This window comes from Gallinula chloropus (assembly GCF_964237585.1).
Source record: "Gallinula chloropus genome assembly, chromosome: 10".
NCBI classification, from domain to species: Eukaryota; Metazoa; Chordata; class Aves; order Gruiformes; family Rallidae; genus Gallinula; species Gallinula chloropus.
In genome coordinates, this window is record NC_140095.1 from 3915671 (window position 1) to 3986089 (window position 70419).

At 43.1% G+C, this 70419-nt stretch overlaps 4 protein-coding genes across 4 annotated transcripts; 3 read left to right on the forward strand and 1 right to left on the reverse strand.

The window, feature by feature from the left end:
- The first annotated feature begins 7229 nt into the window (after positions 1-7229).
- On the forward strand, positions 7230-13078 carry CCNG1 (cyclin G1). The gene is made up of 7 exons (XM_084268612.1): positions 7230-7427; positions 8148-8411; positions 9370-9623; positions 10215-10293; positions 10383-10481; positions 10718-10912; positions 11549-13078. Exons 2-6 carry the CDS (start codon positions 8148-8150, stop codon positions 10907-10909), a joined length of 888 nt encoding a protein of 295 aa, XP_084124738.1. The 5' UTR covers positions 7230-7427; the 3' UTR covers positions 10910-10912; positions 11549-13078.
- Positions 13079-13944: 866 nt separating this feature from the next.
- NUDCD2 (NudC domain containing 2) lies at positions 13945-18261 on the reverse strand (the record flags this gene model as incomplete). Its single annotated transcript, XM_084268558.1, has 4 exons — positions 13945-15789; positions 16280-16431; positions 17304-17352; positions 18073-18261. The coding sequence occupies 4 exons, from the start codon at positions 18259-18261 to the stop codon at positions 15706-15708; spliced, it is 474 nt and encodes a 157-aa protein (XP_084124684.1). The 3' UTR covers positions 13945-15705.
- HMMR (hyaluronan mediated motility receptor) lies at positions 18260-36089 on the forward strand (the record flags this gene model as incomplete). Its single annotated transcript, XM_084268703.1, has 20 exons — positions 18260-18326; positions 18410-19180; positions 19562-19639; positions 20245-20318; positions 21101-21181; positions 21901-22089; positions 22400-22486; positions 23008-23108; positions 24271-24345; positions 25295-25473; positions 26213-26361; positions 26673-26887; positions 27448-27564; positions 28260-28418; positions 29928-30080; positions 30188-30287; positions 30508-30684; positions 31198-31360; positions 35029-35135; positions 35856-36089. 20 exons carry the CDS (start codon positions 18260-18262, stop codon positions 36087-36089), a joined length of 3276 nt encoding a protein of 1091 aa, XP_084124829.1.
- Positions 36090-36766: 677 nt separating this feature from the next.
- Positions 36767-48459, forward strand: MAT2B (methionine adenosyltransferase 2 non-catalytic beta subunit). The gene is made up of 7 exons (XM_084268799.1): positions 36767-36881; positions 42477-42671; positions 43568-43682; positions 43932-44084; positions 46022-46215; positions 46545-46658; positions 47624-48459. Exons 1-7 carry the CDS (start codon positions 36819-36821, stop codon positions 47792-47794), a joined length of 1005 nt encoding a protein of 334 aa, XP_084124925.1. The 5' UTR covers positions 36767-36818; the 3' UTR covers positions 47795-48459.
- The last annotated feature ends 21960 nt before the right edge of the window (positions 48460-70419 follow it).

The following is a 70419-nucleotide window of genomic DNA, read 5'->3' on the forward strand; positions in this document are numbered from 1 at the left end:
TCAAAAGCTTCTGAATTCAATTGTTTTACTTCCTATTATTTTTCACAGCATTCTTTAAATTTCCTATTTCACCAAAACAACCACCTACCTATTCCCATGTTGTCAAGATGCAGGTAACAGCATTCACAAACTGTGGCCCAGGGTATCGTGGAACAATCTACTCACTCTCAGTTAAGTAGTAAAGAGCAACTGTACAGTGCCCACACAACCACTGCAAATATTTCATCTGCAAGCAGAGAAAAGTAAAAATGAAACATGGCTTTGTACCATCTTATGATGGAAGTGTTTTTAAAAGATCTCTCTGAAGCAAACTAACACTGTCCCCCAGACTGCTTCTTATGGGGTGATTAAAAAAAAAAAAAAAAACACACACACTCCTTTTGCAGGTTTACCAGTAACCAGAAGTCTTTAGTCTCAGCTTTCCCTGTCTATTTAGGAAATTACTCTCTGCTCTGAATCCAGCTGATGTTACTCCTCCTAGAAAAGGAGTCCTGAATCTTATCAAATCAAGAGGAAATACGTAGCTGAAACTTAAAGGTAGAGAAGACAATACAGGACTGCTGCTATGTCCTTAGTTGTTGACTGTTTTAACAGAGGGCTGGGGGAAAGGGGTAGGAAACAGCAAAGAATTTTCCCATACTACTTTCAACTTGTATACCTTTTGGAGTAAGGGGAGATTTGTTTTACAAGCACTGCCTTGCAAACAACTCATATCACAACAACATAAGCAAGCATACAAATCAAACACACTAGTAAAAAAGGTTATGGTCTGCTATTATGTCTATCCAAACCAGGGTTGTGTGTTATCACTGCAGTCAAGGTGGAGGAACCTGCAATAGCCCACTTAGCTCAGCAGTTTCAGAAAAGTATGCAGTGGTAAGTTTCTTATTTTGAAAAAGTAAGTGTGTTATTACCTGTTAAATTTCATTTAAGCAAATAAGGGGAGAACTACAGAACAGGCATTTGACTAATATAATCGTAAGAACAGAGTTATTTACAATTTATAGATCCATTCCAGCTTTGGTATTTACAGGAAGCTCTACAATCTCCATATTCAGTCAAAGTGTTTTTCTCCCCATTTATTAACAGCAAGGAAGTACAGAGCACATTTGCTTTCCATTGCATTCTTCAGCTTTCGAACAAAGAATAACTGTAAAGGCCAAACAGACAAAGTCACAAGAAGCTTTTGAAATAATGTCATCAAAGTTTCAGTCAAATCACTCAATGTATTGTCAGGACTGATGGTCCCTCTGATCTTCATGATCTTTCTTCTCCAATGAAGTTGACACATCCAAATCCTTCACATTAAGGATAGTGGGAGTTAGATGCATGAACATGTATGAGAACTTAGATTTCTGAGAGCTTAAGCGAGGCCTTTGAAATTAGAAACCCACAGGTCTGTGCTTGTGCTGGACTTAATATTATCAACAGACTTTCCCTAAAGCAGGTCCAAACGGCTTAGAGACTTGTCTCCTGTCAGGCTGTATGCACAAGCACTTGTACTCAAATCGATCCAGCAGATCTTTACTCTCGGTTCCGATGCATTTGATGTAATGAGCTTCAGTAAATACACAGCAGCAAAGAAAATCTCTTGCAGGGCTTCATATTTGCTTCTGAAGCTTCAGCACTTGCCTTTTCTTTCCCTTCCTCTCTCATGTGCACCTCTTCACAGTTACCTTAATGAACTCACTCAAGACAAATATTGCAGTAAGAAGTGCAACATAACTACTGACAACTGTAATAACCTGATTCTCCTTCTTTGTGTTTATCTGAATTGTATATAAAACAAAGGTGAATTCAATGTCAAGAGACAGGAAAGAAAATTTGGCTCTCACAGTTAATATTTTGTTTACTGAAATCCCAGAAAAAAAAAAATCTTTCAAGCAACTTGATCTGCATTCTGATGCAGCAGTCAGAAGATATCATACAGCGCAGTGAGGAAAGCCAGCATTAACTCCAGTAGTTGTCTTGAAAAGGTAGTGCCATTAGATACACAGGTCTCTTTCCACAGGGGGACTAAATACCATATCCCACTCTCAAGGACTCAGATTGCATACACACATTTCTCAAATTAAGACAACCATGTTGCAGTGCTTCCTGACATTGTTCAGGCACGTCAATATATGTTTGTAACCCATCACAAAATAATTGTGTTTCTGCTACAGCAGACATTCTTCTAGTTGGTAACTGGTTTACAGTCTCCTAAGAGCTGAACTACAGGATCTGTCCTGTGGTTCGTAACCATACGCTCTTCATTTTGTCTGGAACAGGTCACAGAAAAAGCAGCACTACACAATTCTTATAGAAGCAGTAGAGGGAATTGCGAATGTTACTTAATACAAATGGAGTAAAATGATAATGAGAAAACTATGTGCTGAAGAGTACCAAGACTTTCCCAAGCAAGCCTGCTTTAGATTAAAGCTCTTAGGTTTCTAATGATACTATTTACAGCAAGACACATGTATGACTGCTCCTTTTAATACAAGGCATTTCTAGTCAAAACAGAAAGGACACAGGATTTTCTATAGAATCAGACAAAAGTTTTGAGAACCAATCTGGTGACAGCCACAGGCTGTGCTCACAGCCACATAGTAACCAGACAAATAAGAGGTGACAATGCAAGTCCAAAGTCAATCAGGGAAGTTCATTCAGCAAGTTTGGACAAACAGGGAAGAGGGCTGACCATAGTCCTTCCTAGACTGTGGTTCTAAGCTTGAGTGAGGCTGGAGTCCCAGGTGAGCCTAGTCCAGGTAAGTAAAACCTACTGGTGCTGTCTGATTCTGGCAGTAGGGATTAAACAGACATTTGCAGACTTGCAAGAGACATACAGACATCAATTGAAGAGAAAAGAGGTGAAAATGTCCCTCCTGCTTCTACTGCAGGATTGTCACCCGTTTCTGCAGCAGCATCAGCACCATCACACTCCTTCGCTTCGCACAGTCACACACACTGCTACCAATGTGTCTTCAGCCACTAGATCAATTCAAAAAAGAGAACTAGATGTTCTTGCCTCAGGAGTGACAGCCACCCAAGTAGTAGAACAGATACCCAGAAAATAGGATGTAACACCTTTGGCTATCCAGTCTCAACCATCTCTCTCAAATCTGCCAGAGCTGCCAGGGAACAGCTGCAATATTTCAGAAGTTCCTGTTGCCCCCACCATTCGTTGCCACCCGCTCAAAGACTCTTCTGCCCACATGGAGCAGACTGCGGAGCAGATGGAGTATGTGCACTCGCTTCAGCCACTTCAGCACAAAGTCTGGCACCTTCGAGCAAGCCACAGATGCTGCCCAAGTGGCTAACTGCAGCCTCAACTCTGCACTAGGGATGCCTGCAACATACATCAATGAGGGTGTTTTGGAGTTCCAGTCACTAAGTGTGTAAGTCCTAGGGAAGTTTTTAAATCACAGCCTGTACCTTACGTTTACACGCATTGGTTTTCCTTACTGGCACTTCAGTCCAGAACCTTTCCTGCAAGAACACAAACTAGGCCAGTGGCTTTGGCTGCTGTCAGCGGCTTTCAATAAGCTCCATGGCCTTTTGCTATTTAGACTTCCAGTCTATTTTTAACAGCAATTTAAGAAATAAAAGCTATTTAAAACAAGCAGCATAAAAAGAAGTATCATTTGCTTCACATGATTATTATGTGCATAGTAATGACAGGAAGACTACCACAAATGTTTTCCAACTCTTAAAAAAAGAGAATGCTTCCTTTGCAATATATAATTTTGCATTTTAATTTAGATAACTGAGATTATTTACTGGCAACAGAAATATGCATATTCATGAGATGCGATTTACTATAATCTTTATTTCTGATGTTCTGCATCTGTGAATACTTTAAGCCCTTGAGTTTGTATTCATAGGCAATTACACAGGAATCTCACAGAGTAGCAACAGACTGATTTGTAGTTAAGAGTTTGTAGCACAGAAAGCCAATTCATTCTCTCAGAAGGGCTGTGGCATGAGATTTGGGACTGACACTTCCACACTGATTTTTGAACAAATAACAACTTCTTGTCTAATAAACATAGTAAACGGGTCTTTTATACTGAGAGTCAAACCAGTTATTTTTACAGGTCTTCATTGTACCAACAGTTAGCAAAGGTGTGGGGAACAACGTTAGACAGCAAGTGGAAATGTAACAGTTACACTCCATGCAAGTCAATGGTGCTTTAGAGGGGATAGACATACATACTCTTTGGTCACTATTTTACTTGCACACTCCGGGGTTCCCTCAAGTTCCCTCCCAGACTTCCTCTGAACTTCCTCGAAATCTGAGCCTCTTACAACATAAAGCATTTGTCTTCAAAAATCTCTACATCTCTAACACACTTCTTCCTTGTCTTGCCTCAGAATTCATTACAGCCCTCTGAAGTACAAAGATTCTTCTAATAAAATTGACTTTGATTAGTTTCCAAAGTCAGGTCACAGGGAAAACAATAAACCCCACAGTAAATCAACAAGAAATACACTGGAATAAAGTACAACGAAACACAGCTTTGGATGCATATATTGAGTAAATAAGATAACATCATTCACACATGAAAGTCTCTCCACTTTACACTCACACTCCTTCAAATCAAGGAACACAGCTGCAGAGGCCTCCTAGCAAAGCTGCTCCCTTATTTTCCTCCCCTTGTATGACAGTCAACCAAAGAATAACTAGTTATGGCAGCTATTAATGCAGAAGAGGTCAGGATGTGCAAACTGCACCTAATATCAAGTTTTGATCAACTTCTTTAGAGAAAAAGAGACTAACTTGCTTTGGTAATCTTGACAAACACACACATAATGCTCTTGCCAGTATTTAGTCCCTGTTTCTAAAGAGTAAAAATGCACACAGATGATGAAACAAATAATCAGTCTTTATTTTCCACACAGTCTGCTTTAAGGTGAAAGCCATTCCACAGCATTACTCCACTACATAGAAAGATAATAAAACCAACTGCAGTTTCTCACAGCTATAACGCAAAGACTGAAACTCAAAGAAAATCCATTACAGTCTTCATTTCAGGTAGATGGTACTAGAATTTATGGACACCAGGTCATAGATTGTTGCTAACAAAAGCAACTTCTTCTGAACAATAGCAGTATTGTCTGTCACTTCTGTCAGCTAAACCATTTCATGTGATTAGTTACATGCCGCTCCCCCCCCTTTTTGGTCTCACAAATATCATGCTAATTTTCCCACAAAGGGCTTCAAACTCATCTTGTCCTCTTGCTCCTGGCAGATTTGACAAGCTCTAATTTTATGACTGCTAGAAAGAAAACACTGTGCTATAGGGGAGGGTGAAATACTGTCTGGAACAAGTGTTGGCTGCTTGCAATTTGCCAGCGCTTAAAGTGCAATTCATTCTCCCTCCGTTTTTAGGACAGACTTCAAGCATTTTAGAAGTGATGTTCACAGCCAACACAAAACTGATACATTCATAAGAAGAAAAATGCTGTCTCAGAAAACATAGGATGGCTTGACTTTGTGTTCAGTTGTAGACTATGAGTAGAGCTAACAAGAATTGATGCCAGGAATGTTGCGTAAAGGCTGAGCAATTAATTCAACTTTCCTTTCAGGAAGAGCAACAGACAACCTGATAAACTTAATTTTTTAAAAAAAAAGCATTCTTCTCAGGACAGTTATAGGCTGTACTGAAATCCTGGACTTCATGAGAAAATTTCCCAAAACCATGAAGCCCACCTGGATTTGAGATTCAGAGAGCTTCCTTCCATCTGCAAGTACATGTATATTCAGCATCTATTATTTTACAATAAAAATAGTTTAGGGGTGTACATCACCTCATTTATTTGTCACATATCAATATATATTTTCCTTGAGGAGCCAGGAGAACAAATACAACTAAAATCCCTGTGCTACAAAAAAGTGTCAGTTCACTCCTTAATAGTAATTACCCCCCAAAAAAGCCAAACCAGCTTCCAAGCTTTAGATGGAAGTACCAATAACACCCCAAAAGTTCTAGGAAAGCAAGTACTTAAGCACCTTTAACCCAATTGAAAGATGTAGCATACATTACATGTCTGCATATCACCTCCTTCAGCCACCTCGCAGACTTTATAAAAAGGTAATATTCACTTTCAACACAATAGGCAACAGAAGTTTTATTAAATAAGTCAAAAACCCTGGGGCCTGGAACACACCCTGAGTAGAAGCTCTCTATAGTATGCAACTCCTTTTACTTGTCTAGAGTCAGTTCATGAGTGGAGTATTTCCTGCTCCTGGAAGAATCTAACACTCTGTTTTAAGTGTTTCTCAACACCATCATAACTTTCACAGGCCTTGTAACATAACTACTTACCTGGAACAGAGAAAGGTTTGTACACCACTGACACTACGTCTACAACAACCTACCATGTACTTTCCCCACCACCAAGTTCACCCAGACGTAATCTTGAGCAACCCTGTCAGTTCTCTGCACAGAAAAAACACTTCTTGTTCCCCTCACCCCAACCCAACCGCCAGCAGCAGTGAGGCGGACAGGCAGCGTGTTTGTAGATGGCACCTGAATCCCACACCAAGCTTGACAGCCCAGGCTGCTTCAATCAAGAGACTGGTTACGCCCCACTGTTTGTTCTGACCTTCCACAAACACATAAAAATGCTTCAGAGGAACTAGAAAGCACTAAGAATAAAAACAAACCAACTTAGTAAGTCATACCTAAAGCATTTCAGCCTTGGAGGACCCAGGAGCAGTCACACAGGGCCCTCACACCCGCCCTCAGCCCACCACAGCTCTGTTTCACCTCCCCTAAGCTGAACACTCAGCACAGAACCACAAAAACCATTTAAAGAAGCATTTAAAGACTTCAGCAAGGAGCCGTAAACAGCATTTATCGAAAGGCTACGGTGCCCGGCCAGCAGGCTCTCAGCTTTCCGAGGGGCAGCCGCCTGAGGCGGGGGCGGCGGGGCCGGGCCTCGCCGCGGCCGGTGCCACAGGGAAAGGCGCTGCGGCCCTCGCGCTCAGCGAGGGCGGGAAGCCCGCGAGGACGCGCTGCCTCGTGCGCTGCAGCCGGCCGGGGAACGAGCAGCGCCCAGCGCCGGCACCACCCAGCGGCGCGGGGACGCGGCGAGGGGCTCCGCACAGAAGCGCCACAAGAGGCCGCCCGCGCGCAAGCGCTGCCTGTCAACCGACACCGGCCCCCGCCAGCCACGCCCCGGCGTTAGCCGGCCCAGAAGTCTATCAGCGCCACGGCCACGCCCCGTGCTGGGCGGAGCGAGCCCGGGAGAGGTGCGGGGCGCGACGGGCGGCTGCGTGTGAAGGGTCGGTCGTATGGCGTCCTCTGGGTGCTCGCGGGTGCCTGTGGAGCCGGGTGGTGTGTGAGAGGGGTCCCGCGGCGCTGCTGTAGTTGTCGTTGCGGGTCGCGCCGGCTCGAGGTTCTCCTCGCGAGAGAAGGGAGTGGGGCAACGGGGACAAGGTAAGGCTGCGGGGCCGGGCCCTACCGGCGGGAACTGGGGCTCCTCCGCGCCCTGCCTGGGCTGTCGGCGGGGCGGACGTAGCCCCTTTGTCCCGCCGACGGAGCTGGCAGGCCGCTTGTCTGCCGACGGAGCCCCGGAGGCAGCGAAGGGCAGGCCCGGGCATGTCCCGGGGAGGCGGCGCCTGCGCCGTGCACAACCCCGCCGTGCCCCGCTGCTGTAGCTGGGCCTGGGGGAGCGGGAGGGCGGCAGGGCCCTGCCCGGGGCGGGGGGGGAAAGCTCCCTGCGGGGCCCGGGGGTGCAGCTGCGTGCGCCCGTGCGTGGGGTTCCCTGGGGTCCGGCAGTGAGGCCCCGTGGCCTGGCGCTGGTGCAGCAGCCTCGTCATCGGGCGCCTGAGGTGGGCGGGTGATGACGGCTGTCGCTACGGTGGGTCGAAGGCTGGCTGTACCCCTCGAGTGTCCCGGCCGGCCTGGCCAGGCCTGGCTCGCCCGGTGCGGGGGAAGAGGCGCCGCGGGCCGGGCGCGGGGGCCGCCGGTACGTGCCCGAGCCGGCGCCTGGCTCGGCGCGCTCCGCACGGGTCGGTACCTGCAGAAGGACCGGGCGAGCAGCGGGCGGGACAAATGCCTGCAGGGAAAAGCGAGTCTCTAGCCTGGCTGCAGAGACGGTGTAAGTTTTTCTGCCTTTCAGGCGTTTGATACGCTTACGTTTGTTTGTCCGTACAGATGATTGAAACGCTTGTAACTACTGAAGCTCAGGAATTGCTGTATCAGCTCACAGCCCTGTTAGAACAGGAGTTGAGATGCCAGCCAAAGGCCTCTGGCCTGAGACTGATCGAATCTGCTCATGACAACGGCCTCCGAATGACCGCACGGCTGCGAGACTTCGAAGTGAAAGATCTCCTCAGCTTGACTCAGTTCTTCGGTTTCCACACAGAGACGTTTTCCTTAGCTGTGAATTTGTTAGATAGATTCTTGGCAAAAATGAAGGTAAGTTTGTTTTAAAGCACAGTTATTAGCTTCTGCTCACTGCAGCCTTGTTCCCTTCGTTACAACGTGTTTGGTTCAGATTCTGATTGTGTAGGAGCTAAAAAGTGGCTTTCCCTGTTCAGATTTTAGTGTTGCTAAGAAGGCTGTTTCCTCTGGAGAAAAGAAAGAAGAGGGCATCAGTTTAAACTTGAGGATACCCATAGATTTGGAAATGCAGTCTATATTAATGATTTAGACCAAGATAGATTGGCTTGCCTGTTGAATGTATACAAGGGCATCTTAAACTGTTTATTATAGTGCTGTTTAAACCCACCTGTAAGCCTTGTGTATATCACGAGGCTCAGTGCTGTTCAGCACTCCAATCTGATAAAGCATTTAGTTAGCACTTCATTCTACCATGTGTATGTGTCATGCTGACCTGTGTGGTTGTTAATCTAACAAAACAGAAATACCACTATACTACTTGGTCAAGAACAAAAGTTTGTTTTCCTTGTGTGTTAAAACAAAACTTGAGGAAGACAGATGGAGTGGAGAGGAAAATAATGGTTTGAAAGACCTGTGAATCTAAATAAGCAGTAAAAATGGTGACTGTAATGCCTATGGAATAAAATAAGTCTGTTTGTGTATATATGTGTGTATAAGCCAATATGGACAATATTTTCAAGTCCGAAAAGCTTCTGATTAGACTATTATAGAACCTCAATCAAAATACACTTTTCAGCAATTTTGCTTTTTAGATGAACAAGACAGAACTTGGGCTGTGTAAGGGTGTCACAATTTAGTTAAAATAAGAATGTAAGTACATGAAAGATTGATTTCTCTTCAAGAAACAGAATGCCCTCCTCACCCCTCATAATTTTGTCCTAAAATACACCAGAGCATACATTGTACTTAGATGCTGAAACGGCTGATGAAAGGTCTTCCTCTTTGAAAGTAACAACAATTTATCTTTCTTTAGGTACAGCCTAAACACTTGGGCTGTGTTGGACTCAGTTGCTTCTACTTGGCTGTGAAGGCATCAGAGGAAGAGAGAAACGTTCCCTTAGCCACTGATTTAATTCGAATCAGCCAGTATAGGTTCACTGTTTCTGATATGATGCGAATGGAGAAAATCGTATTGGAGAAGCTCTCTTGGAAAGTCAAAGCTACAACAGCCTTCCAATTTCTGCAACTATATTATTCACTCATTCATGAGAATTTAAGCTCAGAAAGGTAAGATGTCTTAATAATTAATTTGCCATGAGTGCATGTGATTAGGAAGCCTATGTAGAGAAGTAAGCAGGGAAATTACTACAGTTAATTTGCCTTTCTATACTTAACCAACAAATTTTCCCCCTTACTGGTAAACATCCTAAGAGTGACTATCTGTGTATTAATATTATTTTATTTGAAATGTTGTTTGCATAAAATCATCTAAAGAGTATTGTGCTCTGAACCAAAACCCAAACTTGCTCAATAATGGTAGAATAATATATCTCTGCTTATGCCACATGAAATACTGCCTCATTGCAAAGATTTCAAAATCTAGCTTAGAAAGAGATTCCTCTTGATAGTGAACTTAGGCTTACCAACAGGGAACTTGTATTTCATAAAGCAACTCTCTCTAATGTAACACAAGACTTATTTTTGGCATTAGGATTGCTAAAACCGGACACCTGTTTGAGTGTAACCCTAGAACTTCTGGGACAAGTGAGGCCTTTGTTTAGATAACAGATGTTCTTGCTGCTTCTCTGAGTTCCCAGGGCAGTGCTGCCTTGATTGAGTTAGCATTCTTCTATGTTGCTTCATCTGTTTTTATTATAGGAGAAAACACCTTAATTTTGAGAGACTTGAGACCCAGCTTAAGGCATGTCACGGCAGACTCATGTTTTCTAAAGCAAAGGTAAATGTCTTGAAATCTAAAAGACAATGAGACTATCAAAACTTCAGTGCTTAAGCAGTGCTTAAAAAGGGTTTTTTTTTTGTCTCCAGCCTTCTGTCTTGGCACTCTCCATTATGGCACTAGAAATAGAAGAACAAAAACTACTGGAATTGACAGAGGCATTGGAATTTCTGCAATTGCATTCCAAGGTATGTATAGACAAAGTTTAAGGGGAGGCAGGAAGAAAAATGCATGCAAGGGCTTACACAGTGGGGAAGGGAGGAGTCCATTGGCATACTGGTTTCTTTTGTGGTTTTGTTGTGGGTTTTTTTCCCATTTGGCTTTGGATCTTTAACTTTCTATCTCATGTGAAGAAGCTGAAAGTATATATATGAAATAAAGATTTAATGAGTTATTAACTTAGATATTCTTTTTTGTTATTTAGATAAACAACAGAGATTTGACCTTTTGGAAGGAACTGGTGTTAAAGTGCCTTACAGAGTACTCCTCAAGTAAATGTTCCAAACCAAATGTCCAGAAATTAAAATGGATTGTGTCTGGACGTACAGCACGACAGCTTAAACACAGCTACTACAGAATAACTCACCTTCCTACAATTCCAGAGACCAGCTCTTAATAGGTAACTCTTTGTAGTATCAACTTTTGATAATGTAGAAGCAGTTAGCTGTTAACTACCTCAAAGTTTTTTATTCCATACAGGTAACCTCTTGAAGCATGTAACGTAAAGGTAGTAGGCCTGTCAGAGAGACTAGTCTATACTTGGGTTCTTGCTTGAGCCAGTGCAGTATCTAAAGGAGTGGCAACCTAATATATGCACACTGGATAAAGAACTGATCCTCTGGTGTGCTGTGGGAGCAGAAATGTGTTCTACAGACCAAACTAAAATGTGGAGTAAAACTGGTAAAAAGGCACAGGAAAAAATTTGGCCTGCTCCTATCCCAGAAAGAAGAAAGTTGCCTCTGAGTTTGTTGTAATCATGCACTTCGAACACTCAACCTGTTTAAAATTGTCTTCCTTTTTTTTTTGGTATAACTGACCATTTAGTAAAGTCTAAAATTTGTAATTCAGTTACTCATATTACTGTTTTTTTACTCCGTAGAAATTGTGAACTACTTCCTTATGTAGAATTGAATTTCAAAGGCTAAATGTTTTCTGTAACAGCTGTCTTGCAGTTGTCTGCTATATTGCAGTCTGGTGCTTTGTTTGGCTCTTGTGGAAAGCCCTTCAGCTGACTGCTATCTCTGTTTTTTTACAGGAGTACAGTAAAATGAGCAGAAAACCATTCTTTGACCATGTCAACAGACACAAGTATTTGAGAAACAGAAGTCTCAAACATGATCTTAAAAATAAAGAATTCAACTCATGGAAAGAATATGTAACACTCCAGACTAAAGATCCTTTCAGCAAATGTTCTTCTCAGACAATTACAACTATTCAGTGTCAGTTTTCAGTCTTATTTATTAGACTGTTAACTGTTCACTGAAATACAACACCCATACAAGGAATTTTCACACCTTACAGTTTCTAGGGCAGGTTCTGTAGTCTAGCCTTGGTTTACTATAACAGCAGGTGCTGAATTACATATTTAATTTTAAAAATCCAGTTCACTTTCCAAAGACACTAGAAAAACATGGTGTGCAGTAGCACAGTGCTGCAGTGTCTCAGTCAAACTAAAGACTAATCCTGCTCCATGTTGATGACAATAGCAAATGCCTGTCAGACCACCTGACATGGTGTTTGGTCTGTGTCACGTGTCTGAGTGTTCCTGCTGGGCACCAGCCTGCTGCCACAGACACGATGAAAACTAGGCTGTGTGATACCCACTCAACACAGCAAGCAGCTCTTAGACTGGGAGAAAACAAACCTTATTTCATTGCCTTTGAAAGGTAGTTACTAACACGGCATCAGTGACTTCAGTGTTTTGCAAGAGGTATAGAGTTTACTGAGACTGTGATTATTTCATAGAGTGTAAAAAGTTCACGACAGCTAATGAAGGCTGAAGGAAAGTACTGGGTCAGTTGCCCCAGATTTATCATTAGTTTTCCAAAGTTTGACTGTACAGAAGGTAAAAGTTGATGCTGAACAGGTCCATTTCTACAGGTACAGTAGGAGCAGGGCTAGTGTCCCATATTGGCTTGTAGGCAGGAGCAGTCACTAGATGGCTTGAACTGATCTCTTTAATGGTAAACTTCATAAAATACAACAGATGAGCATGTGAGGTGTATCATGCATCTAGTGCTAACACTGAAGTGAATAAAAACAGTGTGTTATTACTTGTTAGATGAAAAAAGGCAGTGAGGGAACCTTGCTAACAACCTCTTCTGCATTGCTGTGGAGCACAGCTGTTATCAATAGGCTGTTAACTAATTGCCATGTGAACTGACTTACTGGGGAAAGAGATCTGGATGTTCTGAACAGAGTGTGGGCTTAGATATTAATGAACCATTCCTTCCCCATTATAGTAATAGCTTAGGGAGAAACGTTTGCATATATCAAACTGGTTAAACTTCTCACAGAAGACTTCATACCAAAGCTCCATACTGGACAAATCAAGGCTTCCTGTGAACTCCAGGGAGATACTGCACCAGTAAGATGCAGTTGGGTTTTCCATCTGCTAGTGCTATCTGCATTATGCTGGCCTCTGAAAAGCATACACGTGACTGGATGAAAGGTGTGGTGAGCCTGTTTGGAAAGATGAGAGATGGAGAAGAGGCAATGTGCAATTCTGATAGTAATGTCATGTCTCAAGATATGTACCTTTCAATTAAACATTGAAATGCACTTAACTGAAAAGTAACTTTCTTATTTGTTACAAAACATCTTCATAGAAAGTACATCAAGTGACTTATGGTTGAATAGGACATGGAAAACTTCAAGGCAGGAGGCAACAGATTATGGAGGGTTTTTTCCAAAAAAATTAGGATGTAAAATCAGGAAAGGCTAGAGGACCAACAGGAAAAACCGGAGGTGCTTGATAAAAATCATCCTTTTTTTCTTTTTTTGGTCCATTATTCCTCTAACTCCTTTGAGCTGTGAGAAGGTCAAGCTTGAAGAGACTAACTTAAATAGCTTCAACTGTTAAAGTTGACTTCACCCCTCTCCTGTTACTTAATAGTATGTATCACCTGTTTCTGTGTGTTGCAATACATACAAGGATAATGCTTGCTTAAGAGAATCTGGCATTCAAGATTTTTCATCTCAAGAGTTGAGTTTTTGCACTGAGCTGAGCACCCCAGGTTGACTAGGGATAAGTTTAGCTATACATTTCTATGCCTAACTGACTGGTGGCATCTGTGATCCTTCTGATGGAGAGCAATGCTGTGACACTACTGAGCTCATCTTGAACCAGATGCACAACAAACGTCCAGTACTGTCCTCCACTCATTTGCATAGCAGAGCAGCACCCTGAATAAATATACAGGATTATTGCCTATCAAGGGGGTTGCTCTGCATACTACATGTCATAGCCAAATTCATGTATCTGTCACATACCTGTTAATATTTGTCTAAGCCAGGTATAAGGGATAGAACCCCTGTGAGACTGTTGCAAGAGTGAACACAAACCACTATTTGTTAAAGCACAGACTGAGATCTGAATAGATATTAATTAAGGAAAGTCATAACATCAATCTCTTTATTTATATTCTTCCAAAATTTGAGGTCTGTAGCTTACAGCACAAGTAGCTAACCTCTTCAAATTTAGAGCCTTTGATGCCTGGACCCATATTTCACAGCTGGCCTCGTGCTCAGCATCAGCCTTTGACTCAACTGCAGGATGACTCTCACACTACTTCGTAACACAGGAAATATGGGAACAAAGTTTAACTGTGAAAGTGCATATAGTGAATGTAAGTTCATGCACTGAATTCTCACATGCCATTCTCAACTGCTACCAGCAAGACTTAAAAAAAATCCTGTAAAAAACAATTGTTGTTAACAAAAAAGTACTATTTAATTGGATAGTACTTAAGCATTTTGATACAAAGTTAACTATTTGCTGTCTTCCCTCCATCGTTAGTTATTTTTGCAGAAGTCTCACTAATTTCTTAACTGTACAATCTGCCTTCTACACTAGGATCACAGTAAGGACACAAAACTTCATAGCCACAAATCAGTGTTTGGTACCATGCTCCTTTCCAGGATAAGGCAAGTTCTCTAAAACCTAAGCACAGTGCATGGACTAAACATTTTGTCAAGATGACACTTGACTACTTGAGGAGTATGAATGTTTGCTTGCTTGTACAAGAAAACATTAGCTGTATTCAGAGTGAAAGTACTCTTACTCAACTATTGCTTTATTTTTGCCATGAACAAGTTTGCTATGCCAGCTGAAGTCATGTAACTTTAGAAATGAGGCTCAGCAGTATGATGGACAGCTGCTGGAAATCCATCTCCCATGAGACTTCTGCTTAAGACTGTAGTACAGGCAGTAGTTTCAGAGTTCCAGAATACAATAGGATTTGGCAATCGTGCTTTCTCCTTCTGTTAGTCTGTCTGACACAGCATTGATCCTGTCTAATGCCGTGGGTGGAGTGATTCTCAGCTGCATCCTTAACAATGAGCAGAAAATTCCTGATAAGTGACTGCCACATGCAAAACATATATTAAAATCTGGCTGTTCAATTTATCTATAGAAATCTAGTTTCTTAGATACACTATCAACAACTTGTGCTATACGTTGGTAAGGAATAGATGCAAGATCCATTTCCTAGTTAGGACTTACCATTCTTTCAAGTCATTATATTCTCTTACTTTCAACATCTTAAATCTTGCTATGGAAAAGCTTCATTACATTAAAAGATACTTATATCCAGACTTTCCCCTGATCTTTCAAATTTTTAGTATTGCTTACCTGGTGGCAAGTAATAATCCTTAGTGCCATATCTGACAGCAGTGTGTTGCAAAGCCTTACTTGAGGCAAGGTAAGAGTAGTTAATTTAAATCACTTAGAATGACATTTCTGAGTTCTCAGAGGGGTGCTACTGAGGGAAAGTGTAACTGCAGCCATCCTAGTACCCATCCTGTTGCAAGTTAAGAGAAAATACTTAATATCTTCCTTATAACATCTATTCAACAACAGTGAATAATCTTGCATAAAGACAAGTGGTGTATTTACAACTAATTAGTTTACTATGGTGTTTCTACAAAAAAACAAAACACCACCAAACCCAATGTTCTGCTTAAAGGCTATAGTTATTGGTGTACAACTTGATAGTTTGTTCCTCAGTACTGAAACTTATTAATCATCTGGTAGCACTTTGTCTTCATTCTACTGGAAAGAGTGATCTTTCTCTTCACTGAGGTAATTACTTGACAACAATCCTTTGAAGAAATCACTGAAGTCTTCAGCAGTTATATGATTCCAGTCCCAAAGTGTAATGCATAATTCGTCTTAGCACAGGTAAAACCAGTTTACTTTTCGAGACTGGAGAAGTCTGGTCCTCCTTTGCTGTAATTTCCAGAAATTTCTGCCCCACTGAAGTCAAATCCAGGGTTCTGATGCAGATAAAAATTTAATAGATTATTCCTAATAAAAATGTTTTTAAAGTTCCCCAAACAATCAACAATAGAACAACAACAAAGAGCCCAGAACCCTTTCTGTTAATATTCTGCAACTGTAACAAGGACACATATAACAATCAACTTGTCATCCACTTCTCATGGCATTGAAATTCTTGGAAAAAGACATCAACAAGTAAACCGAGAATCGTCTTACTTAGACAATTAATGCCTTACTTAAGTGAAAAGTTCTATTACACAACAAACCCTAAAGCAACAAAACCCCTCCCAAAAAGCATGTTAATTTTGGCAAAACCTTCAGACAGACCACAGACAGAATAATCTCTGGAAAGCACGTTCCATATACTGAACTACAGCATATGTTTCCAGGGCACTGGCCAGCAGAACAGTTGTGCTTAGCTGTCATGGCCATAACCCCTGCATGCCAACATAAAATACCCAGAGTAATTGCAGCCCCATAACTTGCCTCTCTCTGGAATCGCTCCAGCGTAAGTTTCCTTTGCATCTGGTCCTGTACCCAAGGATCTGCAGCATACTCATTTTCTAACAGAGATGTCCAGCAGTTTCCAGCATCTCGATTTGTCTTCATTAGAACAATTCGTATTAGCTTCCTGTCTTCTGTTGAATGAACACATGACACAACCCTTCAACTCAGGCCTGCGTGCTAGTCCGTCTTGTTTTGGTGTATTCCCCAGTAACAAGCACGGGATGTTTTTGTGAAGTAATTTGAATTCTTAGTGCCAGTGACAACTGGAATATTGATAAATCAAACATTAAGAAGGAACAGAAAGACTAAAGCAAAGACAGCCTATACAGATGGCATGCCTGTTGGAATAACATTTCAATTAATACAGCACTTTAAAGTGCATTTTAAAGATTGCTCACATACTGGAAAATAGTGGGCCTCACCTCACAATGTTTAAGTTACTAAATTATTAATAATTACAATCAATATTGAACAGAACACAAAATCCATCATAGTAAAACACTGATTGAGAAGTACAGCCCACATAGGTGGCTGCCAAAAATAAAAATAGTGTGAACACGTTAAAGTATTTATGATGTAATTATCAGAGAAGGTTTTTTGCTCATTATATGTAAGTACCTTACTAAGATTTTTAGATTGCTTTTTGATTCTCCTGAACTGTTGCTTTGCCAGCCATCACAAAAATGAAATGCATTTAACATCACCTATCCCAGAGATACAATGCATAAGGAGAAAAAACCAAAAGCAAACAAGGAAAGTAACAACTAGGAAAGATGCAGAACACAAAACTGTACTATAATTGTCTAGCTTTAATGAGGGTTTGCAGAACCCTCCCTATAATCTTTAAGGCTTTTGTACCACATCTGCAGTTTTGTACTTTGTCTGGCAATAACGATTGTCCTGTTCACAAAGCTGCAGTGAGGGAGGAAAGCAATCTTTCCTGTTAAAAAAAAGGGGGGCAAACTCTTGCCCTGATAACATCACTTTGGATGCAGGTTATTACCTAAGGTCCACGTTCCTTCATCAGTTACTGTCGAGTCAAAGAGTTTACCCTGCAAAAGACACAAACGTTATTACAGAACAGGACCCGGTTCATGCTGAGCTGTGCAGCTTTACTCCCAGCCTACCTTCCCACTTCCTAGCGAAAACAAAAGGGGCGATCCGGCCCTGTGAGTACGGATTTCCACCCGGACAACAAAAGAACTACTTCGCGTCACACGACGTTTTGCTTATTGTACTGTAGCGTTTAACAGGGTGAAGATACCTGCGGCTGTTGCGGGATCCCAACTCGTATAAGAGGCTGGCTTGCCTCAGAGCGCGATGCCAGCCTTGCCACGGGCACCGCGCGGCTGGGGCGCGATGTGTGTGCGCTACGGGGGACGGGCTGTGCGCAGCCAGCGCGGCAGCGGACAGCTCCGGGCCTGCTCTGCGCGGCGCTCGGCAGCGAGAGAAGCTGCGCGCTCCGACACCGGCCCAGTCCCGACGAGAGAAGAACGCCCGTCCGGCTGACCTCGCTGGCGTTACTGTCCCCGGCAGCTCACGCAAGGCCGTGCGGCTGGACAAGCTGCTGGCAATTAGAGGCACCCCGGGTGTACCAGCCCCCAAAGCAGCACGCAGCAAGCCCTCTCACGCAGCGCGGAGACACCGCAACCCCCCGGGACACACCAGGGGTCGCTCCGAGACCCTTCGCGTCACTCCCAGCCTCCCACCGCGGCACCTCCCGGCTTCCCCGCCGGGCGCAGGCCGCGCCCCGCCGCCGGGCCGGCTGGTACCTGCAGCACCTCCTGGCCCCGCACGGAAAGCGCGACGTGCCGGCTCTCCAGGCTGCAGCTGACGTCCTTTGCCCGTGTGCCCGGCGGCACCTGCACCTCGATGAACACTTCTTCCAGGGTCTGGTACCAGCGGCCCCAGGGCGTCCCGCAGGGCACCACCCCGCTCCGCTCCTCGAAAGGAGCCGACATGGGAGGCAGCTGGGAGGCAGCTGCGCCCCAGCCGCTCGGGCCGCCTCACGTCCGGGCCGCCTCACGCATGCGCGCCACACAGTCCTGACGGTCTTCCCGCTCCAGAGCGAATCACTAGAACGGCAGTGCGCATGCTCCGCGAAATGAGCGCTGATTGGTCGGGCGTACTCCGAATGGGAGCAGGTGATTGGCTCCCCCGGGAGCGTGGTGGCGGCCGTTGGTGCTTTGAATGCTGAGAGGGCTGCGCTCGCACCACTGCCATGTCGTTCTCTCGGGCTCCGCTCCGGCGCTTCAACGAGGCCGCTGGTGCCGGTAGGTGCGCGCCGGGCGCCTCTGCCGGGCCCGGGCGGCGGGGGCAGCCGGGGCCTTTGGTGGCGGTGTCTGTCCGGAGGGAGCCCTGCCTCGCCTCCCCCGCGGGGGGAGCAGCCGGGAACCGTGTCTGAGGCCGTGCGGGAGCCTCCTGAAGAGAGGAGAGGGGAGGCCGGGCCGGGCTCGGCCGGTGGGCGCGGCAGCGGCTGTGCCCGTGTGCGGAGCGAAGCGCTGGCCAGCGGCGGCTGCGCGGCGCCCCGCTGCCGCGTAGGGCAGCGCGGGGGCGGTGCGGAGCTGCTCGCGGCCGCAGCGCCGCTTCTGAGAGCGCCTGTGAGCGGGAGCTTCAGCCTGGAGCCGGTAGCCGAACGCCTCTGTCCCCCTGTTACACGCAGCCGCTCTGCCTTGCGGGGAGCTGAAGCCGGCAGAGAAGCGTTTGCTGGGCCGGGAGGCCGCCTGGCTCTAAGGGTGACTGTGCGGAGAGCTTGTTTGTGTCTGCTGCTGCCCTTGGCTTCGATAAGAAAGAGCAAGTCAATTCTTCGGAGGGAACGTCTGGCGTTCCATGACATTGGAGTAGGCTGTTCTGAGCTGGGAGGGGTTAAAACCCCCAAGCGTTAGGCTGTCTTCTCTGCAGGTTCGCAGTCAGACCCTCTCACCCCTTGTGGCTTTTACTCATGGGAGTTAATCCACTGTGGTCACTAACAGGGTGCTTTGCATTGGTGTATATGTAAACCACAGTGTCTAAAGCTCTCAGCAGCGTAATGAGCCAGCCCTTGTGCTCAGCACGTGTGCTGTGTGTCATCCTCCTGTGTGTGGGAAGAGCGAGGAGAACTGAGACGCCAGTTGTGGTTGGGTTTTGGGTTTTCCTTCTTATGAAAGTGTATTTAATGTGTGTTATTAGCCTCAATTTCTTGAATTTGAGAACCTATTGTTTACCATAATAGTTCTCTGCTATTCTGATAAATCTCACTTCTAGTATGTCCCTCTCTGCTAGGATCCCATGATGTTAAATCTTCAGACGGGCTGAAGAGTTCTCGGTCCTCTGAAACATCTCAACGTGCTAGAAAGCAGAGTAAGTAGTCCAAGGAGTTGCATGGAATGCAATGGTAAAGTGTCTTTGAGTGCTGCAATTGGAAGTGCTTATATGCTGTTACTGCTGTGTTTAGTTTGGGAATTGTTTTCAGTTGCAGAGGCTCCCTGCCTGCCTTCCAGCTCAAGGGGATAGCAGCTGTGAAAACACATCTAGCTGAGCCTTCTAGAAATACTTTGTGACTTATACTAATTAGAGGGATCCTGAAGATGAAATAAATAGCTTAACTATTTAATTAACCTTGCTTTTAACAATGTTTTCTATGGGGTTTTCACATGTAGAACATCTCTCAGTTGAAAACTGACAGCATCTATCTGGATGGTGGGGGAGGAATTTGTGAGAAACTGAATTCTGAAAGCTGTCTGTCATTGGGTAGTCTCTCTGTAATCTGTCAGGTGCCCAGATCACAAATGTTTAACTGTCTGATTGCAGTAAGAAAGCAGCTGGCATGGAGTTAGTTAGTCTAATTATCAGGTTGTGTTCTCCTTTGTATGAAGAGACAATTAACCTTACTTGGTTAAGTTTCCCTCATAGTGTGCATGCATGCTCTCTGCCTTCATGGTGATTTTTTTTGTGTCTTTCTGCAGGTGAGACCAATCCAAACAGTGAGAAGGCTATGCCTACCCCTGTGACTGAAAGGAGATTCACTTTTGCATCAGCAGTAAGACTCATCTGTAGCACTATAAAACCTTCCTGTGACTAGTTAAATCATGTGGCCTGCTCATATAATTACTATTAGCTTACCAGAGTGAATGTGAGATGCATTATTGTGTTTGTACTCCTTAGTTACTAGGAAAGGGGAAATGAAATTGCAGCATCTTTGGGATCCGTGTCATAATTACTTGATACTAGAGTGGCTTCTTGTCTCTGGCGTATTACAGTGTTGGATTATTGTGCCTCTTGCTCACCATGTAATTATGGTCTGGCAGCTTTTTGAGAAGATCAAACAGTGGACAGGGCAGAGCAGAAACCTAGTGGTGGAAGAAAGAAAGAGAGGGTGGAATGGTATACGCAGGTTCTCAGCACAGTGTGTGGGGATATGGATTTGAAGGTGTGTAAGTTAAGTTGAGAAGTTAGAACCCTGACTTATTAATTGAGTTTACTGCTACTTGTGATGTAGGAAGTATTCTGCAAACAAGCCTGTGGTGAAGAGATTGAAGTGTGTTTTATGGAGCTTAGGTCCTACTAATGTCTCAAACTTAATCTTGTTCCTGTCACAATGGTTATGAGCTGTCCTTTCAGAGGAATGCTTATGAGAAAGGACAGTGACAAAACCCATCATAGCATAATACTTGTCCTCTGTGTGTGTGGGAAAGATGTTTCCTTTTTGTTCTGTGTGTGTGTCTATTGTCTATATGAATCCACTCATATTTAACTGTGGTGTTAAGCCAGTATGCAGCTGGAGACCAGGTTAAATATTTCTATTCTGTCTGTTTTCAAAAGGCAGCTAATAGGACTCAGAAGCCTAAAAAAGATCTTATCCTTATGAAAGAGAAAAGGAAGCAGAAGACACTTGAGAAGGAGGTATGAATACATTATGTGATTGAAGTCCTGTTGCATGTTTCTCACCCTAAGAAAAAATATAAGCTCACAGAAAGTATCTTCTTTGCAAACTACTCAGATGTGCTGTTATGCAGAACTGCTCTGTGCAGAGCAGTGGCTCAGCACTTGGTAGGGTATGTAGAAAATATTGTTTTTCTTAATAGAATGGAATTTCTACTGACTGTGAACAGCTATGGAGCCAGTCTCTTTTTTAAATGGGTAACCAAGTCCTAGGTTCTCTACCACATGAAGCTTCTGTTTAAAAGCAGTTGGCTGAGATTTTAGCTGCATTGATGTGGTTTTACAGTTGAGGCAGCTAGCTTTGCCTTGTCAGTACACTTCCAAGTACTAGTTTATTCCTCGTACATCTCAAACATAACACTCTGTACTTCTGTTCCACAGGAAAAGAAGAGAGTTGGTCTCTGTTGCAAGTTGAAGCTAAGACTGTTCTAGCTTTATCATGTTGTATTGGTTCAGTAGCATAAAATAAGTCAGACAAGAAGCTCAGACTGCAAACTGGTGATGTGTAATAACAGAGAATTGTAGTGATGCTGTTATCTCTTTGCTGTGAGTGACAGAGTTGAAGATATGTGTTCAGAATCAATAGTTTACATATTCTGATGGAACTGCAGGTATTAACTAATGATGTTACTTAAGAGGAATAATAGGAGGAAATACAGAAAATACCTCTCTTGCTGCAGATTCGTGCCTTAGTGAGGGAGCGTGCAGAGCAGGATAAGAAGCTTCAGGCTCTGGATGAGGATTGTGTTAAGATTGAAGCCAAGCTGAGTGCTGCAGTTCAGGAGAAAACATCTCTTTTGGCAAATGTTGCATGCCTGAAAAAACAGCTTCTGGACCTAACAAGAACCAATGAGCTACTAAAGTCAAAGGTATTCAGACAAAAATAGTGTATTGTCTTTGTGTTTGTGACATTAAGCTCTCTGGGCAACAGGAAAGTTGAGTTGCTGATCAGCATCTGTCTGCCTTCCCCATACCCCTTTGTTGGCATGGGCATAGAGCGTGTCTGGTTTGGGATCCTGTGTGCTTCTGTCTATAGACCAAGTGGGACCTGCGGACCTCTGTCTCAAGCCTGGGAAGAGGTCTGTCCTGTGGGTGGCAGCGGGACACTGGAAAGGTTTTGTGAAGAGGAGTTAATATGAAGGAATTAAGCTTAGTGGTTTTATGTTCTTCTCTAATAAGCTGTCTGAAGATGGCATGCAGAAGAAAATGAGCAGCCTATGCATGGAGCTAATGAAGCTCAGAAACCAGAGGGACACAAAGGAAAAGGTAGGATCCCTTGCACTGTACAGGACGGGAATTCTGAGCTGTTCAGAAACAATGAAGGGCTTACAACAGAACTGTAGATCATGGTTTGCTTCTGTCCTCACCAAGGAAGCTTCTACTATATGTAGAGTGAAAATAAAGAAAGAAAAATCAAATCAAGACTGCTCTTGATTTTGTTGTTGATGTGCAGAGTAAATCTGAGTTATCAGAGCTAGAAATAGCTCTGTTACTCAATACCACTATTAATTTGCTGGCCAGAATACTAATTTCTTTGAATATCAGCATTTTGAAGTATAGTTTGAAGCTGTTGTGCACGTTTGCATCTCTTGGGTGGTGGTTATTTTAACAAGTAGTTAATGTATCTACAGTGGGATACTCTAAATCACGTTCAGCTTAATAGCAAATGTTATCATGAAATTACAATTAGGAATTAATTTCCTTTTACCCCCTGTCTCTTAGGCAATTTTTTTTCTTAATAAATGTAGTGGTAATGTTTGCCTTTTTTCTGTCTCTCTTTTTTTAAGAATGCACTTGCAAAGCAGGAAACCATGGAAATGAAGCTGCAGGAAGTCCAAAGAAATCTAGAGCATTCTAAAGGAAAAGTAGCACAGTTAGAGGAAAAACTGTAAGTAGTAAGGAAGGCAATTGACTTAGATGACACTTTATTGTCTAGCTGTGCTTATGTGCTTACATTTGTAGGAAGCATGTAGTTCAGGGAATCTGAACTGTTTCCCTACAGAGAAGGCACAGAAATTATTAATATTTGTGACTTGGAATAAATTTGATGGAATTAAGTTTTAGCAACTGATGTACTGTTATACAACAGACATACACAATATTGTTTCTCTACTGTATGTAATGTTTTTCCAAAAGAGAAATCATACCAACTCAACCCTTTGTCTTCCAGTGTGGTATGGATAGAGTTTTCTTGGGGGTGGGAAGGGAAGATGTGTCTTGAGACAACAGTCACTGTTCATCCTAGACCAAGATGTGTGTATAAATTGGGTACTTCTATGTCTACCCATTTAAACTAGAAAGTTAAGAATAAGCAAGAATGAAAAAGCATTTGACAGGGAGTCTAGATCCTCATTTAGTAGCCAGGCATATGATGCAGGTTCAATGAACACGTGTGTTTACCCCAAAAGCCTATTGAAGAGCAGTTGTGGTGCTTTGAAAATGGCTTTATGCTGTAAAGACAGACAGCTGCAAAGTGTCTTGGCTGGGCAGAGGAGTTCCAAATGAACATGGTCTCTTCTGCCCAGCTAATGACACTTGCTGTACAGCAGCAAAGTGCTAACATACAGGCTATTTCTGAGTATGGTGATGAAAGAAGGATGAGCTTAGAAGGTATATTTTATGTCCAATCATGCTGCAGCATCCTTATGCTCTCTGTATTTACTTAATGGCCAGGTACTCAAGTATGAGCAGAGTTGTACTTGGATTAGAGTTAAAATGCACAAAGCTAGTAACACATGTAGTGTGATTCACAAAGGGAGGCAATGATGCTTTGCCTAGCTAGTGCAGCTGTTCCAGTGTACTTGCTTGTGGCAGAATATGGCTTGGCATCTTTGCCACAGATGAGAAGACTGTATGTAACAAGTATCAAAAGCAGGTAAACCACCTCTTAGCCACTATCAGTTTGTTAGCTGAACTGAGTTATGAAAAGTATGTATGATTAACAAGTTGTGATGCAGTGATTTCTTTCTACTTGCTTATCTGTAAACAGATAGCTTACAAGCAGCTTTGAATTGTTCAACCACATCTATCATGAAAAATTCCTGTTTTAGGTCTGCTACTGAGAGAGAGAAAGTTGAGGAAAAGTCTGACATGGAAAAACTCCTGGAATATATCACAGAGCTCAGGTAACAACAAAGTGTCCTTGAATGGGACTGGATAAGTTAAAAGGCAGCAGAAGTAAGTTTTGTTTGAGACTGGTTACGTAGAACCTTGGTGACAATTCTGTTCAACAGTAATAACTTAGGGGGGAGAAAAAATCTGGCATTTTTTGATACAGTGGAAAAGAAGTAGTAAGACAATTTTTAATTGTCTTTTTTAATGTCTCTGCTTTTCTGGGCTAAGCAATACTATGAAGAGTTTTGTATCAGGGTTCTGATAACATGTTTTTAGCCTTAGCTATTTGTAAATCAAGCTGTTCTTTTTCCTCTCAGATAGGAACACAACACAGTAGGGGAAAAAAATCCCCTTGATTTTTGGCTTCCAGTGAACTTTGTACTTGCATTTAAGTGCTCTGATTTATATTTAAGATACTTTTTATGATGGAGCATCAGTCTGATTGTAAGAATTACAAATCTAGCACTTGATAAGTGATTGAAATTAGCCAGTCTTCCTAGTAATGTGTCCCTAGCTCAGAACATGGTGAAATTACCAAGTATTTAAATAAGCCAGTTCACTCTGCCTACCTGTCAGTTTACTCATTAAGAGATTCCTCACTGACTATCTAAAGATTCTGCTTATTCTTCTAAAATCTGGTTTATTAATGTTTATGCCTTTCTGTTAAAGCTCAGCTTGGTAAAGAAAGCTAGATGTAGCTGTCATCTGTAAATTGATTACAGTGATTAAGTGTCTTAAACTTTTATATCTTGGTGATTTATACATTTATTTTAAAACAAAACATCAGTGTTTAAATAAATTGCTTTTGGTTTTAATTAACCTGTGTTTATAGGCACCAACTTGTCTGGCACAGTAGGTGAAAGCAGTTTTCCTGTTGGAAACTAAGCATTCTTCCTTTGTGTTGAAATACGTACTTACAAACAAAACAAATTGGTAACAAATACCTGAATTTTCTTACAGCAGTGTTGCAGAAACAGTTGAGAAATATAAACTAGACATTGCCCAGATGGAGGAGACACTGATGAAGAAAGACCAAGATATTGGGATCCTGAAAGACACCCTCAAAACAAAAGAGGAAGAGTCACTTAAAGAGATCAAAGAGCTTGATGAAAGATGTCAAATGCTTGAACAAGAAAAAGGTGATTGTTAGTGCCTGCATGCTCTGCACCTGGGTGGGATCACTGACATGTCTTAAAGCATCTGAGATAGGTTTGTTCTACAATGACAGATTTGAGTGGTGTGTTCCAAGTGAAATTATGTCCCTGAGCTCCAGCTGAAGGTAGCTGGGGGTGTTTCTAAGGATATGGGAACTAAGGTAGATAATGCAGAAGCAAAAATAACTTGTATGGTAGGAATGGCTTTAATCTGAAAGCTGATCAGAAAGTACTTGTTCCTCGCTTGTTGTTGAGAAGCAGTATGATGTTGTCTGTGAATAGCTTGTGCCCAAGCTCACTGAGGTACTGTGAGGGGTTCCTGGAGGTTTTCCCCTCTGTCCCCTCTTTCAACCAAAACCAGCAAGTCTGCAGGCTGAGCATGGTACTCGTTGTCTGTGTACTGCTTGGTTTGTATGTGGAAGGAACCTTGGGGAAATGAGCTTCTTTAAGGTGTTTTTCCCTAGCCATAGTGCTGTGCTGATGAAGGTTAATTGCTTCATCTAAAGATTCCCACTGCCAAAATTCTTGGCTCAGTGTGCTCTGAGCCAATTTAGAGTTTCTAGATATGTTAAGGATGCAAGGTTTTTGGGCTTCCAGTTGAGGTTTTTTCCCTTCTCTAATCTTCTGACTGTAAAGCTAGAATGGAAGTACTATGAAGACCAGATGTTGTAGTTCTCTGAAGGCAGAGAAGGGAATTTGTGATATTGGTAATTATTCTATGCAGATAAAGTGTTGTCTGAGAGCAGAGAAAAATTCCTGGGTCTGAATGCTGAAATAGAAGAACTGAAAGAAAAACTTGGTTTACAAGAAGAAGAATACCAAAACCTGCTTCAGAAATATGAGGAGGTGGTCTCTCAGCTGCAGCAAGAGAAGGTAATCACAGTCTGATTATAAGCTAGTGTGAAAATAGACTCTCATCCTGGTGACTGGCACTAAAGGTTCTGATTTTGGTCACACAGGAGATCACTGTATTAATGGTCTGATCTCTGGAATGTACAGGTGGCTGCTGGCCAGCAGAAATTGTGTGTGGCCCAGTAGCTCTAAGAATCAAAGCTGGTATTGGTGGTTTGGTTCTTCCTGTAGACTTGACCTTGTTCTTACTTTAAAGTTTAAACTCTGCAAACTAGTAGTTTAATTGGTCTAAAAGTACTGGTAGTTTTAAAATCTGATATTCTGGCATGCAGGACTCATCTGCATCAGTGCACCAGACGTTACAAGAGCTTCAAGATGAGATAACAAGAGAGAGATGTCTTCTTGAGGAAGAGCTGAGTGGCACTATGAAGGAGCTGAACAAATTACATGCTAAGGAGAGGAAAGCTGAGAAGTTGGTGAAGCGGTTAGAACAAGAAGTCAAATCTCAAGCTCTTGAACTCACACAGATGGAAGCAAAGTTAAAAGGGTTTGTGAAATCAACTTCTATGATTCTAAAGCTATGAAAGGAAAAAATGTTAAATCAGTGTAAACAAAACTAAATCAGGCTTTAAATTTAGGTTTGTTTAGGTATCTGTCTTTCTCCCTGTTTGATAGTGATTAGCCCTAATCTAGCTGAGTGACTTGAATCAGTTTATCTTCATTTAAAACTGTTTCATCAGTTTGCTGGGACTTGCTTGAAGTGCCAGTACTGCAATAATATGGTTGTTGCTGCAGGCATGTGTTAGATGTTTCTGACCTGGAGAGGGGAATGGATAGGAAAAATGATTTAAGCAGGTTCTTTGCTCCTTCCATGTATGGAAAGTTGAACACCTAATAGTAAATCAGTTCTGTAGCTATCTTGGAAAATAAGGGAGGAGGAATTGCTTGCTGAAGGCACAGTCTTCATAACAGATTTAATACTTCAAGTTCTTGGTTGGTCAGAAGTAACCTATTGCTGCCACTGCACACCTTCTGGAACTGCTAAGTGTCTGGTAACATGTCAAGGCATACTGAACCCCAGTGTGACATGCTGGACTTGCATTTCAGGAAGAATGCTGAGCTGGAGCGTATCAATGAAGTGCACAGCAACACTGCTCTGCAGATGCAGGAGGAGCACAGCAACACCTTGTGTAAACTTGGGAAGACTGTTGCTGAGTTTGAAAGGTATTTCAGTTTCTTGGAGATCTGGGCTGGGATTACCAGTGATGCTATTGATTCTGTGCCTTGGTGCTTAACACTCTATATGAATTGTCAGTGAAGGTTGGGAAGCATTAGAGAAGAGGATGTTGTGATGAATTATTTGATGCTTTTAAAAAATTGGTTTATCTGATTGTCATTACACTGGACTAGTACTCATACTTGCTATCTTGTTCAGGAAACAATGTTTCTTCTTCCAAAGTATATCCAGTTGTAACACTCAAGTGCTGTTGAATCTCAAGGAGTCGGAACTGGTGATGTTCTCTTTGTGCTCAATGTCTTGAAAAAACACTTCTGTTTGAGATTCAAAGCTTGTCCTGAACTGAGATTTTCTTCTGTTCTTGCAGATCTTTAATCTCCAATATGCAGGTTGTGCAAGTATTTAAAAAGGCACCCCTGAAGGATCAAGTGTGGGGTATTTGCCAATGCAAGCTTCAGATGTTATAGATCTCTTGGTGTTTAAAGTATCTGCCAACATGTGAAAATATCTGTATTGCATCCTTTGTGTCATTACTGTTTAGGGCTCTATGGAAATCTATGTCCAGATTATACAATCTTTTACTTGTTAACCTGAGCTTGTATTGCTCTTGTAAGGCCTGAACATGTTAATCTGCATTTTGTATGAAGTAACAAGATTTTCCTTGTGTGCCTTGCAATACCAGCTACAAGAAGACAGTAACTGAAGAATTATGCAGTCTTAAACTGGAGAACACCTCTCTGCAAGAAGAAGTTGCCAACCTAAAAAAAATAGGCCAAGATAATCTACAGCTGCTTCAGGAGGCAGAATACAGTAAAAATAAAGCCAAGGAAGAATGTGCAAGGTACTAGATAGATGACCCTTTCCTTCAGCTAAAGAGTGTCAGCTAAGGCTTGCTTTCTTCACTGAACTTAGCAGTTTTATTTGTAAGATCATGGTGCTGGTTGGTGTAAGCTTGTTTCTTTTGCCTAGTGTAGAATGGTGAAAATACTGATAGACTAATTAAGTTTATTATTCATTAGAAAATGGGTGTCTTCAGTTGATTTGACTTTTTCCTTCATGTGGAATATATAGGAAAAGGAAAATATTTAACTAAAACTTGTTGGCAAACTGTCAGAAACATCTGTTATGCAAATAAGGGCAGATTGATACTTAAGGCAGAGTTTACCCTCTGCCACATTCTCACCAGCAGATACCAGTTAATGATACATCGGTTACCACACTGCAGTGAGGTAGGTGCACAAGGGTGTTCTCTCTGCTTAGTAGGAAGCCTCACAGCACATCTGAAATGCAAACACCCAAGAAGCTATCTCAGGCCACTAGCAGAGGCTGTGTTTCTCTGCTGCTTAACAGCAGTTCAGTGGTGTATTCTCCTTCCAGCTTGCTGTGCAGGGAATGAGAACGAGCTCTTTGAAGTGGGGACTCTGGTCTTAAAAGGTCCCAGTCTACAGCCTCCTGTATGAGGCAACTCTGGTAACTTGCCTGTACATCAGTTTATTATAGAACATAGTGCATATGGCCTGGAAGATTTCCTTCCCTGCTCCTTTTAACGTAGCTCCTAGCAGCTTCTGAAGCTGCAGCTGGATTTTAGTCAACAACTAGGCTCTGGTCTTCTTTCAGGTGGATAAAGCACTTGGTCATCTGTGTGGAAATGCTGTTTTGGCCAAACTGGGTTGTGCATTTCTGATCTTCCGAACTCTGACATAATGCCTCTGTAGAGTTTTGTAATGCTGGTATATTAACATTGTCTAAAGGACAAGTACAGCTTAGCCCAGCTTGTTTTAAAACATGTGCTGCTTAAGATATTGCCCTTGCTTTCCTCCCCAGTGGCTTAACACTGCCTCTAGCTCCCATTAGAGATGATAAAAGCAAACCAGATGAAAGCTATTTCCTCCTGCTGGTAGTGTGTAGAGGGAAGGACTCTAAGTGTTCAGTTAGGTGATATATGCAGCTGGAGTTTGAGAGGGAAAGTAATGCTTTAGGTGTAGAATTTTTGAACCCTTGATATGTCCCCACTGAATAAATGGTCTTGACTAGTTCTTGCTTAAGCAAGCATCTGCATGTAAAGTTTAGCTACCACTGTGTGTTCCACTACAAGCTGCTGGTGTTAAACAACTATAAAAAAGCACAGTATCTTTCCTTGCTTCAGAAGCACTGCTTGCTTCCCTGTAGGAGAAGTTACAAATACAGTGTCTATTGGTCTTGATGGCTTGATGTGGTGTTCTCTTCTACACTGTTTATGCAAACATTCAAAAGCTGTTACTAGAACTGAAATCATAGTCGTGTGTTGTTTGTAAAGGTAAAAGAACCCCAAATGTAAGGGTTCATTAAAGGTGGATGTTTTTTTCCTCAGGATGCTTTTAGAAGTCCAGACAAAGCTTGCCCTAAAAGAAGCAGAAACAGAGAGGACAAAAGAGCCTTGCCTTGCACAAATCACTAAACCTCAGGAAAAACTGGAAGCGCAAATTGAAGATCTGAAAAGAAAACTTGAAGTGGAAAGATCCAGGTGACTTTTCTTAAACTAAACCCATGTATTAGAGCACATAGGGTTTAGTATGAAGAAGTGCTGAGAGCTAACAATAACATAATGAAACTCTACTTGTTGCTTTCTAGGAAATCCACAGATGATGATGTGACTTCTACTCTAAAAGAAGAGATCAGGACCTGGAAAAACCTATATGAAGATTTACATAAAAAAACCAAGCCTTTTCAGGTGTGTTATGAACTAGTTCATTAGTATATGTTGAGTCAACTGAATTAGTCTTATGTTCTGTGCTACTTCCCATTTAAAATTAATTATCCTGTAACTGTTTCTGAAGTTACTCTCCCTTGAGCCATCTATTCTCTTTCACAAACCTGTCTTTGTAGCATTTTTGTTCAGTAAAAGCTGTGTTTACTTCTAGAAAATATTAAAAGAATCAATTGCATTTCAGCAACAACTAGATGCATTTGAAGCTGAGAGGAATGCTCTCTTAAATGAGAATGGTGCAGCCCAAGAAGAACTGAATAAGCTAAGTGATGCATATGCTAAACTACTTGGGCACCAAAACCAGAAGCAAAAAATCAAGCATGTGATGAAGCTGAAGGAAGAGAACACCAACCTGAAGCAGGTTTGTTTAAAGTCTTACTCAGTTACTGGATTCCTTTGTTTGCTCTAAAGATTTATAGACTAATTGTGGAAATGACTAGCTCTCCAGGGTTCTTAAATTCCCTGCAGGAACTGGATTAGAACAAACCACTGGCTTCCAGAAGCATCAGGATAATTTGTTTTAGTTTTGACTAAATACACCATGTAGAGAGGGATCCCCAGTGCATGTGACTACCCCTGCTTTTAGCTTGGTTGCTTTTTCTTGCTGCTTTCAGTTTTACTAATTGTAGAACCTCTACCTGCTGCAAGAAGCACCTGAATGTTTCAGGCTGGCTCCCTGCTCAGTGATGTTGTGCAGTGACCCTACAGTGGGGCTGGTTTCTCTACACCACTGTGTTTGCTCTCAGTTCGTTACCACCACCCTCTGTGCCTGCATGGCTGTGCTCAGTGTTACTCAAAGGGGCTGCTCCAGCCAATGATGAAGCTGGCTCTTTCCTGTTCTCAATCTAACTCCCAAATGTTCTGTTTGCCTTAGGATGTCTCAAAGCTGCGTGCACTGTTAGCCAGAGAGAAGCAAGCCAACAGGGATCTGCAGGACCAGCTAGATGGCATTCAGGGCGTTCGGCGCTTTGATCCCTCCAAAGCCTTCCAGCATGACAGCAAGGAAAACATTCCTCCCAGAACTCCTCTTAGAGAAGGTAAACTTGGGTATTGATGCAACCACCTCCTTGTACCTCTTAAGCTTAAGGAAGGTGTGATGCTCTGGCCTGGTGTGCTGCACTTATGGGAGGAAGGGGAATGGCATCTCCTGTGTGTCCCACAGCAGCTGTTGGAAGGCTGAAGTGTTCAGTTGGCTATTGCACTTGCCAGGCCAGTTTATCATGACCTGACCTTAGCCAGTGCTGTGTTGGCTCAGACAACAGAAGATGTTTGGGAGGGAGGGAAGAGTAAGGTGTGGGTTACAGAGAATCAGCTGGTTAGCATGATCTTGCAAGGTATGAACTTGGTTTTGCTGCTGTGTATCACCTGCAGTTTCCCTTGTGTGGTACAGCTTGGTCCTTAGAGCTAGTGAGGTAATAGGCAGTGCCTGCTGCAGGGCTGGGAGGGGCAAGAGGGGCTCAGCCAGAGGTGTGAGCCCTGGTTCTTGAGCTGCTGCCTGGCAGCACCTTAGGCTGCTGTAGCTGTAAAGGTGAGATGCAAAAGGCTTGCATGAGTGGAGCAAAAAATAGCAAGAGCATAGGGTGCATGAAGGGAAGAGGGGTAGGAGAGTGCAGGAGGGTACAGATCTCAATGAGATCCTCATGTTACTGTATATTCCAGGGTGAGAATTTCTGGCTTGCCTGCCATAGAGAGCCTAGTGCCTTCCTTTCCCCTGGCCTGCTCCACAGCAGACTAATAAGTATTCAATGTGGTGGGAGGAATAGTGAAAAACCCAGGCTTAGTAATGTTTTTTCATTGCAGGTAACACAAACAAAGCTTAATCTTTCTGATATTAAGTCAACAATCAATTCATGTTCTGCACAAGACATCAACAGACTGCTTATTGCAGGTGAGCCTGGATGCTGTGTATAATCTGAACCTGGAGTACTAGAGAAATGCTCTGAACCTATTTATTTTTAGAAAAACTATGCTTGGCCATACTCCTCCTGAGAAGCCATAGGTGACTCTGCCTCCCACTCCTGGGAACATGGTTACACTCTGGAACTCCAAAAACTGTGTAGTTTCCCTTGTGCATGCTGAAGCTGTTGGGGTTGGGTTGTTTTCAGCAGAGTAGCTCAAGTTGAAATAAAGGTGAAATAAGCCCTGGAGAGTAAGGATGAGGAAATCTGGTTTCATGGAAGATGTGGCATTTTGTGTTGGGTTTTTTTCTCATGATACAATGTGAAATTACTGTAGCTGTTCATGGCTGTTTCAGTACTTAGGGCAGAAATGCTGCTGACAGACCTTTTCTTCTCTGGCCTATGTAATACAGAATCAATGTAGACAACTGGACTGCACAGGTAGATTTCATGTTCTTAGAGGGACCTGTATTCAGGCCATGGGAATTTAAATCCTGGGGCTATGTCATGCAGCTGTTGATCTTCAGAAGAGGGTGTTCAGGTCACACTCAAATGGCTTGCAGTTACCAAAATGTTGCATACTGGGGCTAGGATTAGTCCACCATGAATGCTGTGCTTGCTGGGCTTGTAAACTGGCATATCTTGGTAGGGGCTGTTGTAGCTGGTCAATGCTATGGGAAAGGGAGTAGCACCAGAATTGGTCTTAAGTGGGTGGGAGGATGGATACCCACTGTACAGCTTTGAATTGTGCCAAGAATCTGTTTCAACTGCATCTGAAATGAATGCTTTAGCACAATAAAAATTTTTTTAACTTAAATAATTTGTCTTATTTTCTTCACAAACCAAAGATAAAAACCAAAATGAGATGGTGTAGTGTAACTGTCCTGCTCTTTGTTCTAGTATGACATGCTCACAGCACAGCCCCATGTCACTCACCTCTAAGGTGAGGTACTCTAATGGTCCTGACACTGTGCAGCTGAGGGGTACCACACATTCACTCTGCACTTCCTTCCTCCTCTTGCTTTGTGTGAGTAACCTCACTGCAGGATGTGCAATGAGTGCCTGTGGTGTGGTTCCTGTACCTGCCCTGCTGAGGTGTGCTGTGGGGACACAGTGCACAAAGCTTAGTGTGGTGAATATAGGTCAGCAGTGCAAGTGAGGGGGAGTTGAGAAGGTCTAGGAAATGAGAGATGTGTTTCTAAGCTCAAGGAAAGAAATTGCTAGGTCTTGTCTGCTGGTCATGGCTGCATTTGCTGGGTTACTTCAACTGCTGAAGATGGAGAATGAGGATTAACTCTGGCTGTTGGATGTGAGAAATAGTCCTCAATGAGAGGTGTATTTTGGCAAGGAAATTGCTGAAAGAATTTAACACTGATGTTCTCTTTCCTTGTGGAGAAAACTGGAAAAGTTTAGTGTCTGAATGATGTAAATGGTGTAAAAGAAAATACAATTGTAGAGGCGATGTGTGGATAGCTGGACTCAGCTGCTGAGAGCACAGTGTTCCCAGAACTGGTGTTACACAGCCTCTGTGTCAGTACTCAGTGGATGCAGAACGAGTGGTTGGTTAAACCAAACTCCAGCTACTGAGCATCTGGGGAAGGAGCAAGGGGGTGTAGAGGGGAAATGTGTGAACAGCTGGAAATGGAAGGCCACTGACAACACAGCTGGCACCTCTAAGGTCTTCTCATGACATGGCATTCACCTTTCCTGTAGGGCTGCTGAACCCTGCACACTTCTGTGCTGGTCTCCTGGGGATTTTAAAGGCAAAATCCCTACTCTGAAGGACAAAAATGGGAAGGAGTCCTTCTATTGTGCTCTCTAAAACGTACATGAGCCCCTTTCAGGTGGGACTGGGGCAAGTGAATGGTAACAGAAGGCTCCTCAAACATGGAAAGGAGGGCACGTGTTTAAGTGAACCTTGATGTCGGTGTTTGTGCCCTGCATTGTGTGAGAGAGCTTGTCAAAGGCTGAAAGCTTTTGCTTTGGAGCAAAATACTGCAGACAGCCCAGCACTGTGTTTTTATGATGGCTACATGCTGTTCTCATACACCACTCTCTTAAAACTGACAGGTAAGGTAGAATGTCAGTGTCACTTGGAATCAGTTTTACACTATTGGGAGCATGTTTGGATTGACAGGAAGAATAGGGAAATAATCCTGCAAATAATGATGATATCTTACCACAATGCCTGCTTTTGGCTTTTTGCTGAAAATTAGAGATGGAGTAGGGCAGGCTGGAGAAAGAAGAGTAAAAGTCAAGGGAAAACGGAGTACTTGGTGCCAGTTGTAGTCGAAGTGGGTTTTGCCAGCTCTGTGCACATATGAAATACACTTGAAAACTGGACCCTTGATACCAGTAGCCCAACTGACTTGAGTACTCACTGCAGGGATCAATTACTTGTATGTTGGGGCATGTTTTGTTTTTGTTGAACAAATACATCATTTAACAAGAAACTATTTGTGTGCTCAGTCTACCTCACTGTTGTGGGAAGGTCTGGGTTGTGACATGAAAAGCTGCCAGAATCCTCAACCTGGCTGACCTAATTAGAGCCCTCCTCCTGCTCCTTACAAAAGGAGAACTGCAGAAGGCTCAGTGCCAGGGCTCTCACACACAATGGCTGCACTGGCTCATGCTGGCTGTTGTGATGTAAAAATTGAAGTTCATACTGAGCTGCCTGAATGGTGCAGCTGGGAATAAACTGAAAGCTGACCAGGGTTCAGAGCCACACGTGGTACGGGGCTTGGATTAGCGTTGCAAAGGTCAACTGAGCTACTGCTGCTGCCAGTCCATGTGCTCTCTGCAGGCAGGAGCAGACAAAGGGAGCAGCCTGCACTTGGGCTGTGCTAACTCTCTAGGCTGGGGGTTCCTCCTGGAGCTTGAGGCAATGCCTGAAATGCTGGTGGACATGGAGCAGGTAAGGTCTGGGTATTTGCATTAATAAATTGCTGCTACAGAACCTAGGGAAAAAGGAACAGGAGGGGGGAGGGATTAATTAAGCTTTAGGTGCTGCAAATTAGACTGAAATACTGATCTAATGGTGCATTTGGAGGTGCATTAAGCTTAAATGACTGTGCTATGGACTATAACTGAATTTTATTGCGTGGAACTGGTGTTTCACAAAATAAAGAAACAGACAAGCTAAGCTGGGATGCTACTGAAATGAATGTAAATATTTCAAGGAAAATAGACTGTGACAAGGATGTCAAATGATTTAGGTTTTGTAGCTGTTGCCCTCTTGGCAAAAAGTGAAGCAATCTTACGGGCCAAATGATGACTCTTGCTTGAGCCTCCAGTGCTAATACTTATTCCATTTCTCCTGCTCTAAGCCTGGGTAGCAAAACTTCTCTTAATGCTTCAGTGTTGTGGTTGAGCTGCAGCCTGAGCCCCTTTGCTCTGGGGCTGGGGAAAGGGGTCTCCTGGGCTGTGCTTGGCATGGTTCCTCCTGCCTCCAGCCAGTTCAGTCCACTGGTAGGCTTTTGTCTTAAGTTCAAGTGAGTAAGTACTGATATTTCTAACAAATTCTAACAGAGGAAGGGAACTGCACATCCCTTACCCTGCTGTGCTGGTATCTGCCTTCTGAGAGGGCAGAGGTGGCTGAAGCTGTTTATATACAGTTCTGGTTTTGCCCTGTCAGTGTGATTTGCCTGATCTCAGGACAGACCAGACTCTGTACGTCCAGTGTCAGAAGATTTGCAAATGTCTATCTAATGGTGTCCATTCCTGCACCACCGGCTGCTGTTCTCCTCTGCCCGCTCCAAGGCAGCAGTGTTTGCAAGGCGGTGACTGTGCCTGTAGCAGTCCTGGTCGCTCATTATCCCCGCTCCCGCTCTGGGCCAGGCGCTGTGGGCGGAAGAAGTGGTTAAACTGAGCTGCAGCAGTTTCGCTCTCCAGCCTCCGTCCTACCCCCCTCCGTCCCTCCTGCTGCGTTCACACTCCGCACGGGCCCTGCCCGCTGCCTGGGCCCCTGAGCCGCCGCTGGTCGACTATCACTCCGGCCTCCGCCGTGCCCAAGGGTCAGCCCCCGGCACACGGGGGGCGAGGGCGCGTTTCCAGAGGGGCTTCGCTGCCCCTTCCCGGGGCGGAGGCGGGCAGGGCCCCCGGGGCGCAGTGGCGGGGGGGGGGCTGCAGGCGCCAGGCTCAGCCCCGCGGTCCCGGCACCGCGCGCTGCGGCGGCAGCTGCGCCCAGGCGGGAACTGGCGCCGTGAGGCGCGTCACGCGCTTTACCGGACAGCGCCCCCTGCGGCTGCCGTTCGCCGCCGCTCCCGCGGCCCAGGGCGGTTCTTCCCCCTCCGAGCGCTGCCCGGCGCCGGCCCGCGGAGCCCCTGAGCAGCCCCCGACCAGCCGCCCTTCCCGCGCCACTCCGAGCGCCGGCCCGACCGCCGCGTTAAAGCCCCGTGCGAACCCCTCCCCTGTGCCGCCCTCCAGCCAATAAGCGTCCGGTCCCGGCGGCGCCTGCGTCGGTCGCGGCCCAATGAGGGCGCGTCTCGGCCCGGCGCACGGCACGTCCGCCCGCCCACCCCCCGCAGCGTCAGGCCAGCCCCGCGGGCGGCGGAACAGGAGGAGGCCCAGGCCCCGCCGGGGCCGCCGCGCCGCCGCCATGGTCGGCCGGGAGAAGGAGCTCAAGATCCGCTTCGTGCCGGGGCGCTGTGAGCTGGTGGAGGTGAGCGGCGGCGCCGGCAGGTCCCGGCCGGACGGGTTTCCCCGGCTGCGCGACGACACCTGGTGGGGGGGGTGGTTCTCGGCGCCCTGCGGCGGGTTCGGCCGTCCCGCGGGCCGGGCAGGGCCCTGGGGTGCGCCGCCGGCCGCCCCGCCCTGCCCTGCGCTCCGCTTCCCCGGCCGGGCGGCCGCGCTGAGCTGGGCCCTGCTGAGGCGCAGTGCGGCGCCGCCGCCGCGGGGTTCCGCTGGCCCTGCTGCGGTCGCGGCGCAGGGGGAAGCGCCGGCCTGTTGACAACGGCTGCGGCTGCCGCGCTTCCCCGCCCGGGGCTCCTCCTCAGCTCCAGGAACCGCAGCAACTTCGCATCTTCTCGCGGGATCTCTACGTCGTCGGCCGCGGAGGCGTTTCCTGGCGTAGCGCGGGTTGAACCCGCTGGAGCCGCGCGGGGCCCTGGCCGGGACCCTGCGCCGTGCTGGGCAGCGCGCGGGGCTGCGGCGTCCCTCGGGAGGGGCCGCCACTGGCTGCTGCCGGTTGTGCTGCCGGGGGAGCCCAACAGGGGTTCGAGCCCCGCGGCTCCGGGGCCGCCTGCGGCGTGCGAAGGGCCAGCAGCGCCTCGGCGAGGCCCGGCCGCCGCCTGTCCCCGGGGCTGGCGCTGCAGCGGGGGCTGCCGGGCTGCGTGAGGAGCTCGGGCCTGGCCTGGCCTGTCCCGGGCGCTTCCCTGCGGGCGGGCGGCCCTTGGAACGGGCATTTCCGAGCTGATCCGGACTTTGTGAGCTGGGGAGGTTATAGCTTGACGGGTATCTCGGCCTTCGCCCTGCCGGTCGCCGCGCCCTGCTGCTCTGCGTTCGGATCGTGGCGTTTCGGGGGCACCTGCAGAGTCCCCTCGGCTCTCAGAGCCGTTCAGCCCCACAGTGCTGCTGCTGCTCGGCTGTTCCATTCGCGGTGCTGCTGAGCGCTGTGCCCGAGGCCGCTGGTTCTCAGTGAGTCCTGAACCCCAGATGGAGCCAGTGGGTGTGCCCTGTGTTAGAGCTCAAAACTGTGAATTTAACACTGGAGTTTTCAAAGGTCTTTTATTCTTTACCTATAGTAACAGTCCATGAAAACGCAGTGAGTTTTACGTTTACTCTCTAGCTCCTTAAGAAAGCAGCTCTGAGCAGCCTGTAGCTCCATTTAAGAAAAAATGGGTAAATAAACAGAAGTTAGAAAAGAAGATACGTGGCTGTGTGTGGTTTCAGCTCGGTGCTGATGCTCCCAGACAGTCACTAGAGGTTCATTAACTCATCCCAAGACAAAGAAGTACCAGGGGTTATGTTTTTAGCTTTGCTCACCGTTAAAGAGGGTCTGGCTGCTGCACTGAGGAACGTGGCAGAGTTAATACCTACTGGCTGGTCTGTGTGTGGGCAGCTGTGAGGCAACAGCAGCAGCTTCCCCAAGCCCTGAGAGCATCTGCAAACGGCAGTGGTGGGAACCATTGAACCTCAGAGGTCCTTTGGACTCCCAGGTTCCGCTGTCAGTAGTTTCTGACAGAAGTGTAGTTGCAGCTGGGCCATGTTCTGCCACAGAGCAAGGTAGTGCTGAGGGAAAGAGTTATTCTGTGCAGGTTTTGTGTTACCAGAATGCTTGATTTCTGGCCAGGTGAAATGCATCTAAACTGGTAGTTGCTTTGTAGGAAACATGTCTTATTTGGCTTCTCAGAGACAAGTGACTAAAATGAGTTGGTCTTGCAGAGAAGCGCAACAGGATGCAAGCTGTGCTGAACCTGGTGTAGCTGTGCCTGTGTTCAGCTGAAGCCACACTGCTCATGTAAATACCCTCAGGATGCACAAAATGAGCTTTGATGAATGATGCTTAAAAAGGCCAGACTTTGCAAGTGACACAGAGTTGGTGTGGTGGGTTGGCCCTAGCTCGATGCCCAGTGCTCCTCAGTTGGGTGGGGGAGAGAAAATACAATATATGGCTCCTGGGTGGAGATAATGGCAGGGAGAGACCTCTCACCAGTTACCATCATGGGCAAAATGGACCCAACAACAATAAAAATTGATCTCATTTATTACCCAATCAAAACAGAGTAGGGTAATGAGAAATAAAACCAAATCTTAAAGCACACACCCACCCCTTCCTCAGCTCGTCTTCATTCCTGAATTCTCTGCCTCTGTCTATGCTGAGCAGCCCAGGAGGATGGGGAATGGGGTTTGTAGTCAGTTCAGAACATGGTGAGTCTGCTGCTCCTTCCTCTTTAGGGGGAGGACTCCTCACTCTGCTCAAGCATGGGGTCCCTTTTGTGGGAGACAGTCCTTAGAGAACTTCTCCAACATGAGTCCTTTCCACAGGCTGCAGTTCTTCGTGAATTGCTCCAGCACATGTCTCTTCCATGGGGTGCAGACGTTCAGGATCAGATGGCTCCAGCATGGGTCCCTCATGGGGTTACAAGTCCTGCCAGCAAACCTGCTGCAGTGTGGGGCCCTCTCTCTGTGGGGCCACAGCCTCCTTCAGGTGTTCCAACCTACACCAGCGTGGGGTTTCTCCATGGGTTGCAGGTGGTATCTCTGCTTCCCATCATCTTCCACAGGCTGCAGGGGGAAAATGTGCTTCACCACAGTCTTCCTGGGCTGCAGGGGAATCTCTCCAGTGCTTGAGGAACCTCCTGCTCCCCCTCCTTCACTGACCTTGGTGTCTGTAGAGTTTCTCACATATAACTCCTCCCTCTGGCAGCAAAAAGCTGCTGCTTGGGGTTTTTTACCTTTGTTATCACAGAGGTGGTACCACCGTCATTGATCCGTGTGTCCTTCGCCAGTGGGTCCGTCTTTGAGCTGTTTGGTATTGGCTCTGTCGAACCCAGAGGAAGCTTCTCCCAGAAGCCATCCCTGTAGTCCTTCCCCACCCCAAACCTTACCAAGCAAACCCAAAACAGTTGGTTACTTTATACTCGTTCTTAGATAGTTTTAAAGAACCTTTGGCTCGTGTTTTCTGCAGCGAGTCTCTGATCTTTATTAGCGGGTACCCTCTGGCTACAGCAGCTCTGATAATCTGGCCTGTGATGCTCTGTCCAGGCTTTGCTAAGATAAAAATCTCAAAACAAAAATAAGCAAACAATACTTGTATGTTCTTGCTTTTCAGGCCAACAAGGGCAGCCTTAAAAATGTCAATAAACTTGTGTTCTGAGGTCAAATTGACATAAAAGGTAAAGGTAGCTTTTTAAAACGTCACTTGCTGTAATGAGTTGTTTTCCTAATGGTCCTGATACAATTATTCATTTTCATTCAGTACTGAAGGAGGTAAGGAGTCCTGTGCCTGAAGATTGAGAGATGAGGAACATGCATGCTGTGTGCTGGGAGCTTTAGGCAATTTGTTTGAGATGAACAGAAGTTCAACAAGGCCACATGCAAGGTCCTGCACATAGGTCAGTGCAATCACAACTGCAGGCTGGGTGGAGGTTGGACTGAGAGCAGCCCTGAGGTCTTGGGGGTACTGGTGGATGAGAAGCTCAGCATGAGCTGGCAATGTGTGCTTTCAGCCCAGAAAGCCAACCAAATCCTGGGCTGCATCAAAAGAAGTGTGACCAGCAGGTTGAGGGAGGGGTGTTCCCTTCTCTATTCCAGTGAGACACCCCACACCTGCATCACTACATCCAGCGCTGGGGGCCACAGTACAGGAAAGACATGGAGCTGTTGGAATCAATCCAGAGGAGGCCACAGAGATGATCAGAGGGCTGGAGCACCTCTCCTTATGTGGACAGGCTGAGAGGTGCCTGGAGAGGGCTCTGGGGAGACCTTATTGCAGCCCTACAGTACTTGGAGCGGCCAACAACAAAGCTGGAGAAGAACTGTGTTTACTGGGACGTGGATTGATACACATGGGGGGAATGGTTTTATGCTACAGAGTCATGGGGTTTTATCAGGTATTAGGAAAGAGTTCTTGTGGCACAGGGTGCCCAGAGAAGCTGTGGCTGCCCCTGCATCCCTGGCAGAGTTCAGGGCCAGGTTTGATGGGGCTTTGGGCACCCTGGGCTAGTGGAAGGTGTCCCTCCCCATGGCAAGGGCTAGCAGCTAAAATGAGATGGTCTTCAAGATTCACTCCAACCCAAACCATTGGTGATCAACTGTTTCCATAACACACCTCTGCATATACCCTTATGGAACAAAAGCTTTTTACCTTTAGGGTGACAGTAATATGGAAGTGTTTCCTGTACTTCTTGTGCCACAGGCAAGATGTAGTGGTCTGTTACAATGCTGAAAATGTAATGATGCTCAGAATCCCTGGGCTGTTTGAATTGCATAGCAGACAGCATTTACAAAATGATCATCAATTACCACAAGTTGTCCTTGTGTTTAAGGTGGCCAGGAAATCCCAGGTTTACGGTTTCTGTACAGCTGAAGGTTGGTTCTGTACTGGCATGTAAGCACATGCTTATGTTTTTATTTCTGACATATGCAGGAGTGTTGCAGAATGGCTTGAGCAGCAAGGCCATGAGCCTGTGGAGCAGCTGTCCAAGCAGTCGCCTGTGTAGCTTGGTAAGACCAGGCCCCAAGTTGTCTTGGTGAGAACAGAAGGGTCAGCAATTGGTCAGCATATTCTTGTGTATCGTGCAGCAAGATCACAAGATGTGGGAGCAGGAGGTGTGATAGGGATTCAGTGCTCCTGGGACTGAAAGAGACATGATTCCCAGGCTGCAAGATGGGTGGAGTATGGAAATGTAACCCTTAGTTAAGAGCCAGTTAGAATACAAGTACAACACGTGGTAGGAATAGTATAACGGGGAGTGTGTGCTTGCAGTGAAGTTGAAGTGCTTTATCAATCACATTGATTGGCAGCATCCTTCCCTCTGCACAGGAGGACAGCAGGGAAGGAAGGTAAAGACTGCACAGACAGGCAGGAATCTTACGTTTGCTGTCTTGAGAAATTGGTTGTGTAGTGAGTTGGGGAGAAGAACGACCTTTATGTGGGCAACGTGTCTCCAGTACTGAACAGTGCAGTAGGAAACGTGCAGTAGCATGTTGTATAGATGGGATGCTTAAATTACCAAATCACTTGGAGCTGCATTTTGTGAAACAGAAGACAGCTCTATCTTGGCTTTACCTATTATTAGAATATTGTCTTCAGTGAGGATGAATTATTGTTCTCTCCAACAAAATTCATCTTCAGTTCTCACTGTCATTGTAGGTAGGCCCACAGTGAGTTGTACTGTCTTGCTGCAGCCTGTAAGAGGCACAGTCTGTAATTACTTGCTGCAGGATGTGAACCCTGAACATTAAATGTCTTGGGTGTGGTTTCACAAGAACATTTTTCCTTCATTTCAAATTGCACAATCAGTTATCTTAAAAATATGTCTTCATTAATGATTTGTTTTATTTTCCTTTCTTGTGGAAACAAATTAGTTTCCCATTTAATTTCTTTTTTTTATTATATTTAAAAAAAAAATGTGTAAATACTTCACTAGGTATGGTATTACTGCTCCCAGGTGTTTGTGATGCTACCAGACACTCATGTGGCAAGGAAAGCTGCTTAATACAGTAGCACTCACTGTACCAGCCTTGCATACCTTTAAAGAAAAACACAGTAGTAACAGCAGAAAGAGAACTCTTCCTGTTCTTGTTTCCCTAGGAAGATGTTGATATCCCCAGCAGGAGAGTGTTGATTACTGGTGCTACAGGACTCCTTGGCAGAGCAGTGTTTAAAGAATTCAATGAAAATAATTGGAATGCAGTTGGCTGTGGATACAGGAGAGCCCAGCCCAGATTTGAACAGATTAATCTTCTGGACTCTATTGCAGTTCATGACATAATCCACGATTTTCAGGTGAGTTTCTGGAGTGTGAAGTAGATGGATAGGGTACTTTATACATCTAGTAATCAGCAGACAGCGCTTTTCTGAGTTCATGTGGCTTTAATGGGACTAATGCTTTGTCAGAGCTCTGAAAAATTACACTGCTGCCTTTTCTGCCACCTCTGGAGGGTAGGTTTGCTCTGTGGCTACAGACCTGAACTTTGCTGTTGTCATCACAGACAGAGTGCAGGCAACAGATGTCTGTGTCAGCACGTTCGCATTGACTGTGGAAAGGAAGATAGAAATCTAAGTTACCCACACTGTAACATGAAGCAGCTCTTCAGGAGCTGAAGAATCCATGAGTACAACAGCAGGAACTGCATGTCTAGCATGCAGTGCAGTAGGAAGTTCACTGTTTATTCAGGCTCACTTGCAAGGGGAGTATAGAGAACCTGAAAAACATTACTCAGGCTGCCATTCCATAAGATGGCTTTAAATACCTTGTGAATAGCCTGCACATGTCAAAGAAGCTATGTGTAAACAGCTTACCTAAAATAGTTTGGCTAATTTTTTTTAAGTACTATTATGTGTGTGAGCATTACATTATTATCTTTTATATCATTATGCTGAGTTAAGAAAAAAGCCAACCAGGAGCTTAGATCCTGCTGTGGAAGTGAAGCTACTGAAGATCGTAGTTGCAAAATGAACAGTAATTTTTTTGCTGTCTTGAAGCAGCATTGTTCTGTTTCATTTCTTAATGAAAACAAGTTCCTCAGACTGCTGTGATTAAAAATAATACTACTACTTTTAGTACTTCTCACAACTTAGTGAAATGACTTTTTGGCTGAGGGAGTTCATTGCTACAGTTAGGCTGCACCTGCAACTTCTTACATAACGTTTGTTCTTTAAAATTAGTCTTTAATTTCCAGCCTCATGTTATAGTGCATTGTGCTGCTGAGAGAAGGCCAGATGTTGTAGAAAGTCAACCAGATGCTGCTTCACAGCTCAATGTGGCTGCTTCAGGGAACCTGGCAAAAGAGGCAGGTAAGGAGACTAAATTCTAATGAATTTGGTTTCTTTATTACATAAACGTAAGTTACTCCAAGTGCTGAATGTCGTTTCTGTGATCAGTGTGCCCTTGAAGGGCAGCATGTTTGAGGATCAGTGAACAGAAAGTAGTGGGAATGAAGGGGGCAGGATGGTGAGGTCTTCTGACAATTTGTTGCAGTGTTTATTGGGATTCCAGCAAGACATGAATTCAAACCAGACTCTGTATAAATGTTTTCTTCCTAGCTGGAGTTGGAGCATTTCTGATCTACATCAGTACAGACTACGTATTTGATGGAACAAGCCCTCCTTATAAAGAAACTGATATACCCAATCCCCTGAATTTATATGGTAAAACCAAACTAGATGGTGAAAAGGCAGTCCTGGAAAATAATGAAGGTAAGAATACACTCGCACATCTTCAATAGAGGCTTTCTCTTTTTACTTAGTTGTGTATTAGCTTAATAGGCTTATAAGTTAGTGGTGAAGTTGCAAAAGCATGGAAATGAGATTTAGAAAAAGATGTGATTAGGACTCAGTTGTCTTGCTAATAAATATTCCTATTGCTTAGAGGTTGACTAAAGCTGTATTTCTTACTTGTTCAGATCTTTCTGTGTGTTACTAGAATGATGGACATTCACCAGCCTTTGTTAATTTTGAATCACCAATACAGCAGAAGCTTTACTACACATGATGTATAGTTTGTGTTGTTTAGGGGGGTGCATTGCAGCTGTTCTAAATGTATGTTTACTGAAAGGGAGAGCCAGGCTGGCTTCTCTGCAGATAGAATCAACATGTGCTTTTGTTGCTACTCTCTTGGTATTCTTGATGATCTCCTGTTTTGCTCTCATTACATAAGCCACCCAACCATCCATTTTACCTGTCTTAGCACACACATCAGATTCCTGCTTGTAACACTTGCTAAAGGGTTAGTAACATAATTCTGGTTTTAAGTAAGTAATTTTAAAAAAAAATGTATTTAAATAATTTCTTAATGAAAATTGGTATTCCAAATATACAAAATTTTTAAAAATGTTCTTAATACAGGAAAAAAAGCTTGGGACTGAACATGTTCCCTTGCATTTAGAACTTATTTCTTATACAGAACAGAGGCTGGGTTGTTTCTAGTTAGTCTGCTGTCAGTTTCCAGCCAGAGATTATAAGGAAAGAAGCACTTCTATTTTCTCAAAGAATTTGAAGAAAATAATCTCACTGCACTTGCACAAGAGGCTTCTGATATGTCCATATGATACCCTCACTGTGATTCTGCTCTGCCTAACCAGAGACTTGAACAGTTGATAGATTAGTGTGATGGTCTTTCAGTAAGTAAATACATATTTAAGTAAAAATTAATTAAAAAACTTACTCACTCCACCTCTTAGTTAAGTATCATCTCTGAATTTGACTGTGATGCTGCTTGCTCCCTCTTCGAGATGGGTAATGAAGATATGACTGCACCAAATGCAAGCACATGTGGGCATCTTGCTAGGTCCTTCCCCCACAAAACTGCAGTTTTCTTTCATGATCTTTTTGAGTTGATCTGTCAGGCAGTACTGGAGTGCAGCAGTGGTATTATTACCAGAAGGAATTGAGAGATGGTGCTGAGTAAGATGCTTGAAATTGTTACTCTGTTGTCTCATGCAAATACACATTTTATGCATAGTAGTCTTCAACCACTGATTTGCTAATATTGTACAGGTGTCTGTAGCTGTATGAAAAACTTCCCTATCTCTTTCTGCTGTATAATGCAAGAATCTGCACTAATAATTTGGGTGTTTGCTTTTTTTTAAAGTTTACTTTGGCTCAGATGGGATACAAGTGATAAAAGTTACATTTAGCACTTACATGCATGAAATGAGAAAGTTTCAGTCTTCATAACCACTGGCATGAAGTTTATTCTTTCCAAGTCTCAGCTCTCAAGAACAAAAGGCAGGCAGTTGTCTTCTCAAATAATTAATACTTCCAAAGACATGTAAAAAGAGATGTTTCAACAAGTATTTAAAGAGAGGAAGAACATACTTGTTGAGTGACCAATAACTGTTTCTTAGAGCAGCAGCAGATGGGTGTCATGTTGGCATTTTTATTGTATTTGTTTTCTTTTGTGTAAGTACATACTTTGGTTTATTTTTCTGTGACAATAATTTGTGTGTTAGATTTTGCTTTTTCTTTAATAGCTGTAGCATTTTCCTACAAATTCTGAAGAATTACAGTGATTTGTGGATGTTTAATATCACCAACATATTTCTTAACACTTCCAAAACACTTTTCAGGATATGGCACCGCATTCATACTTACTCAGAACAGTGTTGATACTTTGAAAATATTCTTTCTTGTAGGTGCTGCAGTACTTCGGATTCCTATCCTGTATGGAGAAGTAGAAAGGCTGGAGGAAAGTGCTGTGACTGTTATGTTTGATAAAGTGCAGTTCAGTAATAAATCTGCCAATATGGACCACTGGCAACAAAGATTTCCTACTAACGTCAAGGATGTGGCAGCTGTTTGCAGACAACTAGCAGAGAAGAGAATGCTGGTAAGAATTTAAAGAAACAAGCCTCTTAAGGTGGAAAGAGATGTCTTTGCTTTGTTTCTTCCTGTTCATTGTACAAACCAGAAATGATGTGTGAGAAGTGGGACCAGACCATGTAACGCCAGTTTTCAGTCTGTCCCATCAGGTGCTCTCTGAACAACGCATGAGCCATGGCCATGGCAGCAGTGAGGTGCTTTAACATGCCTTTTGGGAGAAGATCTTGCTGGAAGATTGTTCTGCACAACTCCTGCATAGAACTTTACAGCATCCAGCTAGTGCTCTCTCTTTTTATTTCTTCCTCTCTTCACTTGTGCTTCTTGTTTCTTCTCTAGGACCCGTCAGTAAAAGGAACATTTCACTGGTCTGGCAACGAACAGATGACTAAGTATGAAATGGCATGTGCAATTGCAGATGCTTTCAACCTTCCCAGCAGCCACTTGAGACCAGTAAGTGATGGGATTTTTGACCTGTAGAGAGATGGATGTGCTTTACCATTTCAAGCAGTAGGTCTCACACTAGCTATACAAGTGAGCTTCCTCTTCAGGACAATCTGTGTGTGTCTAGCACAGCAGATGTATTGCTGAGGATACAGTCTGGTATCTAACTGAGGAAAACAGCACCTGCTTTGACCCACTGAATTACGGAATTACTTTTACAGTCAGAAACCAGTTTTCAGAGTCTGTAGTGTAGTGGTATTTATGTAGAATAGTCCCCTTTGTCACAAACAAATCCAAATTTCTTGTATATTTGCCCTTAAAAAACCTTCAGAGATTGAACATGAAGGTAGGAATCTGTAAGAACTTTTTGGTGTCCAGATTTATTTCTGGATATATGCACTTCAGATGTTCAGATCATTTTTGCTTTGTTTCAACACACCTGTCCTATAGTTTTAAAGAGACTAGAGCATGTAAGTAAGATTTTACTTGTAGCCAAAATAAATTCCAAGGATTATGAATTAGTAAAGGCTGGAATTAAAATGTGTCCTAGAAAATGGAGAAAAGAAGAATGGGGAACCCTGAGTTAGTCTGTGATTTTTCTACCCAAATCTATTTCTGTTCAAGTCGATGAATCAATATGTTTTTGAGTATTTTTTTAAACCATGTGATCATAGCTGTAGGGTGAAAATAGGAATGAAGTGTTAAAAGTATAAATGGTGAACAGTAATTGAGTGAAGAAAATTAACTCAAGGCACTTTATGTTGCTATAGCAGGCACCTCTCTTTGTTGAAATGACATTAACCATATAACAAGCAAACAAAAAATCCCCACAAAATAGTTGGAAGTGAGGAGGGGAACAGATCTATGTAGGAAGCTACAAAGGAAAAACTTCTGAGTATAAGAAGAAATACTTGTTTCACTTCTGATGGTTCGTTGGTGTGTTTTGTTGGGGTTTTTTTCTGTTTGTTTTGTAGATTACTGATTGTCCAGTTGTGGGTGCTCTTCGTCCCAGGAACGCTCAGCTCGACTGCTCCAAGTTGGAGATGCTGGGGATAGGTCAGAGAACACCGTTTCGAGCTGGGATCAAAGAATCGCTTTGGCCTTTCCTTGTGGACAAGAGATGGAGGCAGACAGTCTTCCATTAGTTTGTAACTTTTTTAGTACAAGTATGCTATGTGGCACTTTTTTAAAAGAAAAAATAGTTTTGTATGCGTGTTCCTAAATTGTGACATTTATGAGTTTTCATTGGATCAGGTAAACATGGTCTTGCACTAGTGAAATTGTTAGCCTAAAAGAAGCTCAGTGACAAAAACTGAGCCTGTTTGATGTCATGGATCTTTCCTTCCATTTGTACCGGTCTAACTTGATGTCCCTTCTTAGAGGATTATGGTTCTTAGTAATCATCAGTACCATTTGATGCTAAGAAAGACTCGGATCGCTTGTAGACTTACTTTTGGCTGAAATACATTGTTTACGCTTAAGGTCTGTGCCATTGTTGTATAAACCATTTCTCTTCATTAAAAGCCATGGTCAGTTACTTTATCACCAAAAATCTGAGTTTTTGTTCTTTAACTTTGGAAGGTGGTGGCCTTGTGACATTAAACTGAAGCAGAAATTGTTAGATGTTTGTTTTGCTTGAGCTCTTATAAAAATGTTTCTTAAAAAGTGAAACTTTATTTTTGCAATTATCAAGTGGACTTTTTATGCTTGAAATATTTTCAGACTATTCTGTATCTTGAATGCCTGCAGCTTCATCTTTGTACAGTAAGTTGTATGCATTTGTTTCAATGGTGAGATATAAAAGCTAGAACAGGGGTTGGGAGGGTGGGGAACGAGGGGTTTTGACCTTGGAGTTATTTTTGGGTTGGGATTGTTGTTGGGTTTTGTGTTTGGGTTTGTTTTTTTTAGTGGGGGGCTGTTATGTTTTAGGGATTTTTGCATAAAAGCAGGAAATGTCTTCATCATTCTTTTCAGTAGTACTTTGGATTGGTGAAATTAGTAGGAAGAAGGTATTTTTTAGTCAATACATGTGAAATAGAGAAAAAAGGTATTTCAAGAACTTAAAGCACTCTGGCTTCTTTTGCACAGGCTTTCAGATCTTGCACTGATGTAGCTTGCTCTGGAGCAGCAAAGCACATATGTTGACGGTTTGCACCATAGTAATGTAACTGCATTAGTCTAATATATGCTTATTCTGCTGAAGTCTAGTCCCTGATCTGGGACTTGGTAGCCAGGTAAGAACATGGTTTGTAAAGGCTGGCTCCCATTTGAATTTGTTGAGTTCAACAAATGAATACATGTGCTGAGACTGCCAGCAGACTATTAGTAAAACTAGGAAAAGCTGCATTTGGACGATCACTTATTTTTCTGAGGTTGAATGAAGGGGGAAGGGAGGATGTTAATTTTTTTTACAGGGGGCAGGAGGTGAGATGTATGCAAAATAGATTAACTGGAGATCTTCTATTCTAAAGATCAGCTTTACGTTCAGTCCTTCAATTTCCAACTGGTATATGTTAAGAGTTCATAATGCCCCATTTGTTTTTAGTCTGAAGTCCTGATACACACGTGGTAAACTATCTCCAGAATGACAATAAAAATATATTGCCAGCATGAGAAACAGTTGTTGATTCTTTCTTTCTTGTCAGGATTTGTTCATCTGAATCATAAATATGTGCAAATATTCTTTAAATCCACGGGCCCTTTCAGTGATTGCTGCGCCCACTTAATTCAGTGAACTGTTTCCAGAGTTAATTAGGTTGGATTATCAGTGTTTCTCTGTCAGTGTGCTACTGCCTGGGGAATATGATAAAGGTACACACAAAAAAGGTACAGAGGGCTTCGAAAATAGGAGCCTGAACGATTCTGTGCCTCTGCCTGATAGGGAAGATTTTGGTTACATCCTCTCCACTTGCAGGCAGCAAAGTTTTTATTAAATTTCACACCATGTGGTTTTCCAAAAATCACAGCCAACTTAGGACTTGTACAGCAGTTAATCACTTTTTAATTGTATTATTTTAACACTGAAATATAGGAGTTAGCTTCCCAAGTTTCTAAGTGGCTTTGATTCTTCAAGATGCAGAGGTTCAACCTTGTCCACTCTTAAATTGGACTAATCTTTACATTTCACATTTTAGGTGGAGTTTCCCAGGTGAAAAACCAAACCACCAACAAAAAAGAAAAACCAAACCAACGAAACGTGTATGGATTTTTTCTGAAGTTCCACATTTCCAGAATAATTTTGGTGTGTAGTAAAGTTTACAATTGTTCAAACAGGCAGTGGTGGTTTGTGGAACTTTAACTTCATAAACTGTATTTCAGACATTTTTGGCATAATTCTGGCAAGGTGATCATGAACATGAAGCTGTCATAATAATTAAATAGGTGGGAAGTGCCAAACTGAGATACTTACATCCTTTTGTATAAATGTGTGTTAAGATCTGGCTTCTGTTAAAATTTCTAATTATTTTTAATATATATATAACATTACCAGTATATTAATGATCAAATTTAACTCTCTATATAGTCTATAAAAAATAAAGACCAAATTCCATCTGGTTCTCATTCCTTTATTTTACCACCATAATCCAAAGGCTGTAACAGATTACAAAGGCAAAGGGCAAGCACGGTCTTAAATGTCACATCTGTTTACTACAGACTTTTCTTGACAAGAAATAATGTTCTTAATGCTTAAAAGTGAAAATCATAGCTTTTACATATGATAACAGTTACAAAATAACTAACAGTCTTTTATCTTTGACACAAATATTTAAACCAAAATACAGGAACCGCACTTCCTCTTACCTTTTTAGTATGGAGTCAAGAAGGAATTGTTTCAAGGACACATTATTTCAAGGGTTCCAGTAGGAAGCAAAAAATTAGTGAATGCCATCATTTCTGTGAAGAAAAGATGAGCCTTCAGTTACATCTTGTCAGAGGGGATTTGCTTTCTCAGCATCCTTCCTACTAGAAAAGATAATAGAAGGTAGCTTGGCCAATGTTGTCTCTTGAGACATCTTTTTAAGAGACAGACACCTTTCACAACATTTCTATCCTTAGTCTCCTGACTAAGACCACTGTAGATACTGCAGGAGCCTGTGGAACCAGTATTTCAGTTTTCCAATTACCTCTAGGGGACATTGCTGTTGAATTGGTCATACTCTTCCCTATTCTTCTCTGGCTTTGTGTTCATGGCCTCATGGCTCTGCAGGTATTTGTGCTGGTCCACAGCCCAGGAACTGTTTGGAGTCAAAATCACTGTCCATTGTGACTGCATGAGACGCAGTCTCAGTGTGCAGAGGAAAGCTTGGCTTCTTTCTACAGCAGGAATGCCTATTCCTGCTAGCTTAGTGACTGTGAAAGGGTCGCATTACAGAGTCAGTCCTGCTTGAATCCTCATTGTAGGGTTATTTGATGTTTATATTCATTTAGTCATTGTGCTCTGCCAGCTCACACAGAAAGTCACTTGTTTTAACGCCTCATTTTTCTGTTTAGCCTGCAAAAACAAACTTAACTTTCTGTCTTTGATGCCTAAACACAAAGGACAGATTTTCATGAATGAAACGGAATTCCTTTTATCATACAGTCTCTGTGTTTTATTTCTACATAAATATGAGCCCATTAGTACAAAAGATCTGGAAGTTAGCACTTTGTAAAAGTTTCAGGTTTTTCTAGTCGCTGTTGTTCTAGGCAAGTATAACACTGGAATTAAAATTAACACAACCCTCTTATTCTTTTTCAAGAGAAATGTAACTTGGTGACTTAATAGTGTGCCCTTTACCTTCTAAAGCTAGTTTTATTAGCATGGCTTCACAGTAGTTATATCTCCTAATCACTGCACAGGGAACAGTTTCATGTTCTTTGGTGACAGAACTTGTTAAACTCAGGACTTCCTGCTTTAGTGCTGGGCTGAGGCACTGCAAAAAGAAGAGTGTAAACCTCCACAAAGTTGTCATTCCCTCCATTTGACTCTATTTTGCTGTTGAAGTTTGTTTAAAGCAACCAGAACAAGTATGATCAGTTACAAAAAACCAGCATGCTTCTCTGCTTGGAACTGATAAACTAAAAAGCCTTGAGGGAAAGGTGTACACTGATTAGACAAGTGGCCTTGAGGCCATGAAGCAGCATCTACTACCAGTTTTCCAGAAAGTTGTTTTCCTCCAAGTTCAGCAGAAACCTGACATTTTTCAGGAGTGAGTCATTTGAGGAGATTTCTTGGCTACTTTGGGAAACACTAAGGCACAAGAAGTGCTTGCTGTGCAGCAGAAGCTGTGTAGGAGTCCCAGTGATGTAATATTCAGGGGCTTCTGTGCACAGCTGGACTTTCCTGCCCATGAGGTTTATAAGACAGACTGTTGCCAGTTTGGGATTTCTTTCGTGTGTTCTATTTTGTTGGGTGTTGTCATCCCGTGTCACACACCTCTCCCTTCCCCCTGCCCTGCCCCCAGCAGCCAAATTTGCTACAGATTTTGGAAAAAAAAAAAAAAAGTTTAAAAAAAGGTAAATGTATGAACTGAACTTGCTGGATCATCAAGTGCCAGATTCTTTTAAATTCCAAAATATAGTATGGCAGGGAGGTTGGCAGTAAGATGATCTCTGAGGTCTCTTCCAACACAAAGCATTCTGCCAGTTCTATGATGGTCCATTAAATGCTGAAAGGCAAGTAAAACTGATGTAATATCTCTACACACCTACTCTGCTTTGGTACTCTGGGATTCATAGTTTATGTGGGGTGAAAGTAAAATACAAAAGTTAGGTGAGGCATGAAATCCTTTTGGTTATTAAGATGGTTTTGGTTATTAATGTGTTTGAAAAATTATGGGAAAATCTCTGGGAAACGTAATTTCAGTTTGAAACAATCTTAGCTTCTCTCATTTCCTACTGTATGTGGTACAGTAGATTTCCAATAAAACCAGGTTGTCAGAAGTTGGTGACATTTCTCACCATACAAAAAGAAATGCAAGTTACTAAAAGGCAGGTTGACATTTTTCCCATCTTCTGTCTGCTGTCTGGAAGAGGATCTGGCCATGTGATCAATGCACCTGTCAGTTCCATATTAAATTACTATAGCTGAAGAAAAGCAGAAGCACTTTGCACCAAATGTTTCATCCTTGAGCAAAGGAGAGACAACATTCCACTCTCCAGATGACTCCATCAGACTACAGTTCTTCCATAGTCCACTCAAAACCAACACACTGATTTTTCAAGTTACAACTGGCTTACAGTACAACTGTATCAGTAGCTTTCCTGTCCCATACCCATTGCAGGTCTTTGAGAAGATGAATTTGTGGACTTTAATGTGTGTATTATAATAAGAAAAATACCACTTAGAGAACATCTCCAACTCTGTGAAATACAGTGAGCAGACTACTTCCTAAAATCCAGTCATCTTGCTGTCCAGGCTTCCTTTGCATCACAGAAAAACTCAGAATCACAGAATGTGTTTAGGTTGGAAGGGACCTTCAAAGGTCACCTAGTCCAACTCTCCCCCTCCCCAGGAAGTAACCCCCTAACTTCACTCTAAACTAGTTCCTATGAATGAAGTTGTTCTGTGCGTTGAAGCTTGTAAGAAATGGCTGAAATGCCTCAGCCTTGCCCAATACAACCCACCTAAAACATCACACAGACACAAGCATTTGTCTGAACTCTGCATTCAAGTCTTTTCTGCTACCAAGGTGAATACGGGTATTTGAATTAGAACAGTTGGCTGTAACCAACTTTTCAGTGGTTCATATGACAAGGAATAACTAACTCTGTTATGGAGGATTCCCCCCCCACCCCTCAGTATTTGCTTTGGAGAGACTGCACCATCTATTCAGGAGGCTCAGAAAGTATGCTGTGTGTGGAGAGCATGAAGGCAGCAGGCTAACCCCTGCTTCAAACTACCTAACATTCCTTCAGGAGCTCTGTGGTGACCTGTGGCATCTGTCAGAGTATGCAAAAAGCAGGACAAGGAGTCAGTGTAAGAGGGCAAAGTGGATGCTCACACGTGCTGCTGTGCATGTCCTGGTGATGGAGCAGGATGCCCTAGGGTTGTGAGGACTGTGGTGCTCTCTTGAGGGCTGGAACCAAAGTTTCCAAACAGTGTTTCGTTTTGCTTTGGAGTTTTTCTCTCTCTGCTTACTGTCTGCAGTAACATGCCAAAATGGACAGTCCAAATTCAAATCTAATTTACTTCCTAAATGAAAAGAGAAAACTCATTAGTGAACTGTGAGACCTGCACATACCTGTCAGGTAACTTAATTTCAAATCATACCAGTTGATTTCTGACCTAATTTACATGAGGCTGATTTACACTAACTCACTAAGGACATAAATTATCTTAGTTTTTAACCATTATGTTCCCACATACTCTATAATTAAATCAAAACTGGATATTTAAGTGGCACATCTTTACAAGCTGCTGGTTTTAATGTGTTAACTTTACAAGCAGTCACTCACATATAAAAATGCTTGAGCAACTAGGGATTACAGTCTAATAGGAGCTTAGATGAACCATATAATAAGATACAAATATATAGCCTCCTATGATATACACTGTTTTTGATGAGATTTTGGAGTTCAGAAATAAATTGAAGGGTAAGCTTAGCACTGTCTTGAGGGACCCCAAGTTGTAGCTTTGGGCTCAAGGCTTTTTAGTGTTGTTAGTTTACTTTATAACTCATTTTTGTTTGAATTTATATTTAATTAAAACCGTAGAGAAATTATACTTCTGTCTGAAATGGCTTCTTTATAACCTGAGAAAGGGCTCTTGAGGAGCACTGGTTGTTTTGTGACACTACCTTCCAAAATTTTGACTGCTGTGTAATGTTATAGGGCATTTGCCAGCATGAAAAATTGTCCTTAATAGTTATGGGAAAAGTGTATAGACAGCAGGGATTAGGAATTACATTAAGAAAACTATTACAGCAAAGATTTCTGTCTGTGCTTAACATTCCACTGATTTCAAGAGGGTTCCTTACCATGCTCACATTTAAACACAGGCATAAAACACTGAAGCATCAGTGCTTGGGATGATTGTGATGAGGACTGAGTAAGGATACAGATCGTCCCCATACATACATTTTTCCGTTATGGTAATACTCTACTGGGGTTACTGTGATTCATATCAGTATTAGAGACTGCAGCACTTAAGTTCCAAATCTTTTTATTGCAGTCTAGGACCTGGTAGTGATGGCAGTCGTCCTGGTTTTGGCTGGGATAAAGCTAATTTTCTTCCTAGTAGCTGGTATAGTGCTGTGTTTTGGACTTAGCATTAAAATAATGTTGGTAAGACACAGATGTTCAGTTGTTGCTAAGCAATATTTACAATTAAGTAAAGGATTTTTCAGTTTCCCAGGCCCTGCCAGCAAAGAGAGGCACAAGAACCTGTGAGGAGCCACAGCCAGGACAGGTGGCCCTAACTGGCTGATGGGATTTTCCATGCTCCATATATAAAGTAGGGCAGGGGGGAGTGAGCAATTGGCTGCATTTTAGCTGCCTGACAGGTTAAACCATGACAGCAGTGAATGTAATCAGAGGGGAAAGGATTAGATCTCCAAAGCCACTGCTCCTACCCCAGCCCCAGTGACAATTCTCTGTTAGAATATGTACAGACAGGGGTTGTACTGCATTTCATGGGATTGTTTTGTTGGTAGAAAAGGAGGGGCTAAACAACTCACAGATTTTACTTTAAAGAAATCTGGGAAAGCTAATGGCTCAGTTAGTAGTAAAGCAGGCATCAGAGAAACATTTTATAGGAAAAAGGTCCTTCCATACCAATGCACACACTATTTGAACTAAGGGAACAGCTTATGTGGTTAGCAGTTGTGGAAACAGGCTGTTGGTCCTTCAGGCTGGCCCATATGTCCAGGAAAAGCTTCTTTTCAGCCTTCAGGGATGATGTACTTTCAATCCCTGGTTGTCCAAAAAAACATTTTCTGACCTCCTGCTATCTTCTTCCTCCCTCCACCAGCACTCAGCACACAGATCTTTTTAGGCATCAATAGGAATTTCTGATCCTCATTATACACACACACACACACACACTTTATTTGCCAGCAATGTTTGATGCACAATTTATGTTTGTTGCTGCTGCCTGTGTGGGAAGTTTCCAACCAGCTTTGTACTTTACAATTTTAAATATCAGATTCTGTTCTTGCCTGTTGATTCAACCAGTGTATTTTTATTTTTAACTCAACAAGCAAGTGATTTTCAGAATTTTCAGAATTACTCATCACCACCTAATAGTGAGGGGTTTGGCAATTCTGAGTCCTTAGAATACAGGAAAATCAGGACAGTAGTTTTAAAAGTCCTGAATTATGGATGGGCAAATAAGGTATGAAAAAAAAGGCTTAACAGGAGTCAAGGGAAAAGAATCAATCAAGAAGCAGCTTGGATTTGTATAGCAGTCCTAGACAGTTCTGCTGACTCACGAAATACAAAAAAGTAGCAGAAATATCCCATGTAAGTTCAATTAGTTCAACAATAACCCTTGAAGAATCATCTCTGAGGCGAATACCAGTCTTGAGACAAATACTGGAGGAAAAATCCAACTGCACCATTTCTATGGTGAAGAATCACAGAATCCTAGAATGGTTTGGGTTGGAAAGGACCTCAAAGATCACTGAGTTCCATCCCCTCTGCCATGTGGAGTTTGGACTAGAAAGTGAAAATAGTGTCCTTCTCTACAACAGCTGTAAAAACCAAACGGGCTGAATCTGTGACCTGGGGGAGGTGATGGAGTGCCTGCTCAACAAGCCTGCAGACAGGCTGAGTCTGTGACCTGGGGGAGGTGATGGAGTGCCTGCTCAACAAGCCTGCAGACAGGCTGAATCTGTGACCTGGGGGAGGTGATGGAGTGCCTGCTCAACAAGCCTGCAGACAGGCTGGATCTGTGACCTGGGGGAGGTGATGGAGTGCCTGCTCAACAAGCCCGCAGACAGGCTGAATCTGTGACCTGGGGGAGGTGATGGAGTGCCTGCTCAACAAGCCTGCCGGTGGCACCGAACTGCGAGGAGCAGTTGGCATGGTCAAGGGCAAGGCTGCTCTTCAGCTGGATCTCCATGGGCTGCAGGAACAGACAACTGGGACCTTATGAGATTCATAAACAATAAATGCCAAATGCTGACCCTGTGAAGAAAGAGACTTCTGCATTTAGTCCAGATGGACGAGCAGCTTTGCAGGAAAGGCCCTCGGGTCCTGGCAGACAGGGAGCTGTTGAAGAGCTGTTAAACAGGAGAGAACAGACATAAACTGAAACATGAGTGGTTCACACTGGACACAGAGACAGCCTTTCACACCGTGAGGACATTCAGGCACTGGACCAGGTTGCCCAGAGATGCTGTCCAGTCTCTCTCTAACCTTGGAGATTTCCAAGACCAGACTGAGTAAAGCCCCCTGTCCTTACCTGAGAGCTGACCCTGCTTAGAGCAGGAGGTCAGGTTAGAGACTTCCTGCAGTCTCTCCTGACCTGAATTATCCTACGATCCTGTGACAGAGAAGTGTTAGAGAGTTATGGAAATGTAGCAATAAGAGAAATGTTGTTTTATAAGCAGCAAATAGCCAAGAGGAAACTCAGGAAGAAAAGATTAAGATGAACAATTCTGGCACTGTCAGTAGCCTAAATGAATTTATTTGGTGTGTTTTTCATGAGAAAGGCTGAAGAAGGTCAAATTCTGGAAACTGGACTAAGTAAGATGTTAAAAGGTTTTATGATTATGCTGGAGCAGACAGGCAATTAGAAATATTAAAAACTGACAAGACATAAGGTCAAGATGAATTGTGTATTTCAGTATTCCAGCAGGAGTGGGAAGAGAAATATGTTGAGCAGCACATGCTTTGCAACAGTGGAGTGGTGTTGGTCTGAAGAACTGAAAATGAACACACATGTTCTTGTACACAAGGGGGGGCTTTATTGTGCCCAAGTTCAGCTTCCACAGGAAGAAAGCAGGAAAGGAAGACTTTATAAAAAGGAGAAGAAGTGGTCAAAATGAAAGCAAAACATGGTCTGCTGTGTGATCCCCTGTATAATCTCTCAATTAATCTAAATTGTAAATTTATGGGTCCAACTGCAGCTACCCTACCACCCACCCCCTCTTGGACACTGAGGGGCTGTGGCCAGCAGATAAGGATCTGGGTCTGCTGGGCTGCCCCGTGGGCAGCACCTCTTGCTTCTCCCTCAACAGGGAAGCATGAAGAACAGCAGCACATTCAACTCTTCCAAACTATTAGGCCTGCTATTCCTGAGAGGAAAAGTCTCCAAAGTGGGTAATAAAGACACATAGCTTTGAGTTTCCCTTCCTGAGTTTTAATGGTGGCCATTTTGACTTTGTTTTCAAAAAGTATGTATTTTACTGATCATTTATTAAAGGACAAAGCAAGCCATTAGGCACCAGCAAGCATCTAATAGAAGCAAAATGACTAGAAGAAGATTGAGAACACTGCAGGCTTGTAAATCTGATCTCAGCAGCAGAAAACACATGGAGAGCAATTATGCACACAGAACATTTAGATATATGTAATTGCTTAAGGGGTAGTCAGCATGGATCCTGGAAAAGAAGATTAGGCAAGATAAATGTGCTTGGTAGCTCTGAGTAGGCAGGACAGAGAAAGTGATTTATCTGGATTATGTGGAGGGAGGGGAAAATTTCTTAATCCTACATAAACCAAAAGATGACTCATTTTCAAAGTCCATAAACATAGCTTGAGAAAAGATAGCTAGTGGACTAGATTATGGCAGGTAGCAACAACAGGCATAAATATCATGTAACACTTTTATTACAAAAATTCTCCATCTGATTTTCAGAGACTGCTTAGAGGACCCCTGAGGCTTTGTGTTTTTCTCTACCACATGTAAGTAACCCCTACTGACTTCAGTACTGTCCTAATACAACCCGAGTTGCTGCAGCAGTTTCTACAGTGGAGGCTTGACCCTGTATTCGAGTATCTACTTTCACGTAAGTGAGGAACAGAGAAAGGGATCCCATCTGGCATCAAGGACTCTGGCAGTAATTAAGGCAACTGTTTTAGGATGCAACAGAACATGTGTTAAGACCATGTGTGGCATTAATGCAAGGATGGAAACCACTGGAGCCAGAACAAGTCTCTGGGCCTCCACCTTCATTTTCATTTCCACCTCCAGCAGCCATTCTTACTTACCATTTTCCTTTTATTCTAAATGAAAATTTTCAGAACTTGGCTCAGAGCAGAGCAAGGACATTTTCACCTTAGAGTATAGAATCATAGAATCGTAGGGGTTGGAAGGGACCTCGAGAGATCATCGGGTCCAACCCCCCTGCCAAAGCAGCTCCCTAGGACATATCACTCAGATAGGCGTCCAGACGGGTCTTGAATATCTCCAGTGAAGGAGACTCCACCACCTCCCTGGGCAGCCTATTCCAGTGCTCTGTCACCCTCACTGTACTTTGGCTGGTCTGAAAAACTCTTCCCAGCTTGGGCCCAAGGTTTTGGTTTGGTTTTTTTTCATCAGTGTCCATCTAAGGCATGTCCTGCACAAGGGCTCTCCTATTTAAGGCCTTGCTGCTGCAGTGCTACTGGCACTGTCCTGTGACTACAACAGCTGGACCTTTAAAACTTACCGAATTAAAAATGTGCATTTTAATTCTGCACTGAAGGCTTCAGCCAGTTTACAGAAGGAAATTAAATTGGTCTGAGTAACTTTCACAGTTGACAATCTCATTTTCTGGTTCTCAAGCACAAAGTGAACTGTTTCATGAGGGCTGCTCGCGTGATGAGGGAATGTTTAAATAAACACACCGCCCGCTTCTTGCTGGCCAAACTTTAATGTTGTAGGCACTTCAACTCCTGCTTTACCATTATTTCCTCACACAAAGCTACAAACGAGCCCTCGTGCCTGAGGCCGAAGCCATCTTCACCCCTTCAACTGCCCAGCTGCAATGAGTTAAAAGAGACAACCTCCACGAGCTTTGCTTTCTCCATTTTGCTCTTCTGAGAACGAAGCCCCGCAACACAACGACCAGCACAAGAGAAAAGTGAAAACGCACAGTAAATACTGAGACACCCACCCCACCCAGGCCGGCTCCCGGCACCACCTTCCCCTCCACACCCCGGCCAGGCGCCTGCCCGTCCCCACCTCGGCGAGCTGCGCGCAAGTGGCGGGGGATGGTTCCAGAACTCAAAATGGCGGCGTGCCGCTGAGGCGGGGAGCGGGTTGGCAGTCTGAGTGTGTGGCAGTTGCCACGGGTGTGGGTTTATTCTTTGCTTTTTAACTTTTTTTTCCGCCGCATATATGTGTTTAGGGTTTTTTTCAAGATTCTGTTCAGTATTCCTGAATTTATTTCGTTTGTTACCCTGTCTAGAAAACTCCAGGACAAATTGCTGTGTTTGCTGAGACACCGCGGGGTTAATTTGCTTTGAAGACTGTTAGAAATGACAAAAGGTCCTAAAAGCAGAACTTAAGGTAGACAAGTAGTGAAGCAGTAATTTATTATACATTCTTGCAAGAACGGGTGACCCAACAAAGTAGGCACACTTTTGGTCAGTGCCTGCAGCCTTTTTATACCATACATCTATACGTATTCATCACCTGTCCCGCTTCGTATTAAGATGAGTTCCAAGAGGTGGTTTCCATAAACTCCTCCCAATTGCGTCTGCGCATTGTCCTGTGGTAGTGGTCGTCGGGGGTCTCAGCGATGAAGGCTCCGAGTCTTCCTCAGGTTGAACCTTTCACCTCCTTCCTCTGTTTGACTATGGATTTTACAGGCTCAACCCAGGCGCCCCATCCACAGCAGTACACAGTATAATACACATGGCATGTCTGGGACATTCCCACTTCCATTGGTGAAGTAAATTAAAATGTATGAGTCCTTTTGTCTGGGACAACTGCTTACTGGCCAGTAGTTGTCTTTATCTTAACTTTCCCGGCAACTGACATGGCCCTGGGCTGCAGGAAGTCAAAGCTCCATACAGGTTTCAGATTGCACATGTTAATTTTGTGAAAGGTTTGTTCACTCCTGATCAAAATTATTAGATTTATCGAGACCCCACATCGTTTTTCCTGTTTGCCTTGATGTACAATCAACATGATTGAAGCCTGTTCGTTGAGCCTGATTTCCTTAAATTCCAGCCCATGTCCTCAGTCACGATTTAACCCCTTATCTCATTGTCCAGGATCATCTGCATCTTTTAGCAGAGCTATGTACTCAAATTGAACCCTTGAGAACAATATTCCCCCTTATTTTCCTAAATCCTTTAAGCCAGTAAATAATACAATAACATTTTTCAGTTTGCAAAAGCAACATTTCTTAGCACTTTCCACAAGACTAATGGTTTAAGTGGCTTATTTATAAACAAGTCTCAAGAAATCCGTTTTTTTTTTTTAAAGTTTCAATACTTCTGGCTTTTCCGAGTTGTAAAACACGGTGATTGTTAAGGTGCGAAGTGTTGTATTTTCGCTGTGTGTTGGGTACTGCGCGGGTGTAACCTCAGCGACTACTGAGGCTGTGGGAGCTTCTGTGGAGACTTCCCGGTGCCTCTCGGTGCTTGACAAGCCGTTTCTGCTATAACGACCATAGCTGTTACTGACACATTGAGCCTGAGTTGAAACGGAGAATTCCTTTGTCTTGGCGGCTTTGTGTGTTTGACTTGTGCTCGCCGTAGGCAGACTTTAGAGGCAGGATGCAGATGGGGGGACGGGAACTGAACTGCTGGCACCTTGTGCTCAGGGACTGCAGGAGGTGAAGAACGCTTAAAGTGCGTCCTCCTAGGAGGGTTCCAAGGGGACCACTGGAGAGCCCCGGCACCGAAGTTTCTCAGAAACCCGAACCGTACCTACAGTGATTATGCAAATACGATGAATATGTAAGTACTGATGCGGTAGAAGGTGTAAGCCCTCGGAAAAAGCGTGCATGGTGCAAGACATGAGGATCCGTGTGTCCACTGCTATAATAAAGAATGTCTGCCTTCTAAAACTTCCCATTAAGTCCTAGACGTTTCCTTAACCCAGTTTTATGGTGTCATTGCAGATATTCTAGGTTATGTCTCTGTTGTTCTGAGTTGGTGTGTTTTATGGCTACAAATCTGTCTTTGTCATTTCTATTTGGACCATCTATTTCTGTGGGTGGTGGGTTACTGTATTTTGCATTAGCGTATCATCACAGACTGCCTGATCCCTGTATCTCCCTCTGTTTCAATCAGATGAATAAAAAGAATAAATTCCTCCAGACTTAAGGTGAGGTTCAGGGTCATCATCTGTACCTTCATGGCTGCACCCAAAAGCAGGCTGTAACAACTATGGCGGTGCTTAGTGCTGCAAGTGATGTGTATGAGAGTCGTGGTTAAAGGTTCTAGGTGACAGTTACACTCCTTTTGTAGACTAAGGGTAAATCTTCTGACTTTGGCTTTGAGCTGGTTGCAGAATGGAGAGTTATGAACATCACCCCCTCCTTCAGGTGGGGAGAAAAAACACCTCTAGGCCTTGTTTCCTAAGTACGGGAAGTGCAGCCTGTTGGATGGAGGAATCATTGCAGTGCCTACGAAACCAATCGCTGTCCGCAGAGAACGCGCTTTTTCTCTACAAAAAGAAATAGCCATGTAGGATAGGTGCTGCTCCCTGTGACCAGAGCTTTCTCGTGATGCTCATTGACAGCGGTACACGATGAGGGTTGGATTCAAGACAATCCCCACGTTCTCAGAACGGAGCCGGTTTGTTTCTGGAGCCGCTGTTCTGCAGAGCTGCCGCAGGAGGTCAGCCTTGCCCCGCTGAACCGCTCCTCTGGTCCATCAGCTTTCTCCGAGCAGATGGCGCATTTGTTAGACTTCATTGAGTATATTTTTTCGTTTATTGAAGCGTGAGGGAATTTCATGTTTGCAGGTAGAAGCAGATAGGTAGTTAAAAATTTATAATGTTTATTATTTCTTTATGTATTTGTATTGATGGGAGCAGCAAAGTAGCTGATTTATCTTCGTTTGTCAGTTTGATGGACACATGCTAATGGTGTCAGTAGGACGTTCGTTTCTCCTCTGATGTAGTGCTTTGTAGAAGAGATGATATTCAGTTGGTAGTGTGAATGCGTCACTTGCTGGATGCTACCTGCCAAGCCTGTCATTAAGATTTAAAACGTGTTTTTCTACAGGGAGGTTGGCATGGCTGGAGGCGATGGGATCATTCTGTGTGTGTGTGTGTGTGTGTGGAAATGTGTCTGCTTGTTGTTTTTTGTGCAAGAGAGCTGAGAAGCAATAACAATGGCCCAAAATCTGAAAATTCCTGTGACTTCAAGCAAGTTGTTACATGGTACTTTTCTCAACTGGTAATAAGAAAATCATGATCACAATTGGTTTGGGATTTTTCTTGAGAAACATATTGAGATCTTGGGGTGGAAAACACTATATAGGATTTAGTTTGCTCGTATTTTAATTTGGTAAACAAATCTCATTTTAGTAATGTGTGAAATCTCTCTGTTTTAAACAGAGTGTTCATCTGCTTCATTTGGAAGCATCAGTTACTCATACATGATGACAGAAGTGCATCAATAAAGAAGCCAGGAACAAAATACCAGAGATTTCACATTCTGCCACTTGACACTCTGGAAATCCTAGTGTTTAATTCTACTTACTACAGCAGATTGCGTAAGCATTGACAAAAAATGCACCTAATCCTGAAATGCACGTTTCACCCTTGTCTTTCACCCTGACACACATGTTGGCATTGGAAATAAAATTCTCACAATTTTGCTTGGTTCAGTAAAAGGCAAGTTTGCAGAGATGGACAGGAAATCCATTCCTGCTCTGCAGATTTATCTCAAAAATACCTAAAGCAAACAGCAAAGTAAGTTTGCTTTACTGGAGACAAACTCACACCTTTGCTCTTTCAAAGACCCTGTTTACAAGTTAAAGCCTTGGCTGCTCTGTCTGTCTTCTTAAACTACCAATCTATAGGTGCTGCCTGGAGGCACTTGCAAAGAAAAAAATCGAGAGAGATCCTGCTGCTATCATGGTCTAACAGAAGCTCTTGATGTTGGGAATATAGAATGATTGTGTTTCAGTAGTCTGAAAGCCTGGAGAGCCGAAGCTGAAATGATGGCACATGTGTGCTGTCACCAGCAGAATCTGATTGCTCTGCATAGGGAAAGTCCAATTGAAGTTATCCAGACCAATACAAATCTTTCTGGTGCAAAATGCATTCCCAATAAGCCTATTAATGGGCTATATCATAAGAAGATTTCAAAAAGGTCAGTTGAAATGACTCTTTATGTTATGTTCCTCAAAGGCTCAGCCTACGCTTGGAATAGAGTTGTGTTTGAAAATGGTGTTGAGGCACAGTTTGAGATCAGCTCTTGCTGTTCCATTACGACAATGATTTGGCAGCCTGGCAAGAGCTTGGATGAGACGTTAGAAGCTATATTTTGCTCTTGGAGGAGGAGGGGAAGGGTTTTACCTTTGTTATATTTAAACAAAGTGCTGCCTGGCACGGGTACTTGTGAAATTCTAATGTTTTTTCTTTCTTAATACAGTTGGGTTTGTGCTAAATATCTTTCTGCGGATGATCTTGGATGCTCTTGGACTGCTTTTGAGACTGTTTTCAGCATGACTTTCCTTCTCAGAGTACACCTGATCTGTGTATGCAGGAGGCAGAGTTAAATGAAAAGATTATGGAATATGAAACACACCCAGAAATGCAAGTGTGTTGTAAGCACATAACAAGAAATTGCTGCTGTCATGTGGTTGTTGTGAATGTAAATGAACAGAAGGAGCAAGGTGATGTGGGAATGAAGGTGCAGATTTGTTACACTGGCCAGAAAGCAAATGCAACTAACTTATAGTACAGGGTGGAAGAAAATCTGAGTATCCTGATACCAAATTCCACGCTGTGCTTGCTGGACATGATGGCTTTGCATTGAGGTACTTTAAAGAAATAGTTCCTCGTGGGTTTTTGTTAGGAAACCAGGTAACTTGTTTTCCACTGGACACTGTTGTTACAGAATTCTATTTTATGAATAGAAGCGGATATTTTAAAAGGAAATAAAAATCCCTTGTTTCTCTTTCTGCCTAGGAAATGCTCATAATGTTTTTCTCAAACCATTCCCTCTGTTCAGAAGATGTCATTACAGTTAATAAAGTAGGCACTACGGTGTGGTGAGGACTACCAAAAAGGAGAAAAGATCCAAAATTCTTACCCCTGGCAGCAGTTGATGGCTGCTTGTTTCTTTGTATTGCTGCTTTATGCTTGGTTCTGCATCATAGCTTGCTGTTTGTGTGTGCATTACATTCTCAGTTATGTAATAGAATTTTTGTTTGCATTCAGAGATCACCTACAAATATAATGGAAATGAAAGAGTATTGTTGCAGTGCCAAATCTAAATCTGTGCTCGTGAATAGATGCCTTATTTTCGAAATCCTCTTGATGGCACTGGAGCCTTAGATATATATGCTCAGAAGCCCTTTCTTTTGGGTACCAAATCCTATTATCTAGGTTAGCTCATCTGTATTCAAAAGATCAATGTTGCATTATTACAAAGATCCTTTCAAGTGTAAAAAGGATGGCACTTCATTACAGAAAGTAAAAGAAACTAATCAAACTTTCTTGGTGAAATCATTGACTTTTTTAAGTAAAGGGCAAATTTAAGAATTTGAAAGTCCGAAATGTAAGAGAGTCTTACAGTTGAGGCTCTGTGCTGCTCGAACCTAAATCTCCTATAAGGCAGTTCTTGGATTTTCATGTAATCTGAAGGAGAAAGTGGTGTGATGCAGCTCTCCTGATGGCTGCTGATTAAACCAGGTTGCCATTTGCCCTCCTGAAATCTGATGTACGATGCAGCTTTAGGAAAGTGTCCAGTATGTGAAGAGGTTTTTTATATGAGAGAAGAGAGATCATATCTTCATTTAGGACATTTAGGCTGTGCCTTAGCACTGCAGGTTTTTGGTAAACCTGAAATCATAGTGGATTTGAGTCCTTGTCTAGGTTGTCATGTGGGGTTGTGCAAGTTGTTAAAATAATCAGCTAGTTTATTTTTTTTCCTTCCATTTATAGAAGAACATCAAACAGCTCTACAGTTTCCTGGATTATTACTGAGTATTATCTGTCCCATCTCATGCTTCTTACTTGTAGCTTTCCAAATGCTTTGTTACCAAAATGGTTATTACTGCTTTACATTGCCTGCAGATAGATACAGGGCAGAACCTAGACCACTGAACTTCCATTCCTCAATGAATTGGTGCTGATTAGCAGCTCATCTGTGAACACCTCACTGAATATTTCTAATTTGTGCTGGATTTACATATATTACTTTTTATTCCTCCACCACCCCCCCATATTTCCCTTGTCTGATTAGGTGACTTGTGTAGCTCACCAGCACCAGCAGACCTTGCCATTGAAAATGCTGCTCAGAATTCCCTTTTGGTGACTGAGTGCTTGGTTCATTTTCATGAATAAATCTCTAGCATCTGATCATCCACAGAAATGAACATAAATGGGTTATGTATGCAGCCAAATCAAAATTCAGCTTTAGTTTGCATGCATATTCATGAATGTGTCTTCCCACCACTTCCTTTCTCACTGACAACTTGTATGAGTGTGAGTTGCCAAAGTTCAGTGCAATACCACATCTTGCAGGCATTTAAAGCAGATCAGTCTGCCCAACTTCTTCTACAAGTTTTTACTTTGAATTTGAAGAAAGCTGGTTTGAATTCAGGATGCAATTGGGGGCTTAATGAAGTAATTTGGAAAAGATAGAAAATAAGTCTAAAAAATCTGAACCAACAGAATTGCTTCAGTGATATACTGGGAATGAAGAAGACTAGCTTTATTGGCTTCCAGCCCCCTTGTGTGATTAATGGTTAATAGCATCACAGTACCTGCCCTCCCTATGCTTTGGAGATTTATTTTTCTTGGATTTTCAGGTTCTCTAAAGTAAACTGTGATGCACATATTGGGAGAAAGCTAAAGAGAGTTGCTTTAAAGCAGAAAACTTAAAAATTAATATGACATATCTAGGAAGACTTTGCAGAAAGATGTGCCTGTAAGATGTAGTCATAGATGCTGATGTGTCCATACTGAGCTAAAATAATTCTTGTAGTTTTCTGCTATTTAGTGTTGAAATTCATTTTTGTGACTAGTATTTGCAAGATGTGTTGACATGATGTCTGAGCACTCATTTCCTCGAAGTACGTGGTTAGGGTCTCATTCTTGACTTTAGGGGCATAAGATAGCATCATGCTATATTTAAACCTCATCTGGACTTCACCAGGACATCTGTTTATAAGCTATCTCATAAATCATAGAATCATAGAAAGTGTTAGGTTGGAAGGGACCTTTAAAGGTCATCTAGTCCAACCTCCCTGCAATAAGCAGGGACAGTTTCACTAGATCAGGTTGCTCAGAGCTCCATTAAGCCTGACCTTGGATTTCTGCTGGGATGGGGCCTGCACTATCTCTCTGGGCAACCTGTTCCAGTGATCTACCACCCTCATATTGAAGATTTTTTTCCTAATATCCAGGCTAAATCTCCCCTTTTCTTGTTTAAAACATTACACCTATGGCTACATGCCCTCGTGAAAAGCTCTTCCCCAGCTAAATGCTGTGCTCTGACTTCTGACATTGGAATACTGGAGAGCATTCTCTCATTTAATTGTTTGGTGAATTCTTTTTTTTTTCTTTGTTTCCAAGAAAGCTGCATATACTCCTTGTATGCAAAGGAAGCTGAGATGTGTTTGTGTGAGGAGAGAAGAATTCTTACTATAAAATTGGCTTCTTATAACTGTGGAGAGTTGCAGTTGAATGTGTCAAAATTAGCTTCTGTAAGAGAAAGAAATATTCCTTCCTAGCCAATTCAGCTTCCAAATAACTATGTAAAAGGATTCTCCAGGTAATCTGATTAAGATAAGATGAAAAATTAAGTCAGGTTGTAGTTAGAAAAAAATGAAAAAAAATTGTCAATAAACTGTGATTCAGTGACTGTTAACTTGCTTTACATACAAAGTCTGTGTATCACTCAAAATACTAAAAGTGTGTTAGACTTTGATGATGTGTAAGCAGAGTATAGGGCTTAAATTGGTTTTCTGCACAGTGATATACTTTACCTTAAGTGCAGGCTAAAATTATTCAAATTGCATTTCTTACACGATGCAAAACTCAGTGCTAAGTAGTTGTCAGAAGTGTGAATATCTGAAGCTAGTGCTGAATCACTTAGTCTTCAGGTTTGTGTCACTGAATTCTCCCAAGAGTTCAAAACTTCAAGGCCAAAGCTTTGATGCTTTCTTGCTGTCCCTTCAGCATATATAGCATTTAGCATATGAAATGGCAGACTTGTTTTACATGGACCACTCCTCTATTTATTTTTCTCTCTCTGCATCACAGAATTATTAATTAAAATAACATGGTGATACAGTCTGAGGTGTGGTACTGATATTTTTCTTGAATTCTTCAATTACTGTAAAGACACCAATAACATAACCCTCCCTAGATAGCTCTCCCTGTGGTGACTGCAGCTGTGGGCTTTATTCTGAGGGTTGGCATATCCACATAATCACATCAGTGCAGCCCTTGTTTCCTTGCTAGTATCTCTGATGAAGTAAGCCTGACCTGTGTTAATATTCATATATGTCACTTCCAAAACTTTGCACTTGGTCAGGAGAGCCTGAAGTGACACACCTTCTAGTGCTAATGGACCAGAAAATAACCCAGGCACGGGTGCTGCTTTGAATAACTGACTCCTGTTGCCATTTAACTATCAGTAACAAATGAATAGGACTGATCAGATATACTAAAAAAAAAAATCAATAAACCTGAAAGATTGCTTGCTTGAACAATTTTGTTTCATAGTATTACATGTGACTTCTACCTCATTCCATTTAATAAGCATCTGTACCAGTTACTATGTGTACCAGTTTTGGAGAGCTCAGGAGTATAACACATACTTTGGTGTCAGGAACAGACTCCCATAATGCACTTCAGTTTGTTACTTGAGAGAGTACATTTTCAAGACAACCTTGGCTTTCTGGTTCTTCAGTAAGTGTTTAAAGCTGGTTAAAAGCCTAGACTATATGAGTAACTGTGGGATGAGGAAATAATTTCATCAAAATGTATCTATTTGGTTGGTTTCAGACCCCTAAAAGTAGGCATTGCTTGTGGTTTGTTCCAGCATGCAAAGTGCTATTGACATCACATGTAAAAATCAGTCTGGATGTGTTTATATGTGGAAAAAGACCTTTTTGCACTTATGGTGTTATTTAAGCCAACCTATTACTGAACACGTAGAGGTGAGAACATAGGTCTTAGTGCTGTAACTGCTTCTCAAGTCGGAGGAAGTCTCCTCGTGGATGGTGACAGTTATTGTAGTCATAATTTTCTCATTCAACTGTAGTATGTGGTGGCCCAGTCAATTATGAAAGAAATTAGTCATCCCATTAAATTTTTATGCATCATAACCATAACCTCACGTTAGGTATGGTATGGTTGTGATCATGTCAGTGTTGTCCATTATGCATCAAATAAATTGGAGAATAAGGTATGATCTCTGGAGGTCCCTTCCAACCCCTACAATTCTGTGATTCTGTGATTCTGTGATTTTCTGTCTTCAGATAGTTTAAAAATATTTTTTAATTGGAAAGACAAAATTAACCAAACATCTCTCTGCTTATCTTATAATGTGTCTGCTCTGCTCATATCAGCTGGATATTGAACTCCATATATATGGAGCCTGGCAGAAATTTCCAAGTCGGGAACCCAGGTGAAAAAGCATGGAGGTCACAGCATGCTCTAGAGCTGGGCAGGTAATGTTTTACTACCAACCCTACAGTGGTATCATTGTTCCTTTTTGATCACTCTGTGAGATTTTTTTACTTTGGGACTTGTTGTCAAGGGATCAGAAAATAGTGACATTGCACAAGGAATGATACTGGATGTAAGATTTTTCTAAAGCAGAACCAGTGCTTGCAAGCATTTGGTAGATAATTACTCAGATGTCCTTGTAAGCATGCTGTTCATGAGCATGCAACTCCTCATCATGTCTTCTAGACCTACCCTAGATGTAGCTGTGAGCATCTTAGAGTCATTCTATAAGAGAAGCGGGTATTAGGCTGAGGCTGTATATTTTAAAATGTAAGCAGTTGCATCTATTGTCTGGCAAGGTTAAACTGTCCTTGGCATCTGCTGCTTACCAAGCTCTGTCCATCCTGTGAACTGTTGTGTTTTCTTTTGTTATTTGTTACCTTCCAGGTTGCAGTGGGTAATACCAGACTCCTGCTTCTGAGTAACATGTTTCTTTTCTTCAGACCTACATACCTCTGTAGGCTGATTTTTCATGTTCAGTGTTTGCTGTATCTGTAATACTCTTCAGGTGCCTGAGGAACAGGACTAGCTGAAGATTCTTTTTTTAAAACTGAAGATTTGGCTAATATTAAAGCATAATAGAAAGCAAAAAAAGGAGAGAAAACATGTCTCTGATGAGGCTCTAATCGGGTGTACTGTCAAACTTACTCCCTAGCTTATGATGTGACTGTGCTCTGCTCACAAGTGCCTTGAGTTGAAAGACAAAATCTTCCTTTAATACAGGCAGTAATTCTAAATAGGACTCTGGATTTTGCTGCTACAACTTCAACAAAAATTTGGAAAACAGTGATTGTATCTGCACTGCCGCAAATGCAACTGACTTTCAATGTTGGTTGGGTGTCTTTACCCCTTGTTCTTGCTTCCCCATCTTATTTCAGATAGCCTCACATCATAGAATGGTCTGGGTTGGAAGGCACTCCAAGGATCATAGACTTCCAGTCCTCCTGCCACAGGCAGGGACTCCAACCTTCAGGCTGGGATCTAGAC

What these genes read in the sequence shown, in the direction of transcription:
- CCNG1 (XM_084268612.1), top strand. Translation starts at nt 8,148, where the DNA reads ATGATTGAAACGCTTGTAACTACTGAAGCTCAGGAATTGCTGTATCAG. An exon ending in GAGAATTTAAGCTCAGAAAG is followed by an intron (nt 9,624 to 10,214) that starts GTAAGATGTCTT and finishes TTTTTATTATAG; the next exon opens with GAGAAAACACCTTAATTTTG. An exon ending in TCATGTTTTCTAAAGCAAAG is followed by an intron (nt 10,294 to 10,382) that starts GTAAATGTCTTG and finishes TTTTGTCTCCAG; the next exon opens with CCTTCTGTCTTGGCACTCTC.
- MAT2B (XM_084268799.1), top strand. Translation starts at nt 36,819, where the DNA reads ATGGTCGGCCGGGAGAAGGAGCTCAAGATCCGCTTCGTGCCGGGGCGC. An exon ending in GAACCTGGCAAAAGAGGCAG is followed by an intron (nt 43,683 to 43,931) that starts GTAAGGAGACTA and finishes TTTTCTTCCTAG; the next exon opens with CTGGAGTTGGAGCATTTCTG. An exon ending in CCAGCAGCCACTTGAGACCA is followed by an intron (nt 46,659 to 47,623) that starts GTAAGTGATGGG and finishes TTTGTTTTGTAG; the next exon opens with ATTACTGATTGTCCAGTTGT.